Source organism: Beta vulgaris, chromosome 2, assembly GCF_026745355.1.
Source record: "Beta vulgaris subsp. vulgaris cultivar EL10 chromosome 2, EL10.2, whole genome shotgun sequence".
NCBI classification, from domain to species: domain Eukaryota; kingdom Viridiplantae; phylum Streptophyta; class Magnoliopsida; order Caryophyllales; family Amaranthaceae; genus Beta; species Beta vulgaris.
Genome location: NC_079203.1, coordinates 55,840,821 through 55,895,059, shown reverse-complemented (window position 1 = coordinate 55,895,059; position 54,239 = coordinate 55,840,821). Strand labels below are relative to the sequence as shown.

Sequence of the window (54,239 nt, the reverse complement as noted above, 5' to 3'; positions counted from 1 at the left end):
TTTCTTTATATAATGGCGATAAATTGGAGTCAAAATTGATCAATGAATAGTGTCATTTTGCACAATGTTTCATTTAAAACAGAACGGAGGAAGTATAAGAGTTTGTCTTGTAAGAGACCACCTACTTTTAAATTAAAATTAGGCAATGGTAGGCCCAATATTAAAAAAAGAGACTTATATATCCCAATAGTGATTAGGTTAATTTCTTTTGGTGACTAGTTTAATCCATTAAGTGATTAGGTCTAATTTTATATTAAAATTAGACCGTCTCTTTCAATAATTTTTGATATTTTTTTTGTTATTATTTGTGGCACTAATGTTTGGTAAGTTCTCGAATATGAATCTTTTTTATTGGCAATTTTATTTCATTGCGCTTTTATATGAGTTGATTGAGCTTAATAAAGATTTGATTTTTTTTGGCCAAGTTTATGCATTGAATTGGTTTTGGTTATGTTAGAAGCTGTGTGTGAAATTTTGAAATATAATATTTATGTTGTGGAGGGACAACTAAGCAAATTCCAAGGGGGGACACCATTCCCCCCCGACTTATATAATAGAGATAGGATGCGTTTTCTTCTTCGAAGTTTAGGAGGGAATGGTTTAGATTAGTTCAAATTAGAGTTAACTTATATTAATCAAGGCTAATAGTTTTAAATCATTTTTAATCTGGTACAATGAGTTTCAATTAAAGCTAATCAAATGGGCGATGAACAAATTGATATTTTAGATAGTATATCAAATTCAACGGCCCAAAATTCCTCCTAGTCTAAAGTTGTATTATTGTGTACAACTAGAGTGTGACATGATATATGGACTAGTTCCCTATCACAAGGACCATGACAAGACTCCCCACCATAAAAATTAAAAAGCTCTAGTCACTTGCTATGTCCTTAAGCTCCATATGTCATTGATTTAGGCAGTATAAAATACAAGGGGAGGGAGATTAGAATATGTGACATATCGTTTACAACACCTTAATCTTAATCATTAGGTCAAAATATCCTTAATTCGAAATTTTTTTTATAATAGATGATTAATCGCATAAGTGAAATTAGTTCACATAACATGTAAAGGAGATAGAGGAGCGACGATAATAAGAATTTGTACTCTGGAAATGAGCGACAATAATAAGAATTTGTACTCTGGAAAAGGAGCGATATTTACTTTACTAAACAAGTTATAATTACTAGGAACTAATATGATAAGCTTATCACCAAACTTGAGATTATAGATAGATAACTGAAATTTGGGACTAATATGAGAAGACACGTTACATATAATTTCATTGATTTTTCTTTTTTATTGAATATGTTGTGAGGTTAAAACTTACTAACTTTCTTTTTAGCCCTTGGATTGTAAGACTTCGACTAAATTTTAGCTCCTTTAAATTTTTTTAGTCTCATAAATCTAGGACAGAAAATTATAACTTAGGACAGTACATTTTTGTATCACATGTTCAATTTAGCTTGTTCCTTTTTTTTTTAGGGTGCAAAAGAATAGCCGAATTCAAATTTTCGTCCTTAAAAGGTTGAACACCAAATTAACTGTCGCAATTAAATAAATTCCTTCACAGTTGCAAACATCAATAAAGAGTCCATATGCTAAAAACATCACTTGGGCTTAGAATTTGATATGGGTCACCTGCATGTACCTGAAAGAAGTTGAAGCAATGGAGCTCCTTTTTTTTTTTTTTCTTTCAAGAGTATAAGTTATAAGATTAAACTAGTTCTTACTCCGGACAACACGTTTCGGATTATTTACCAATGTGTAGTTGAAGTATTTAAAAATAGAAATTTTATTTTGTCTTTAAATGATTTTTTCCCTCACAAAACGAACATGAGTATTGTAGCATGGTTGGTTAGTGCATTAACTTATCAAATTAGAGGTCATGGGTTTGAGTCTTGAAACACATATTTTTATTGCTTAATGTCTCATTGATTCTGTGATAGAGGGGAGAGTACATGTGACATCATGAAATTTGTTTGTTTTGGATTTTAGATATATATATATGATAGAGTATAAATCTATTCCTAGAGCCTCAACCATCAAGTTAAGTTTTTGGTTGAGTTAATCCTTTGACATGGTATCAAGAGCCAACGTGACAAAAAGATCACGGGTTCGAATCTCATCCACCCCTTTTTTCTCAGTGGAATATTTACGTAAGGGGGCGTAATATAATATAAATCTATTCCTGGGGCCTCAACCATCATCTTAATCTTTTGGTTGAGTTGGTCCTTTGACAATATAGATTGAATTAATAATGGATATTTTTTGTTATGTTTAATTTAAAGTCGTCGAATGAAAATTGGTTACATATTGCAAATATAAAAGAGTGTGTTCAAGTCTGATAAGTTCCAATGAATTCATTATATTTTGTGTAAATTCAGATGAGTTCTAATAAACTTTAATAAATTTAACACCTCATAATTTAAGTTTCAATAAGTTCGGATAAATTTAGATTTGTTCTACTCCCTCCATCCCAAAATATAGTTTACGTTTCTTTTTGCACAATCTTCAAGATATACCTATGACCTATCATATCTTTTATTTCGTATTAGTAAAAATATAAAAAGTTGATATTATGAATCTAACAAGACCTCACATGAGAATATTTGGTCAATAATCTTAAAATTTGACTCCCAAAATAGAAAAATGAACAATATTTTGAAACGAGTGGATTAATATATTTTGCAAAATTAAGGTGAAAAGTATGCATCCTGAACTAGGATTGTTGATCCTGGATAGGGCTTGATATTAATTCGTATTATTGGTTCACGATCCAAGATTAAAAAAAATTAGGATTTGGTCCACAAGTTTCATTAATAAGGCCCGACTGAACAAACCAATCCAAATCCATATATAGTTGGGTTGGGCTACAAGCATGGACTTACTCACAGTTAGGTCCTATGTCATATATCATGAGTGAAATTTTGATTTTAAAAAATAAAAAGCTTGGATTTATAATCCGAAAGCTAATAGCATGATTTACTATAAATAATTCTAAGTTTTGATTATTTCATCATTATTGGAAGTTGGGGATTGATAGTCATGACTAGGGGTGTGCATCGATCTTGGACGGTGGATCAGAATTAAGTTTTTTCTGGACTGAAACAGGATTTTTTTCGTCCAGTCCGATCCGGTTTGACTGGAGTCTATTTTTTTTAATTTTGTTTTAAAATTTTATTTAAAATAATTTTATAAATTAGTTATATTAAGAATTAATATTGTTAATAACAATAATTCTAAAGTAATAAATAGTAGCTTTTTAAATTTTTGACTTTCTGCCTTTTAAAACTTTTTTTAGTATATAAATTCTTTTATTAAAAAATAAAAATTCCGGTTCGGACCGAACACCCAAAATCGGAATTTTTGTGGACCAAGAACCGAACAGAAATCTTCGATCCGGTCCGATCCAAGTTCATCATAACATACTACTCTAACATCGTAAAACATTCCAATTCATTTTATTAGCAAACATGGAGGAGATAAATAGTAAAACCATTTCATAAACATATTTGATCATTTCGTAAATATATCATAATCTTCTTCATTATCTTTTTATCTTACTTTATCATCTTGGTAACTTGGCTAGTACGTCATAACAAAGGGGAGTCTTCCATTACATAACAGTCGGACTGTCACATCATAGGTGATACTTGCGGTGCCGTATCATTTAACAGTCGGGCGGTCACAACATAGGTGACACTTGCACTGCCCCTATCATAAAACAGTCGGGTGGCCACAACATAGGTGACACTTGCGGTACCCGTATCATAAATCAGTCGGGTGGCCACAACATAGGTGACATTTGCGGTACCCGTATCATACTGCCAAGAACAATCTTTCACCGTACTTTATCATGTTTTGTTCCTTTTGCATATCATATCATAATTACATTACATCATTGTAATCATAATCATGAAACATCATTAGAACCATAGCATTATCATACTCATATTTTCATAAACATCGAAGTCATTTCATTTCATCGAAAATCATCATATTCATAAAACCTTTCATATCCCACAATCCATATATCAACAACATAGTGCGAAATACCATAAAACATCATTCGAACGGGATTGTGGGTGTTAGCAATAGACATTACCGGGTACCGTAGTTACGTTTTCTTGAGAGCCGAGGGAGGCTTGTAATATTCCTTCCTTTAATTTAATAAAGAATTGAATAATGAAATTTATTACTATTTAATTAGACGTTACGTTTTTCCCAAACATTCTTTCATTAGGCGTGAGATTACCCATAAAATATTTTTAGACCTTCGAGTTACACTTAAACATGAACAATCAAACAATCTTAGTTTCATCTTATAGTTTATACCATTACTTCTAATATCCTTTTATAATAGGAAAAATATTATCAAACTTGAACCTTAATATAATTAAAAGTTAACCAATGAGTAACATATATTATTACTATCAAACAACTCATTATTTCCTAAATAAGTTTAGGTGTGGTTATCACTAAATTTGAATTATCATTAATCTAATGACCACTAATATATTATAATTCGAACTCCTAATATGTTGTAGAAACTAAAACCAATTATAAAAGCTTATCAAATTACTCATCCATGAACAACCATCAATTTTCGTATGATCACTAAACTAGGTTGGTTATTAACATTATTCTAGTTATCTAAAATATTAGCATTAACCTCCTACATTAGTAGTTAATAAACTTATGAAATTACTTATACGAGTTTAGTGTTCTTAATACTTTCTTACAAAAATTCAGATTATATAAACTAGGAGTTAATTAATTTAGCCTAACCTTTTTAATTAAATTTTTAGTATAATTATCACCCAACTAGTTAAACGTTTAATCTAAACCAAGTGATTTAATTAAAACCAACAAAACAGTCCACTAAAGTCCAATATATTAAAGCAACAAAATTAACTTAAGTGACTTAACTAAGTAAATCAAATTATAAGCCCAACATTATGCTTAACTTACTAAATTAAACTAACATAACTTAACAAAATACTAAATCAGCTTTAGTTTAACTCAATTAGCCCAACTAATACTACCTCTGTTTTTATCTAGTTACAACAATTTCTATTTTTAGGTTTTTTTTATTAGTTGCAACAATTTCCTTTTTTAGGAAAGCTTTTGGGATAATTTGACTATATTATCCTTACTTCACCTAGTCTTTTGAACCTGATCAGTACTAATTGTAGAGACAAGTGAGTCAATTATACTCTCTTTTCTCATATCTTAAACTTTGTACAAAAAAGTAAATGTTGCAACTAAATAAAAGCAGAGGTAATATTAAGGAGCTTAACTAACACTATCAAAAGTCAGATTTGATCCCAATTAATAAACATACCACACTTGCATTGAGTTGGTTTACTAATGCAAATCAGTTTTAAGGCCCAATCACACTAATTAGCAATGGATAAAAACTAACAAGTGGGCTATAATCATTATAATACTTGAAAATCAGTTTTAAGAGGGAAAATGAAAATCAAAAGAGGTGGTATACCTCTGCTCTCTTGGAGCAGGGACGAAACCAACTAGAGCAGAAGCTCCGGCGAGCGGCGCAGGCGGCGGTACGAGAGATCGGCGGCGGCGGAAAACACGAGCAGCAGCAGCGCGCGAAGAGGAGCGACGAGAGAGAGTGCGAGAGCTGCGTGAGTGCGTGTGGTTGGCGAGTGCCGCGAAAATGACCGACGACTGTCTTGCGTCGCGCGAGCTGGCGGCAGATTGTGGTGGTGCTGGTGCGAGATCCGAAACAGAGGAGAAGACTTTTTTTGTGATTTCTTTGTGGTTTTGAGTTTGTGATTCAAGCTTAATTCTTCTGTGCATTTATAGACAGATATTTGGAGATAAGAATGAACGTGATTGATGATGAATGGTGGTTCAAATAAGGGAGATCAGAATAGGGAACAAAGAAGGAGTATGAGGGGGTTTTGTTGACTGTGGGTTCACCTAGGAGAGGTTTCCTTTTTTTATTTTTATTTTTATTTTTATTTTTACTTTGCTTTAATTTTGGTTGGTTTCCTAGTTTATATCTAATACTACCCTTGTTTCATATTCTTTGCAACGATTTTATATAAAGTGTAAGTAGAAAATGTCTAATCGTTGCAAATAATATTAAATGGAGGTAGTTTATATATATATATATATATATATATATATATATATATATAATACTACCTCTATTTCCTAAAGATCTTCCTTGTTACTGTTCCTACAGATACCAAGGAGGATCCCTTTGTGTGGGGTGTGAGATGAGTAAAGTAGAAGAGAGAAAGGGGTTAAGATAAATAAACAAATAAAAAGGGGTTAAAATAGGAGAGAAAGGGAGTAAAATTGAATTAATAATGTAATGGTGGACCATATGATAGGGACATGAGAGGGTAAAAAGGGAAAAAGAATTTCCGAATAAGGAATAAAGTAAAAGAGGGGAGATCTTTTTAGGAAACGGAGGGAGTATATATATAAAATATTTCACATAATCCTAAATTATATCTAATATATACAAAATATTTCACATATAAGTGAAAATTTCTTAAAAGTATTTATTAGAATTACTTATCAATATACCCTCAAATAATGAGAAATTTTCAAAACACTCGTCCATTTCTCCGAAATTCCAAAAAATAGATACAATTAGTACAAACTTATAATTCTTGTTTTGAGACACACTCTATATAGCATACTACATTCTTCAACATGTTCTTTTTTTTGGTACATTGGTAATGTTATGACACTCTTCTCTTAAGGAAGAACCTTAACGAATCAAGTAAGGCAAATTTTTATAGCCATGATCAATTTATTCAACCTATTCTTATTACAATCTATTTCACTACTAAAAATGGGAGTTAACTTATGTAAGTTCTTAAAATACGCTTAAATACTAATGGATATCATTCAACCCTTCCTCAATATACAAGTGAAATTACTAGAACAATCTACTAAACTCATGAGACAAATATCTAGTTAACCACTCCTAGTTGGCTAGTTGCGATATCCTTTCTATCGTCAATTCATCACCTCTTTTTTTTTCTTTTTTTTTTTTTTTTTTTCTCTGGTATCAATTACCGATTGTTTTGAAGATATGATGACTATAAATCCTATGTATTGTACGAGTCATATATAGTACTACTTGTTAATTATTTAGTAGACATATGCTTAATAAACCTACATTCGAACATATCCACTATCAATCTATCTTTGTAATATTGTAAAAATATACTTCTTCCGTTCCGAATTAAATGTAACAAATCTACTTTAACGCATCACGATGCATTATTTTCACCACATATATCTATAATTATATATAAGTAAAAATTATTAAAATAACATTTTATAAAAGTACGTCATGAAATGAATCTAACAAAATCTCGCTTGACTATGTTTTTTATTATGTATAAATCACACTTCTTAGTCAAAGTGGAAAATGTGAATAGTGAAAAATAGATTTGTTGCATTTAATTCAAAACGGAGGAAGTATACTATATGATGAAAATACATTTTTTTTTGTAAGACTTGCAAAAGACAATAATATAAATAAGATTTGATCTCAAATTTGAAACATCTCTCCAAAGTTTACTAGTCTATTTTCTAAGCAAAGGTGTTTAAGAACATGCATGATTTTTAACTTTGAAGTTCAAGTAATTGCTAAAACTCCAATGTTGAGATAAGGAAAAATGTCAATTTTTTTTACCCTTATACATCCTTTAAGGATGCATTTTCTTCACTTAAGATTCACTTGCATGTCTTAAATCATAGTAGATCTTAATGAAGATTAATATAACTACCTATTAGAAATAGATAATTAAAAAATTATTAACTTTATCAAGTTGTACTTTATTAATTACAGTATTATTTTTACCGTGTGGTTTTGTAGCCGGCAAAATAGACATGTATACATTGATCGTTATGAATACCCGACTCGGGCCTGTTTTCCACCCGAAAATAACAACAAGAAAACCAAATAATCTGACTCGAAGTAAAATAGACCCAAATATGATCCGAACTCGGATCTACTGATATGGGAGTGACCCAATCCGGGTTGACCCAATAATGATGACCCGATCCCGACTCGAAAAGTTGTCATATTAGTTATTTTATAAGCAAATTTAAGGAAAAAAATTGCCGTGATATAATATATATAATTTATCCATTGTCCATTAATTATTAACTTACTCTAACTAGTCCTATATGTGTTTTATTTATTTGCGACTCAAGTAAACTCGACCCAATATGACCTGAAATCTCATGGTCCCATACTCGAACGTAACACAAACACAAAGTTGACCTCATTTACACGACCGTTACAATCCAAACTGTCTCCGACCCGTATAACCCGTTTGCCATCTCTAAGTGGTTACCTGCTGAACATAATTTCTTTTCCAACCTTAACCTTGTAATTTGTAGACGTTGCATAATAGAAATAATGGCGCTCTGATGCATGAGAGTGCAGGTTTGAAACTGATGATGGAATAAAGGGGTGTCAGTGACAGACTTTGTCTTCCATCTTTACGCTTTTATAAATTCTTAGTTTTAATTGGAAGCATCTGACCAAATAAAAAAGTAACCCAAATCACAGATGATTAAGATATTGTCCCGCTCAACAAATTCAAAGTTTCAAGATTATAAATATGATTGACCTCAAAGTGAATCTACAAAAGTGTTCATAGCTTTTTCTTTCTTAAAATAAATTCTCAAGAAAACTATTAGTACAGTACATTACGTAAGGGGTAAACATGTTAAAAGTGTTGGGTATATGGTAGTATATGAAGCTCATGGAGGTGTATGGGTGTGGAGATGAGGTTGCGTAGAAGGAAAACGTCATTTGGGACATAAGGCTAACTTTGAATGGACATATCTTTCAATCTATAAATGATTTTGAGGTGATTTAAAGTGGAGGTGATAGCTTGTTCCAAGAGCTTTCCAACGATAGGTCATATGTCCAATTCCGGTGAGAAACGAGAAAGTTATGACTGTTTTACGAAGAACTGGCAAAACTGCGAGAGCTGACCGCGACTTGCGGCCAGCACCGCGACTCGCGGCAGGCACCGCGACTCGCGGCCAGTTCCGCGACTCGCGGTTTTGCGGGAAAAAGTTCGACGCGTTATTTTTCCGATTTTTCGTTTAATGAGGGTATAAATAGGTGCCCTAATTACGATTAATGTATGATTCATCATTATTCACATATTAGAGAGAGAAAAAGTTATAGAGAGAGTTCTTGAGCGTTTTTTTGTAATCTTTCTTGAATATTCATCGATTCCTAGTGCATATTCGTGGTTTTTCTCCCAGTTCTTGGGTTTCCACGTAAAATTTCTGGTGTGTTCTTTCCTGCTTTATTATTTGATATTCTATTATTGTTTGATATTATTCTTAGATTGATAGTCAATAGAACTTACAAAAAGATCAATCAAATAATTTTATTTTTTCGCAATTTATAGAAAATGAAACATTTTGTTAATAAAAGTTTTTGAGACACATCTTTCCCACTCCACACTATTTCATTATCAACTAGTTTTTAGATCTGGGTCATACGTCGGATATATATATATATCTCATTTATTAGTATTTTACATTGAAATTATAATACCATACTTGGTTTAATAGTTAAGACATTAGTACACAAACTTGAAGTCATGAGATCAAATCTTATATCATGCAAAATCTATTTTTTGTATTATTGTACATGGAGTACACGAAGCTAAAACTCTAAAGGATAGCGTCACATGACACAGTTATCTTGTTGAGGAACACCTTTTAATATATTAATATAAATATAGATTACTCTTAATAATCTTAGGGTGTCAAATATCACTTCTATATTGGTTCTCAGCTCGTCATAAGTAACCCGTTAGATTATGTTTTATCTTGTGTTCAAATCCTAATTCTGTTTCTTGTCTGGTTTCAACACCTACTAAACTACGATAACAAACTAGAGAATGACATCATGAGACGTAACTTTTTTTTTATCAATTAAATCAGTTTGATTGGAGCTAGACTAATATGAAAATAGTATTTGCAAACTTTATATTGTTTATCAATCGATTAATCAAACATTTGATTAATATGAAAAAAGACTCAAAGGTTGAGATTTATAGTGGTAATATTCCTTTGATCAACCAAAACTTTTCATTAATTCCATCTAAAAAATTGAAGTATACTCAAGAAGTTTTAGTCAATATAATATTATATTGTATGCTCAAGATTTATTTTTTTTAAAACTGAAAGCTAGATAGCTAGTCTATATAAGAATATGTTTGGCAAAACTAACAGTTCTAATAGCTGTTAGCGATTGCAGTTGCTGTTAGCTAGTTTAAGAACATGTTCGACATTAATCAAATTGACTCAAAGATTGTTTCGTTTCTACCTCGTCATTAAAGTAATTTGTTACTCCATCTATTTTAGTCAAGTTTGGCCCCCACCAAATAACAGTAGATCACAAATTGCATATAAGGTTGAGTGGTTCACTTCATTTTGACGAGACTGACAAACTTCTTGATGAAGTATGAATGCTCATATGAAATTCAATTTCTATTCATCAATTAGATCCGTAGAATTGAATAATGTGCAATAATTAATTCTCCATCATGTTGCATATGTAAATTACGTTAATAATGATATATACTTGAGTTTATGAGCAACAATAATAATTGTAAATTTTCATAGATAAAAAACAATATAAATTATGATATGAGTTTGGAAATGTTAGCTTTAGAAGTAATTATGAAGTGTAAACTAGCTATAGATCGGGTATAATTCACTAGGTATTGTATACAACAAGTTTAATATAGTTACCGAGATCTAATATGTTCAACTTTGAAAACTGGTTGTATTATTGTGATTTTTTTTTTCTTATAATTGAGTTTAATATTAAAGGTAATAAAAGAATACTAAAGAGGTGTTCGAAAGAGCTACAAAGAGTCGTTCAAAGCCAAACACTATACACACAAAAAAATAATTAAAACAAAGACTTAGAACTATGTCGAAAAATTTCGCAAAAAATAGGACCGAATCATGAAATACGTTATAAGTTATAACTACTTATAAATTACTAAAAGTAACATGAACATACAAATGTATTGATACAATCATCAAGATGTGCTTAAAAAGAACATGGATTATTCAACGAAAAAGTGTGTGTATGATGAAAACACATACACGTTTTAAAAGTATATCATAAATAACATACAAATATAATTATAGGAAAAAGGAAAATATGAGTGATTGTAAATTTGTAATATTAACATGTAGTATGTATACGCGTCGATAAAAACATAAAATATAAACACAGAATATGAAGATAATGTGATATAAATACATTTATAAATATATCATTTTAAAAACATAAAATCAAAAATATAATGCATATCATAATCCAGCTCTAGCCATTACAAAATTAATAAACTCAAGCGAATCACCATAAATAGATCAAGTAATTAATTTGAGATTATATAATTCTTTCTCTTAATGAAAAAACTTACTTAAACAAGCAACTTTGGTTCACCAAAAGACAAGGTTTGACTTCTCAACAAATCAACCAAACGACATGATCAATTAAAGAAGTAAACAATAATGGGAGTCAAATGACCGAGATGTAAGATCTGTATCAGCCCAAATGTCCTTATCATTAGCCCATCGAAAACGAGATAATTTCTACTTCCTTGATCTCACACTTTTGAAGATTGGGTCACTGATGACCAGTTCTCCCCAACTTATTTTCAATTCAGTTACAATCAGTTCAATTCAGTTGTAATAAGTTTAATTCGATTCAGTTTAGCTCCAATTATCATTTCTTTTAGTTATAATTTAATTAATTTCAATTCAGTTCAACTCAGTTTAGTTCAGTTTAGTTAGAATCGGTTCCGTTTAGTTACTTTATGTCGAAAAGAACAAGCCTAAGCCAATTAATTAATCATTAAGTTTACTTTAAACAAATAGAAAGTTCGTCTTACCGTAATGTTGAAAGTAATGATAATTCGTATGCATTCTTTACTATGTCCATAAATGGACTTCCATAAAACAATGGATTATCTTACTTAAACATTGACCGGATGAAATCTTAGAAGCAAAGTTATATTATTTGTTCCAAAAAAAAGTAATATCATGCAATTTTATTTAATGTTTAAGATAACTTCCATGCAATTTTATCAAAACAATATCTCCCCATAATTCTCCACATAAACTTGTCTTATTAATTTGCTAGGTGTATGTAATCAACCTACATACAAACTTTATAGAGAAAGATAGAAAGATTATTTTTATGTTTTGGAAAATTTCCATATAAAAAAGTTGACATGCTCAGCACATGATCATTTACTTCCTCCGTCCCAAAATATAGTTCCCATTTTATTTTGCATAGTCTCCAAAACGTACCTTTGACTTACGATATCTTGTATTTTTTATTAGTAAAAAATATAAAAAATTGATATTACGAATTTATACATTGAGACGAATCTAACAAGATCCCTCATGAATATGTTTTTTTTGTATACATTTGTAAGAATATTTGGTCAAAGTTTTTAAAATTTGACTCCCAAAATAGAAATGGGAACTATATTTTGAGACGGAGGGAGTAGAATTTTTAATGTGATACATACTACAAACATTTCTTTTCGAAAGCACATAAGATTTTGCATAATATTGAATAGCAAATGCTATTCTATTTCCTAACTAAATTTTCTTTTTCCCCTTGGATTATCATCCTAATTCGTAAGTTATCAAAGAAGAAATTTCTCGCAAAAAGTAATGAAAAGTATAAGTTAAGCCAAACCCTTATACATATCCACATATAGGGGTGTGTACCGGTTCAAGACCAGACTGGGCCGGAACTGACTGGACCGAAATCTACCTTTTTCTTGGATCGGGATCTAATTTTTTTTTAAAAAAAACTTTTTTATTTTATTTAAATATATTTTTAAATTAGATATATTTGAAATTAATATTTTTAATAACAATACTACTAAAATAATAAAAAATAGGTTTTAAATTTCTAACTTTTACCTTTTAAAACTTTTTTTTTAACATATAATTTTTTTATACTAAAATAATAGAAATTTCGGTCTAACCGGTCCGGATCAGAATTTTTCAGGTTTGGACTAGACCGGAAATCCGAAATCGGGAATTTTGTGGACCGAGGACCGGATCGGAATCTCCGATCCTGTCCAAATTCCGGTCCAGATAAGTTTGTGCACACCCCTATAATCACATAGACTGACATACAAATTTGTAATAAAATCACTTATTGAGCTTAGTAAGTGACTCAAATAATACTTTAAGATCTGAAACTCCCTCTTCTTAGCTCATATCTTCATATCTTAACTATATTCAACCCAAACTCATAGAAGAAAAATAGTGTAAGAATCTTTTCACTTCTAAGCTTCTTGTCCCCCCCAACTCTTAAAGTACACTACTTAGCAAAATGTATATTTGTAACATTATGGAGATGATTGTAATTGAATTAAATTCTAAACAAAGTCAAGCGTGACCCATACTATAAACCATTCAAAACGCGTCTTATCTATACCTTTCTTCCTAGTTCCCATCCATTATCCCTAACCCCCTAATCACATTAGGATTCTTTGTATGTATTCGTTTTCTCTTCTAATTTACACATCTTCACTATTACAACACCCCAACGTGGCAACGAGCCATAATCAAAAAACAAAATCCACAAACTTATACTTCTTCCGTTCTTTGTTAATTGCAACGTTTCTTTTATTTGACAATAATTGCAACGTTTTCTTATTTAGTAATATATTATCTATATCTCTCTCCTATTACATGGGTCCTATTTTTATTAGAGGTGATCAAAGTTAGCCCGACTTAGCCAAAAAATGACCAGACTCGGTGCAATTTTTGGAATCAATTTTCGAGCCCGACCCGAACGTTCAGTTGGGAAAAGTTCAATTTTTGACCTAACCTGAAAAGATTGTTGTTTATAACGAAAAGTGGATTATGGGGAAAAAAAATTGGGACAACCCTACCAGTGGGTATGTTTTGGCGATGGTATGGCTTGAATCCTGTTCGATCCGCCATTTGATCACCTATATTTTTTTTATCTATCTTCATCTCTCTCATTTCCACACGTGTTTCTTATAATACGTCAATGGGCCAAAAGAGTATATTACAATAAGTATAGAACAAAAGAAATATGTTTTATTGTACTAAAAAAATTTAATTCCTAAAAGAATATAGGAAAATGATATACATAGCCCTTTAGGGCTATGTATAAAAAGCTTAATATAGAAACAAAAATTTGAATCAAGCATTTATTACCTCAAATGATGTAAAATTCTGTCATGAATTCATAAAATATTTCCATTTTAAGATATGTATTTATGAGTTTGTCTTGTAAAAAATCGCCTACGTTTAAATTAAAATTAGACAATGATAAGCTCAATATTAAGAAGAGAACTAGTCTAATAGTGACTACATTATTTTTTGGCAGTGATTAATTTAATTTATTTAGTTACTGAATCTACCTTTATATCAAAATTAAACCGTCTCTTTTAATAATTTTTGTATAGGAATTCGGATCCTACAAACCCCTCAAAGCAAAAAAAGTTAAAAGAAAAGGCAAAAGCCAATTGTTTTTTGTGGCCCCCATTTGAAAGTAGGTGAAGAAAACTCATATCTCCCGTTGTTTGCTTCAATATGTTTTATGTCACATTACTCACATATGACATACCATATTATACTATAATCACATTACATTACATTACTCCTAGTACAACCAGAATATACTAATTTTGCAAATCAAAAACCTTTTCTTTTTCTACACTACTCTTAAACTTACAAACTTACAAACTTACAAATTGCAATCCATAATTCATTCTTATGCAAAAATATGAAGAAAACTCTCATTTTTTTAAGTCTTTCATCACCTTTCTCTCTCCTCCACCATCATCATCATCATCACCTATGACTCTTTTTGTCTCCTCTTCTTTCTTACTATTAATATTATTTTCCAAAATCCAAATTTTGAATTTTTCCTCACTCTTTAATGGAGTTTCAAGCTGTGTTAGATTTTTTCCGCAATAATAACTTTTCTGAAGCTGAATTTGCATTAAAACAAGATCTTACTGAAAGAAAACAACTTTTTGGTTCTAATGACTTCGAGAAGTTTCTTTCTCCGATGAACCCATCTCTTGCTCCGGTCAAACTTCCGGCCCAATCTCACCGGTGGGCTAATGGGCCTGTTTTGGGTTCTGGGTCGGGCCCAGATTCTTCTGGGGATGATGAGTTTAAAAGTTTGGGCTCTTCTACTTCTGTCAGTGCTGTCTGTTCTTCAGGTTTTTTTATTTCTTTTTTACTTTTTTTTTGTTTATTATTTTTAATTTAATTATGATATTCATGTGAAAGTTTTTTTTTTTATAAAGTTAGTTGTTGGTTGATGCCTTGATGGACTGCCTTAGTGCATATAGTGTAGTGTATATATGTTGAGCATTAAATTTACAAGATCATACTGCATTCAATATATTGGTGATTTTAACCTATGTTGCTCGATTGAGTGTCTAATTGGATACCCGTGTCCAAGTGTCCGACTCGGCTATTTTGTAGAGAAAAGAAAAGTTTTTGATTTAAAATGAAGTATCCAAGTGAGGTGTCGTATCACACGATACGTGGTTTTTGAGGTGGATGGAGGTGTCGGAGTAAGATAGATTTTAACTGCTTTTTTTAAAATGACATAAAAGATGCATTAAAAAATGTAGGAGAATTATCCAATATCCGTGTTTAATGATAATCAATGCTGGTCCTTGTTTTATCAATTAATGTTTTTTCATTGTTTTTTTCCTTTTTAATGAACTTAGATTTAAGCGCCAAATTTAGAGAAAAATTGGTACTAATGATTTTGCTTGTGTAATCCTTAAATTCCTTATATGATCATTTCCAAATTTGATACATGCAACACAAACAAACAGATAGGAAGTGGAGTAGAAGCTTTCATAGAGATATGGATGAGTTTAGTTGACTTAGAGGAGAAATAGTTGACTTTAGATTTAATGTGAAATAGGTGAGTTGAAATTTGAGATGTTTATAATCTTCACTTAATTTCCTACTCTTTTAGGATCAAGACAATGTTACCTAATTCGCGGTATGAGAATGGGTATAAGAACACACTTTGCTGCCTAAGATTGTTATATAAGCCCAAAAGTCCACTTGCATATACAAATATACGTAGTTTGGATTGCAGTTCGCTGGGGTTTAGCGAATTAGGTAACATTATTATGATATAAATGTATAATTAGTGAAATGTTCATTGTTCATTGTTCATGTCAAATGAAGTTCTGAACTTCTTTTGTTTCTTTGGCACCTTTTGATGTTGAATCATGGATTCTTGCAGACTTTACGAATCCATATGGACATCGTTCTACGACACAAGCAGATTCAGACACTTCCTCTGATAGATTGTCTCAGTTTGGAACTGCAAGAGAATACAATGATTTTGATATGCAAACTGACTTGTGGTATGATGACAAAGATGATGGACCATATATGACTCCTAGCTTTGGTGGGGTAGACCCTTTTGGCTGTCCAAGTGAGGATAAATTTGTCATGACTTCTGGGATGGCAACTAATCTATCAAGAAATCCGTTTTCATTCAATCGTTTATTAGAAGAATCAGAGGAAAATGATCATCATTTAGAGTTTCCCTCTCACTCTCATAAGATAGCCTCTGATGTTGTTGTTAATGGTCAAGTAAAGGACTGTTATCAACTGGATGAGAAGAAGGGCTATCCAGCAGGGGTCGAGTTGGATCTTGGACGTATCGGTTCTCGTGATTGTGAAGACTTTGATTCCAACCTAAAAGAAGTGATCTTGAGTGAGTTGGGCTTGAAAATTGCTAAGCAGAGGCTTTCTGATACTGAAATTTTGATAGAAGGAAACGAAAAGGATATGACTGAAGAATTGGATGGCTCTAGGAGTATCTATGAAACTGATAAGCAGGATTTGCTTCTTGTTAACAGTTGCAAATACAACTTTGGAGCTAATGATGAAGAGGAACTGGTTAAAATAACTGAAGAACCACGCAGTGCTATCAATGAGCAGGAAAGCACGATACTAGACGAGATTCCGTATGGTGAGACCAACGAAGATGATTATGAAGTATTTAACCTAAGAATCATTCACCGGAAAAACAGGTTTGCTACTTGTCTTTCTTCAAGGTCATAAATAACTTCAAATCTTGGAAAACGATTGCTAATATGTTTGCATTATAGTAGAAGTGTGGGATGAGTGATCGGAGTAGTAGGTTGCTTATGTTTGCTCATTTATTACAATGTAGGACTATGCTTTAAGTTCCATATACTAGCTTGAAAAGTTGCAGAGTATTAATTTAGCAATGGACTTTTATGTACGGTGGGTTGTTAGCTCATAATATCTACATACTTTCGATGCCATCCACAGAACAGGATTTGAAGAGAGTAAAGAGTTTCCTATTGTTCTACACACAGTCATCGCCGGGCGGTATTACATTACGGAGTACCTGGGTTCTGCTGCTTTTAGCAAAGTTGTTCAGGCTCATGATACCCAGACCGGAGTTGACGTTTGCCTGAAAATAATAAAAAATGACAAAGATTTTTTTGATCAAAGTTTGGATGAAATCAAACTTCTCAAGTATGTCAATAAGCATGATCCTGCAGATGAGCACCATATTTTACGTCTCTATGACTACTTTTACCATCAGGTTCGTATACTGTGGGGATCTTCGACACTGGTTCTGTTCTTATATTCCTCTTTCCTTCCCATTACATTTTTGTACGAAGTGATTAATTGCAAAAGTTCTTCTTTCCATTTACAGGAGCACCTTTTCATAGTATGTGAACTTCTTCGAGCCAATTTATATGAATTTCAGAAATATAATCTGGAATCTGGTGGGGAGCCCTATTTCACGATGAGTAGATTACAGGTACTTCTGTTACTTTATTGCCTTTTATCCCATCAACTCACCCGTGAAACTGTTTTTAACAATGTAAGTAAATAACTAAAATAATGAGCGTTCCTCAATCCTTTACTTTTTAGGTTATAGCACGGCAATGTTTGGAGGCATTGGATTACTTGCACAGTTTGGGGATCATTCACTGCGATCTGAAACCCGAAAATGTTTTGATCAAGAGCTATAGCAGATGTGAAATAAAGGTTATCGATCTTGGAAGCAGTTGTTTTGAGACGGACAACTTGTGTCTCTATGTTCAGTCTCGATCTTATAGGGCTCCCGAAGTAATTTTGGGGCTCTCTTATGGTCCAAAAATTGATATCTGGTCTCTTGGCTGTATTATGGCTGAGCTTTGCTCTAGTGAGGTAAGTTGAACTCTAGAATTTACTTTACATATGAATTAAGTACTCCCTCTATCCCTTAATTTTCTTCACAATTTCCATTTTAGTTGTCCCAAAATCTTTTTTCACACTTATAATTTGAATTCGAGATGACAAATTATGAAAGGGACGAAGGAGTAGTAACTTTATAAAATTGGACATGTTTTCCCTCATTATTGGATCTGGTTGAGAGGTGTTAGTAAAAACATCTTCAATTACGATTGAGAGGTGTTAGTAAAAACATCTTCGGTTATGAAATATGATAGAATTGAAATTGTGTTTGGTGATTAAATGGAGCCATCGGTTCAGTATTTGGTCCTTGTCGGGCTTCCTGTTGATAATCTAAGCATTGTAGAATCCCATGTAAAAGACTGCTTTCTCATAAATTGTTATGGTTGTTGCTAGGTACTTTTCCCGAATGATGGTGTTGTAATGTTGCTGGCCCGCATGATTAGCTTGCTTGGTCCTATTGATCTGGAGATGCTTTTGAGAGGACAAGAGACTCACAAATACTTTACAAAGGAGTATGACCTGTTCCATATTAACGAGGTTTGTGCTCTTTATCTTCTTACCAACCTTATCAAGATATTGCAAGATTTTGAAGATATATGTTATGCACTAAACCAAGGACTGAGGGCTTGCTCGGCAAATTTAGTTGGTGTACTAGTTATTAGTAGTTGTAGTTGTGAATTATTAGTGCTCGGTAAATGTAGTTGTGAATTTACACCTTCAAAAGCTACCTTACCCCCCAAAAGCTACGAATATACTACCTCAACCACTAAAAAAACTACCTCAGAACACTACTTCACCGAACCTTACTTTCCACATTTAGTAGATTTTTGACTTCCATAGATGCTGACGACCATGGCCTAATAAATCTGTGGTTTCATGTGATTTCTATAGCTCTAAACCTCCATTACCATGTTAAAAGTGTTCGTTAGAGTTCTGAAAACTTCCAACATTTTGTAATTTCCAGAACTTAAGATTTACTATATGTACTTTAAATTAAATTTTGCATCATTTTCACTAGTTCTTCGGAAAAAGCTGTTCTTGAGCTAACATCTCCTCGAACATTCTTTCTTAGGATTCAAATCAAATGGAATACATAATTCCAGAACAGTCCTCCTTGGAGCTTCATCTTCCAGTTTCTGATGCCGGTTTCATGGACTTTCTAAGGTATTTGCTTCAAATAAACCCTCGAGGGCGCCCTACAGCAAGGCAAGCGCTTGAGCACCCTTGGCTTTCCTTACCATATACTAATTAACATCAGCATCATCACCTGCAACAACGGTTTGATGTCCCAATGTGTGATTTCTTAGCATTTTATCAGTAAAGAAAAATAAAAAAGAAAAAAAGAGTTTTTCTTTTTGAAGAGAAAGGCTGGGGGATTTGCATACTTGCATCTGAAGCTGTTTGATTTGGTTGAGTGCAACTTCTGTGCAAAATACCTATCGCGTATCCAAACATCTGTAAATATTACAGACACAGGATGATGTACATACTACATAGTGTAGTAGAGTTTTTAGTGTTTCTTTTTTCTTTTTTCGCGATAGGTTTTTTTCGGCTGTTGTTCTTCTCCCTGTAGTCGAGCGACCGAGGATTGGTTCCCTGAGTGCAGGCTAACAGAAAAAATATGTAGCAGCTTCAGTGTATAATGTACTGTATGTTCATAATTTGCTGTTTTGCAGTGTTGATGAAGTGCATGAATGGAAGTCTTTTACATGTTAGAATCTTGGTCTATGAGGATCATTTGTTATCTACTGGAATTGCTTGCATAGCAACATTTGGTCTTTCCATTTGTTTTTTTTTTTCTAAAAGTTGAATCTGTAAATTTTGACCATAAATTTTCGATATATGCAACAATTTTAATAAAATTGATCCATGAATAATTGTCAAAAATTATCTGAAAATTATACTACCATATAAGTATATATTTTTAATGCTTAGTCCTAAGGGATCTATATATCAAAAATACTAATAAGAAGAAAAAAGTTATAGAATTTTATTAGATGTGTCTCGATATGCAGTTTTTAAGTACTTTATTAATTTTTTTATAAAATAGTTAATGAAAGATATGAACAATCTGGAGACCATGCAACAAGAAAATGGAAAAAATTACTATAAGAGGAGTATGAATAATTATGAGTATATGTGAAAAAATGATTAATATATTTGTAAAAAAAAAATGTTAAAATTGCGCATTGTACGAGAGAACAAGTATTAACCTAGTTATCACTATTTTCTAATTAGAGAAAAGGTAAAAGATGTAATCTTCACAAGAACAACTTAGTAAGAGTATAAGATACTTTTTGATTTTTATCATTTAAAATATACCAATAATTTTTGAGTTATGAATCATCGATGGAATTCATATTTGACTATTTTCAATAGACCAATTTAAAATTTTGATCTATTAAAATAATCACCCTATATAAGAAATTAAAAGAAGAAAAGAAAAGGTAATATTTGTTCCCTTCCTCTATAATCAATTCTATTTCTTTTCCTACAATAAACTTTTGAAAATAAGAAGATTCTTAAAGTGAGTAGATAGAATTGAATTGATTTGGGGATATTATTCAATAAAGAATTAGATTGGGCCGAAAAGTATGGAAATTAGATTAAGAGGCACCAACTTTAACTCCAATGGCATAAAAATTTGCCATGTTTAATATGTGTGTCGACATTGATCGGAATCTATACCATAAACAATTATCAACTTTGTTTTACTTTGTATCACTCTTTTACTAAAGTTGGGCTCCACATGTTGACAATCTCAGTCAGACTAAAAGGAGAAACTGAACATCCACGCCAGACCTATATGCTCAAATAGTACCAAAAAGCGTCAAACTACAAAGGCTTATTCGGCAAAAATAGCTGTTAGAAGTAAGTTTTTAGTTTCGGCGGTGAGCTTTGAGCTTTTAAATGCCAACTGTGAAGGTAATTGTTAGTTTTTAGCTACGGAGGTAGCTACTAGCTTTTAATTGTGAAACTGGCGATATAAAATAGAAGTGTTCAGTAAAAATAGTTATCAGCAAAATTTTAATTTGTAAATAATATGCAAAAATAGTAGCTTTTGACAAAAGCTGCTCAAAAACTAATAATCTTAGCTTTTGACAAAAGCTTCTCAAAAACTAAAAGCTACTTCGCCAAACACTAAAATAATCTTTCAAAATCTAAAAAGTACCTCAAAAGCTACACCAAACACGCTTATTAGATAACAAACATCAATTCATATTAAGGCTAGAACAAAAAGAAAGCTGCCTCATTTTGCTGCGTGCGCAAGTAGGGCATATTCTGAAGACGCCTCTCAAGTACTTTTTTTCATCAAAATTCTGAGAGTTGCATATAGATTATAACTATCATACAAGGGCTCTTATGAAATTAGCCTACATGATTTAAGACTGTAAATGTAACAAATGAATATTTTAAATTCTACAGCCACACGAGTAACGATGCAAAATTGGTGGTTTACATCCAAAAAAGAAACTTGCAAAAAGCTCAAAGGTGGCAATGAAGTCCCATCTCAAGCATTAGCAACCATCTGCTCATGATCTGAATGTGAGCTTCCATCTGACTCACCGACCTGGGGATCTGATGTTGCCTCAGACTTCGTTGAAAATCCATACAACCGTCTTCTGAATTCTCTTCGAGCAGATTTTTCATCTAGTTTCATTTCCTTAAAACTTTGCTCAAATTTTGCTTCATCCTGCGGTGAGAAGAAGGATACCTCCATTTGCCCAAGCTCGGCGTACATCTTCTCAATTTTGGCTTTCCAGAGAAGGCCCATCTCTGTGTCCATCTTATGATACGGTGTCTTCATTAGGTACTCATCAATCCCACCAGCCTTGTCAATGCAACGTAGGGCATGTGTCGTCACATGGACACGGATGTGGCGGTCGAGAATGTAACTGAAGAGTCTTTTCTCTTGGACATTAGGCTTCCAAGTTTTCCGTGTCCTAATAAACACAAGATTATTTATAACTAAGCTTAGCAAACAGTTGATACAAGAAAAAACAAAATCCAATAAACTACTCAATTATTGGATGAGTAAGATCCTGAACATCTTGAACGTGACAATTAGCACGCATGTAGCAACCAAAACATATAGGAAACTTATTGGCATGAATGAGTAATGAGAAATTAAGGAAGAGAAAAACAAAAAAAATCTCAGTTTAGATCTGAGTATAGCCATGTAGCCCAGGTCTACCCATTATTGGATAAAATAAGAACAAGCAATGAACAAGTTAAGTGAGTTAATCTTTTGTGCTTAAGTGCGCAGATTGTCTATAATCTGAACAAATAAAAATGCTTCTAAGGTTCTGGATTAGCTGAGAAGGGCCCATACCAAAAGAACCTATGAGAAAAGCTTTATAGTACCTTTCCCTGATTGGGCATAATTTTTCTACAGTCAAGGGACATTCATAGGGAAGGGACCCAAACATAAAGAAACCAATTAGAAAAGCAGATTGTCCATGTTAAATGGCAAACCAGTATGAGAAGAGTGGCTTGCAACCAAAAGCATTACTATCTTCAAATATCCATCACAATTCTCTAAAAAATTGGTGTTCACTTAAGATGGGTCATTTAGATTACAGGAATAAAAAGCATGACAGCTTCACCCTGCTATAAAAAGAAGGTTTAGCACAATCATAGGAATTTCTTTGGTCATTTAATATTGCAGTATAGATACCCAAGTACTGCTAAGACAAGAATGTTTGTGCTTGGATCGTTACCTTACGAATAGATGGAAAAATTTAAAATCAGGCTACTGGCTAGAGTTGTGTCTGATCAGTGAAAACTATCAAAGCACTATAATGTCAAGTGAACTACTGCTAGAAAATAGACTTTGTGGTGATCTCATAAGGCAGAATTTTATATTAATGAGTAAATGTAAGTTTGCAAAGCAGATATCGAAAAGCCCAGGTAATAAGGTGTTTGAGAATTAAGGACTATGAACAATATGATATTGAATTAAAGTGATCCTAATGGATTAAAAAGTGCTGTGGACTAAAATGAGAGTGCTAATGCCAATGCGAAAAGTGTTATTGCTAGTAAAACCTCTTTCATCAGGAATATCTTGATGGAGTAGGATGGTCGACGTTCAAAAGCTTTTGCTGGATCTAGTTTCCAGTGGGTTAGCTCAGCTGGTGCCTACATACGACTTCCAGACTAGGTAAGGTACTAGGCAGGGCAAACATCAATATAGACAGTCAGGAGTCTCCAAAAATGAATAGCTCCATGATGCTTCTGATGTAACTGTTGATATTACATTAAAATGATTTCGACGAATTCTGAGTAAATGGCAAAGCATGAATTTCATTTTCATACTTTAAATCCTGAGATGAATTTTTCCTTCAGGGTTTATAGTCATAACAGTTACGTGACTAAGATAGAATCTCTATATCCAAAAGATAATGTCTGACAAGGATTTTCACCAGTATTGAGGAGTGTAAGCAATTCATAGGATTCGACAAGTATTTTTATTAGTTTTGTGGCTAAATTGAAAGATGACTGGGTGTTGTTTCATCTCAAGGAGAGCATTTATCTTGGGGTGCGTTTACTGCTTGGATGCTTCAGCAATTATCTGCTCTGTACTTGGGTACCAATTTTTATCAAGGGCATGAGAGCTAGTTACCAAATATTCTTGATCTTCTCACACCAAGTACAGTCCTCCAGAAGCGCTCAAGTCCTCACATCCAAAATAGTTAATGCCATCCATTGGTTGTTAGTTGTTACTTGTTAGGGGGAGCCCAAAAATATCCAGGTCAAAACATGGCTTATGCAGGTATTGCCAAATGAAACAACAATGTCACATGCAAGAAAGGCTTTCTTTGCACAAAATGATAGTAGAAAGGACTTTATTGTTAGAAGAATGCAAGAGTTTCACCAAATTGCCCTTGACAAGACTAAGCTACATAAAAGTTGGCAATGCCATAGTCCTCAGGTACATGGCCAGCTCAAATTAATAAGACACTGTGACTCAATCCTACTTCCAGACACAGGCCATAAGACACGTCATACATAATGATGTACAAGCTAAGATTTCCATTTAATTCTAACTTCCATGACTCGACTACTCACATGTTATGAGCGCGTAGAAAGAAAATACATGGCATACCTGTCCTAAAAAAAGAAAGAAAGAAATGGACATTACCTAGATACTGAGAAGCTACCCAAAAAAATCATTTCTAAACTAGAAATGTAAGCAAATCGTATAAATTAGCAGAAAACTGACGACCAAGAGCTCCATGTAAAGAGGAGAAAGACAGGACTAGAAAAGCATCAACAAAGGACATCTGTTGTAGATGATGCTCATTGAAGTGTCGATCATGTTGATCTACTCGCCTTATCCACCTGGACACAGCATCGTGATTGGTGACAAGGTAGCTTTCAATCTATTAGACAGCGTCTTTAAATGATAGGAGCTAAGGACTTTACTCTCCAATCCCCAATAGAAAAAATCTTGCACTATAGGAGGGTCCCATGAAACCCGATCCTTTCTGCGGATTGTAGGAGATGCTTTAAGTGGATCTTCTATCATGTTTAGCTATACAAGACATCCTACTCAATTACAAAATCAAAATTTGACTTCCTAAAACCTCATCTTCAAGCTCAAAACCAGTTAAATTTCCTCTTCCTTTCCAGTTCAGAACTCAGGTAGTCATGCTAGAGAGTGAGATGGAGTGCCTAACAGAATATTGTGAACTGCAATTGTGTCATGTACTCAAGTGAAGTGACTGAAGTCAACAAGGACATGCCCAAAAATTAGTCGTGTCCAGATTAGGATTTTGGTATCATCCTTACAGAGGAAAGTGCTCCCGTAAGACGAGTCAGATATGACTTGGAGCTTAGTACCTAATGAGGAACTGATGCATACAACCTTTACAGAAAAGATACAAAAAGTACCAACTAGAGTGATAGGATCCCCTTTAGAACTCAAAGCATCTTGGTTCTAAGAGTAAATACTAAATAGAATCACGGAGGTTTGACTCAATGATATTCAGCAAAGTTGCCATAACATTTAAGTAATGACCAACCTAAGAACTATATGGAACCTCCAAGAAGGCTAAAATTAAAGACTTTCCTTTCTCCCATTGGAGGATAGTGACACATATTTTGAATCTGTCATATGAATCTTCAAGAAACGCAAAAAACAGAACCTAATATTTTCACCCAAGTTAAGTTGTCATGGCATGACCTTTTAACTTTATATATGTAGAGGCTAAGATGACATTCTATAACTTGGAGGAAACTTACTAAGGTGTTGATCTAAGATATTGGCAGTTTGGCACTTTGTCCTCTCCATAACTGTTGTTTAGAAGTGCAAGACAAGTCGAAAAGCCTCAAATATCCCTTCTTCTGTCAGTTGGATAGCTCACATTAAGTTATACTTACCAATATCCCTCTATATTACCTACAGAGAACCACTCGGCATTTGTTCTCTATGACATGTAGGCCTAACAAGTAGGCATGAAACAACTTGAAGTTGGGACATCCATAGATCAGCTTGACTCAGGATAAACTCAATGATGTATGTAACAAAAACATCATAACAAGCAACAAATAATGATGTAGTTTTTGGAATCTTTTCTCTTTCCCATTGCTACTCTACGCAACTCCCTCACTATTTACCAAAAATCAAGATATGGGGTTAATTAACTACCATATTTAAGTCAAAGTTGATATAGCTAAGACACGGTGCAAAATTCCTCTGTATTTTAATCAGTTCACTCATTTTCTGATAATCCATCCACATTGCTCCGACTCTTCACTTTCCCAAGTGGAAAACTCAACATTTTGACAAGATTACAACACTTGCCAGTTGCCACTTCAATTTCGACAAAAACGTGCAAATTTCTTTGTCAAATGACATTGTCCAACACTCAAACAGATTCTACATCTTACAATAGTAGCACACACACAGACACACTAGTGATGGTAATATAGTACACATTATACACAAAGCGAAAACAATGAAATATCTAATCAACATCCAACATATCAACAAATTGAAACCGGGGAGTAGAGTTCGAAAAACATACTTATTCCCTCCATCTTCACTAACTTGGTTCCCAAACTGAATATGACGACCGGCGTAAAGTCCTCGCTTAGCACGACCCATAACTACCTTATTATTGGGTAAATTCTTCTTTAAAGCCTCTTTTACACCCCTTGTAATGTTATCTTCTCCCACTTTCTTCAGTATCTTTTTCATTGTTTCTTTTGACCTAAATGCCATTTTTCTCCACTACCCTATTCAATATCACAATTCACAAATCAATCTTATGCACCATACCAAAACATTAAACCCTAATACAATACACAATATCAATAGAGAAATTAAAGCTAATTGAAGTGTTAAACTCCATTATTTAAGGGTTCTCATCTAATCTGATAAACAACACAATGAATTGATGCAACATTATTACCACGTTTCCGAAAGTTCTTCCTACTTTGACCGATTTCGTCTTAAATAGGAACGACAAAAGAAAATGGAGGGAGTAATAAAATAATAATGATAATGAGAATTTTTCATGTAATTGAGAATAATTATTCAAGAAATTATGATGTTAATAAATGATATTCACAACATCAAAAGAAATCCCAGAAATTGTTTTATTTACCTGGGGCAAATTTGATTCAAACTTAATCAGCTCAAATGTTGAGATGAAATTGCTCACTGACACTGTAATTTGCTTGAAAAATGGGAGGAGAGAGAAAGATGAGATGGTTTAGAAACAAAGTAACATGAAATTTCTTTGTGTTGCAATTATAATAGAGGATATCAGTTCTAACTCGGCTCGAAAAGAGCCCAATCTTGGTCATGTATTTTTGGACCGACTTTGAAATTGGCCTAGCTCAGGCTCAGCCCAGATTATTGGAGGAAAAAAGGGGCTATGGCCTATGGGCATGTTTATTAGTCTCGAAATAATTTTTGGTCCGTCTCCGTTTATTTTGGAGGAAAACGTCTTAATTTTTCGTTATTTGGTTAGATAAGGGATTTAAAAAGGAAAATAAAGATCATGTTTGGCAATTAACAGATAGTTATTAGCTTACTGTATTAGCTGATAGCTAATAGTTGATTGTATAACCTGATTTGACTAGCTGATTGTATTAGTTGTTTTGTATAAAGGTGTTTGTTAAGTAGTTGATAGTTGATTGATACATAATAGTGTAAGTTATGACCAATAAAGACATGTGCATGATTTGTTGTTGTACTTTTATTGTTAATTAGTGTAAACTTTTAGGACATAAATGTAAATGGCCATTCATTTCCAACTCTCTAATGTCAAAAAGCTTTTCCCTCAACTTATTTAAAAATAGCTTTATAGGCTCAACACTCAAATTAGAGGAATGACTAGTTAAATCTTCTAATACTTCCTCCGTTTTTTTTTTTCATGTTACACTTTTGAAAATTGCGATTACCTAGGCAAAAAATTAATTGGAGATTAGGTAAAAGCAAGAGTGGGGATTTAAGGGAGTGAAGATCACCCCTCCCTCACCCACCCCAGCAGTCCCACCCCTTCCCTCTCCTCTCAACCAGCCCCCACTCTCTCCTTCTCCCCTCCACTCCACCACCGCAGCCCCTCCCCCACTCCCCCTTCCGCCGCAGCAGCTCATCTCCTCCCATTCGAATTCTAGATCTGACCTCACCTCCTCAACCCTCGTCGTCGTCGTCCTCACAAGCGTAGCACACATCACTCTTCCGCCTCCCGACTTTTTCTCTCCTCCTGCAAACCCTCGTCGTCATTCGCCTCCATTGTTGTTGTTTTCGTACTTCATTGGTCGGACTTTGATTTTGTGAAGGATTGGGTTGGGCTGCTGGGTGGGTGGGGGAGGGTGGTGGAAGAAAAAGAAGAGGTTTAATTAATTTAGATTAGTATATAATAAGGTTAAATCCATTAGATTTGATTTTGGTTAGTTGTTATAAGTAAAGGTAATTTGGTGAGTTTGTAGCATAAAACATTCCATTTTGGGGAAGGAAAAAAAGTGTAACATGTATTTTGCACCATTCCGTTTAAGGAAAGTGTAACATGTAAAAAAATGGAGGAAGTATGAGTTGAAACCTCACGTTTTTCCCCAAACCTATTACCAAACAAGGCCCTAAAGATAGGTAAAAGTATGCTATTCGTTTGTAAACAATTTCCTCCAAATGTAATAGGAAACCATCATCATCCACTCTCTCATTCCCAACATCTTCATCCTTTCTTTTTTAGCTTACTATTTTTCCATAAAATCTAACGAAGAAAACTAATAATCATTTGTGTTTTCCATCGAAAAATATTTGGAGAACCATTTTCCATGAAAAATGTTTCCATCAAATCAATCGAACACTAAGGCTCCGTTTGGTTGGATATAAAACATTTTTAGTGTAAAATGTCTTTCAGGGAAAACAATTTACAATGGAAAACAAAATTTCAAAATTAGTTTTCCGTTGTTTGGTTCCATATAAGAAAAATAATGAAAAGAAAGGAAAATAAAAAAGAAAGTAACGAGGTAAGGAGATGGGGGAGATAAGAAAAATGAAGATAACCGTTTTCCTTTCATTTTGAAGGGAAAGTGATTTTCGATCATTTGAAGAATAATTTTACTCCTGGAGAAAATAATTTTACACTCATTTGCAAACCAAACAATGTAAAATAAAAAATAGAAGAAAATAGTTTTTCAGAAAAACGTTTTATACTCTACCAAACAGGCAAACGAAACCTAAATCAAACTTAGGTCCGGAAAGCACAACTTGATTTTACAGTAGGGGTGTTCATGGGTGGTTAACCGTCCCGAAACAATATTTCATTTCGGTAACTGACCCATATTTTTACTAGTATTGCTGTATTGGGCACAAGATTTGATTCAAAACAAACCACCTTTTTCCAAGACGAAAGCTCAATCTAGCGCGATCTATTATCAATTTATCATCTCTAACAATAGTAACCTTTTTTTTTCCCCTACAACAAATGAAAGTTGATTGATGTTGGCCATGTTGCTTTTCTTTATTGATGAGCACTGACTACTGAGACAACTGACCCATATTTACAAGCCTGAATGCCTATACCCTTGTAAGAGGGGGAGTGAACAGCTGCAACTTGCTACATTAAAAACATGTAAAAACATCTACTCTAACTACCAGATTAAAAAATGGAAATGGGCCTTTAAAACTTTTTTTAAATAAATATTTTTCATAAATATTTTTTTTTTTGGCCCCTTTCGAGAATCCGTAGTAGAATGAATTTCCTCCGGGCTACCTCGCACATAGTCGCTCACCCAAAGGCCCACCAGCCCCAACGCTCGCTCAACAATATTGAAATTTTGTTTCTACCAAGATTTGAAGCCATATCATTAGACCCAATGATCCTTGGTAATTTTCATAAGTAATACTCCTTCCATCATAAAATATAGTTCATGTTTCTTTTTACATAGTTTCCAATACGTGCCTTTTATCTATTTTATTTCAGATTAGTAAAAAAAATATAAAAAAATTGATATTATGAATGTACATGTTGAGACGAATCTAACAAGACCCACATGAATATGTTTTCTTGTATACATTAATGAGAATATTTGATTAAAAATTTTAAAATTTGACTCCCATAATAGAAATAAAAAGTATATTATAGGACGGAGGGAGTATGTCAAATTGTAAGTCTATAGATTGTACCCATAAACGTAAAAAAACTCTATTATGAAAGACACCAATATTGAAAATTCTTATAGTATATCTCTTCCAATTTATTTTCCTTAAAATATTAAATAAGTGCCAAGCTACTTTTCATAATTTCATTGCATAATACTACATCCGTTTCAAATTAATTGTTACACTTTGACATTTTACACTATTCACAAATTGTACTTTGACCCTCGTTTGTGATTTATACGTAAATAAAAACATAGTCATGTGGGATCTTGTTAGATTCGTATTAGTATGTATTTTATTAATATGTAGTTTTTATATTTTTTGCAAATACAAAATTAGAGATATAAAGGCTCAAAGTAGTGCATCGGCATGCGTGAAAAGTGTTACTCTTGAAACGGATGTAGTAATTGAACCACCCATGACTCCCATACAACAGGTTACTCTTGATTATAGTTTATGTTCAATGAAAATGCACAACAAATTTTTATTCCAACTCTTGGATGTTGTTAACACCCAAAACTCTTTGGTATAGACTTTTTATACCCATTAATCTATGGTAGAATACAACTCTTACGAATAGAGAGAGTATTATCTAATTGAGACCATTAGATAAATAAAATTGGACTAGTCAAGACTCTATTATCGCATAGTCCGTGTAAATGATAGAGTTCGAGGGAATTATGAGAAAGAACACAAACAACGTACACCTTATCTTTACCTTCCAAAAATATTCTATATGGACCATATAATTTAGAGAAACTCTATCTATCAACATTTATTTTGGTAGTTACAAAAAAAAAATACATTTTTCAGACTTTTTTTTATTAGCAGACCAAAAACCAATTCATATTAGCCTGTAGGACACACTAGCTCAAAGGCTAAATACAAGGCTAAACAACCTATAAGTAAATATCCCAACATATTATTTCGATGAAGATTCGAAGTAATACTCTACTAAAATACCACCACTTTTTCGCACCTTTGTCGAACTTATAAATTACTAATCTTGAGCCATCTAAAATAAACCAAATAACCTTATACTTCATTTTCTTATCCTATATACCCAAAAAGTCCAAATATATAACCCTGGAAATCCTATTAAAACTTTGAGGGCCATTAACTGAAATGTAGGCCATGTTCAATAATGTTTTGGACTAAAAAACATGAGAAAGAAACACATGAAATGAAAATAAGTTGAGGTTCTTACTGTCATATATAGTATATGTTCAGAAATCTCGTGAGTTTCTGGCATATGATTATGAGTCAGGTATAATTAACTGATACTCATCTGGAACCCACTTCGAACTTCAATGGAGGAAGACGACGCACAACTACGTCCACTAACCTACTTCCGATTTGTCTTTTCTTATTGCCTCTTTCTTTCAACTACTATCAAGCAGAAGGAGTATTCTTTTTTCCCACTTTCTTGCATGCATGCATACACCATTACACCCTATATACTTCCTTATGTTTTACAAACCTCCGTTTTTTTAATAAGCGACACATTTCTCTCTTTTATATGAAAGGTTTTTAAGAGAAATGTGATGCTTACTAAAAAACGGAGAAAGTATTTTTTTAATAATGCTTTGTAAAGAAAACAAATTGACAAAAAGGTAAAGTTTAGTAACACGAAGAAAGTATTATTTTAATGATGCTTTGTAAAGAAAACAAATTGACAGAAAGGTAAACTTTAGTATCATGCTGTTCTTACTTTATTATGTTTTGAATGATTATTTAATTTCTATATTATGATCAATAATATTGGAAAACTTTGCAATTCTAAATTGTGTAGTGGTATTTATTTGACTCGTAATTAACTAGTATTTGTTTACCTCAACTTTTTTTTTTTACTTATTATAGCTTTTTTTAGATAACATATATTTGAATAAGTTCAGATAAAATAAAATGTTATTATATAACTCCATACAACTTAATACACTGATGAAACGATTTTAAAGAAAATAAGTTGAAATAAAACTAGTTCAGATAATATAATTTCAAACAAAATCAGTTGTCAGAGATAAAAGTAATATAAAGTAATGATACAACATATGATTTCATACTTTTATGGAGCATTATAGTCCAAGTTTTGAAGTATGTCAAGAATTGAATTAAATTCACACCAATAATCAGATAATAAAAGGAGTATTTTATAGATATAAAGATTATTTTTTAAATAAGGATGCTACGTAATTGGTTGTTGGATTTACTTCATTGGTTTGACCAATCATTTATGTCGGTAATGTCTTTGTTGGTTGTTTAATTATTGGCGAATTACATAAATATTTGTAAAATTAGTTGTTGGTGTTGACTGTTTAGTGTAAGATAAGGTTAAAGACAATGCAATTAGCTATAAAAACAAGTTTTTTCTTAGAGTTGAAAATTTTGCTTAAACTTGAACATTGGGAGACTATGCAAGCCAACTACTCTGTTTGTTTCTTAAAATTTGCTCACTTATACTTTTTGCATTTGTCGATGTAAAACTTGTAGCATAAATATCTCTAATTAATTATATTTAAATATTATAAATAATAAACAATTGATATTTTAAAAGTACATATTGAGATAAGTGTATTAAGGTTTCACATGATTAACTTTTTTCTTTATATATAAAACACAAATGTTGGTCAAATGAGCGAAAATAAATAGTGTAAAATAACATAGTCTAACCATTATTGTGAAGTAGAGGGAGTAGTAGTTTGAGTAAAACAAAATTAGATTACTCAACACAAATCCACTAAGAAGTAAGAACTCCAATTATATTGCGTGTATCCGAATACCTTAATTCATAAACTCAACAATTTAAATACCAACAATTTAGGCCATGACTAAACATTATTCAACCAATGAACCAAAAATGGAAGCCACTAACTCAATAGAACCCGAACTCATAATCATACAACCACAAGACACAACACAATATGACCAACTCATTTAACAAAATAAATATTCACTAGAACCACAATTAATAAAAGTCTTAACTCAGTCTCAAAACATCAAGACTCAAGACTCTTGCTATATTTGGGGAAAGACAAAATCTTGAGTTGGGTTTTGATATTTAAAACTCTTCTTACGACTCTTGTCATATCAATGATATTTTTTTGGGCAGTAAAAAAATGTCATGTGTCATTTTTTGGTGGAGTGAGTTTGAGTAATAAAGTATAAAATTAGAATGAGTCTAAAATGAGTTTGTAAAAATAAAAAGGAAAATGATATACATAGCCCTTAGGGCTATGTATAAGGTGCTTAAAATGGAAATAAAATATTGAATCAAGCATTTATTACCTCAGTTGATGTGAAAATGTATCTTAAATTCTTAAATTATTTCTACTTAAAGAAATGTATTTAATGCTTATATGTATCCCTAATGCTTAGGGCTACATATAACATTACCCAAATAAAAAATAGTGAAAAACTGATGTGATATAGGCCATGTTTGGTAAATGGCTTTCCATTGGCTTTGGACTTTTGACTTTTCAATTTGCTCAAACAAAAAAGTATTTGGTCATTGGCTTTTTGGTTGGCTGAAAAGCTGGCTTCTAAGCCAAAATCTGGAGCAGCTTTTTGGATTGACTTTTGGCTTACTAACCCACAAACTCTCTAATAAACAACCAACAATGATAATTAATTTTGCCAAATACTTTTGCAAACAGCTGACTTAAACAGCCAACTTAAAAAGCCAATACATACCGCAAATACTTCCAGTCAGTCAAATAAGTTAACTAAACCCGCTAAAAGCCAACAACCAATTATCAAATAACCGCATAATCGAAAGTTTGGAGTTGAGAGTGAGGGATTTAAAGACAACAACAAGTGAAACTCAACTAGTAGTACTCTATTTAAAGAGATAAAGAAGTAAAAAAAATGGAGTAGGTGCATTATTATTGTTCCTACATTGATACAATTACAAACTCATTGGATTTAGAGAAAAATAACACTGTTGATGGTGGTAACAACTGACAACTTCACGATCTCTCAAGTCTCAACTCTTCATTTTCTTTCTTCAATTCTCTCGTCGCCTCATCTTCTCTAATCCACCATTTTCTCTCTCCAGAATCTTTCACTGTTTACAGAAAAACAGCGCCCGCAGAACTTGAAGAAGATTAAAGGGAGGAGAGAGAAAAAGGAGAATCGAGAAAAAAAAGCCAAAAAAAAAGTAGCAATCCATCAATCAAATCAATCAATCACTATTTCACTATTTTTTCGTATTCTTCTAATCTTTCGTCCGATTCAAAAACAGTTAAGATAAGAAGTGATTACCAATTACCAATTACATACATATCAATCGAAATTGATTTTCGATTCTCATGATATAATTCAATTGATTCCTAAAAATGATTTCCACACTATTCTAAAACCCTAATTCCTCTATTTTTTCAACCTAAAATTCTCCCCAATTATGGCGCAAACTGAAGTATATGCGCCAAAATCAGGTCAATTATGGAAAACAGTATTGAATTGGTTAGCGTTCTTGTTTCAGATCTTTGTTCAGATCGTTAAAGGTACTCCTTCTATGGCTCAAGTATTCAATAGCATCGGATTCAGCCATGGCGGACAAACTTCGTTTCTCTCTCCTCCCTCTTCTTCTCCTGGTTTTAAACCTTTGCCTGTTGTTGAAATTCCTCTTCATAGTTCTTCTGCTACTGCTGTTGATATTGGCGTGGATGATGATGCTGAAGTTGGAGATTCGGTTGTTTCGCCGTCGGATAAGCTCACGGTATGTTTTTGTTTGATTCTTTCGTTTGTGGTTTAGTTGATGATTTTGAGATTGTGTAATTTTAGATGAACATAAGTTTGTAGGGTGTAAGTTATTGTTTGGAATCCTAGATGGCATCTAGCTTAGTTGGTAAAATCTCGTGGTGATGGTATTTAAGAGTTGGGACTGAATTCGGTCTACATCATTGTGCTTAGTCGCTCTGTACCTCCCCAAGGAAAAATAAGTTATTATTTGAATTTTGGGAACTTTTAGTTGTTATTTTGTAAGTACTTTAGAAGATAACGTTCTTTCTGATTGATGGTAATTAGGATTATTGGTTTTTAGTATAATGGGTTTTTCGATGAGTCAAAGGGAGTTCATTGTGAGAGATGATTATTGGTGAGTATTGGAATGCAATTGAGCACATTTAGATGATTGGGTTTTTCGATGAGTCAAAGGGAGTTCATTGTGAGAGATGATTATTGGTGAGTAATTGGAATGCAATTGAGAACATTTAGATGATTGGGTTTTGAGAGAATGGATGATGAATTATTGAGATGGATTTAATCTTTTTCCCATGGAAGGTGTCGGGGTATATCGGGGTTTTCCCTGATTTATGGGCTGGGGGTCTGGGGGTCTGGGGGAGGGGTGGCGACTGGGGTGGGCGTTGAAGCTCTGCTGCAATGATTTTTCGTTCTTGTGAGTAGTGTAGTGCTGGCTTGATGGTTTATATGGTTTGGGTTGGCTTGATGGCCCTCTTGATATTGTTTGATTTGATTCCTGTTGTAGTTTGTGTTTTGCTGGATTGCGTATTTGTCAGCAGAATTCTGAGAATCGTGCTATGCTCATGATCCTTTTGTGATCATTTGTGGTCCGGCGTGAATTTTTCAGGTTAAATAAAGAAGTTTGCTGATGAACTGTTCTGTTTCAAGTTGCACATCATTGTAATTATTGCTGCTGTATCATAGTTGAAAGTTTCTGGATTTTATGTTGTATTGGTTGTAATGTTTTTGAACAATGAATTTAGTCTTATATCATGGTTTCCTAGGGTGAAAAAAAGAAAAGATAATGGGAGTGTTGTGGTAGTGCTTTTGCCTAGGTATGGTTCATATGAAGGACAAATTGGTGAAGTGAAAAGCCAAATCATTGAGATATGGAAGTTTCCTGTCTTTGAGCACTGCTCATTGATTTCTTTTCTAATGATGTTGTATAACAACTCACAAGAGCTCAGTAGTTTTGTCCATATTTTTTTTTTGGAAAGGTTTGTCCCTTGAACTTATGTTGCTCTATATTTTCTTAGAGCTATTCTTTGAGTTTTATTCTGACTTCTCTTCATTAAGTTGGGTTAAACTGGGATGTCCTGCTATGAAGTCTTACTGAGCTCAGTGGCCTATTAATTTTACACGGTACAATAAAATTGTTTTTACAATTTCTACATTTCTTTTAATAATTTATCTCTACCAATCTTGTGAGCCTTCTTTTGCATTAACCTTGTTTTTCTGTTATTTTATCATCTCAAAAGTCTGTTTGTGCTCAAAGCCTACAGTGAAGTAGTTTTCTTTCCTCTGTAAACATTATTCAAAGTGTGCAACATATGTAAATATTATTGTCCTATCGTAGTCATAATATTCCCAGAATTTCTTGATTGAGCCCTCATATGCTGTACCTATGAGTCTCCCTATCTATGCAATATAAAATCTCAAGGTTGGAGGCATAGATTCATAGCCATTTCTGATTGGCTAGGTGGTTCAAAGAGCATTAGATTTACAGGTTTGTCAGATGTTCTCTATGGATGCAAGGAATACATCGGACACCTTTCTCTTATAGTATGTTTGATGCTGCATTATTCTATGTGAAATTGGTATTTAAAACTGGTTATATGGGGTAAGGTTTTGTGGTGGATTTTCCCGTTTAATCTTTCATATGTGCACACTTTTGCAACCTTCTGCTGTATTTCCATCATTTAGTTTTCACTTAATGATCTCCCCTTAATAGAGGTGCCTCACTATAAATGGTGCAGGTCGTTCTTGATTTGGATGAAACACTAGTCTGTGCATACGAGACGTCTAGTTTGCCACCTGCACTTTGCACACAAGCGACTGAAGCAGGTTTGAAATGGTTTGAGCTGGAATGCGTATCATCAGACAAGGTATTGAGTTCTTTGCAGTTTCATCAATTTTTTTTTGTGGTTGTTCAATGGATCTTGATTTATGTATCTCTAATTGAAGGAATGTGAAGGGAAGCCCAAAATCAGTTATGTCACAGTGTTTGAGCGTCCTGGATTGCATGAGTTCTTGGTACAACTTAGTGAATTTGCAGATTTGATTCTTTTCACAGCTGGACTTGAAGGTTCACATTTCTTCTAATTTTTCAAACTTTTACTTACTTTTGGCTTTCATCATGCTCACCAGTCATTTTTATAATGGATAAAACTAGAAAGCTTACTTAGAAGCATATGCGTGAACATACTGTGGACTAGCAAAGGTGCTACTGTAACCCTGTAAGAGTAACTGTACTTATTTTTCTTTGTTTGAACAGGTTATGCTAGACCTCTTGTTGACAGAATTGATGCTGACAATCGGTTCAGTCGTCGTCTATATCGGCCATCAACTACTAGCACGTTAGTATCCTTAAACTCGGGATTTTTATTTTCCTGCTTGCATAGATACTGTAGTACATTGTCTTTCTATGGTACGAATGAGGCTCCAATATTTGACCGCCTGAAATCTGAAATCTGAGTTGTTAGTTATATATTATCTTGATCTTTTCCAGGGCAGTTGTTGAGATCCCACCCCTCTCCCTTCTTGCAGGCAGATTTGTGAAATGAACTTGTTTCTTCCGCATATGCTGATCACAGCATTATATTAATCTCTTATTATTGTTGAGAAAGTTACCTCTGCTCAAAAAAGGCAGTAGCTGGTATCAGTAGCTAGTTTTTGATGATGAACAATAAGTCCCTTTTAGACACTTAGACTTGGTACTTTTCTTGGATGTTGATATGGACTTTGCTTTGTTTAGATTTACCAATGCCTTAGGATGTGTGTGAATGTCACGTAACATTTTGTAAGAGAGTTGCATGACCAATCTGTTCTCCCTTGTTTGGAATAGTTGGATCAATGAGGAGAAGCTGAGTGTGATACTTCAACATTTTTGTGTGTGGTTTCTGTGCCGAAACTCTCTGGTTCCACTTTTATATGAATATGTTAGAATTGTGTGATGATGCTGGTTTCCCCTTCTTTTCTTCTGTGGCGGGCAAGCGTGTGAAAGGATCTTTCTCTTTAAATGCTCTTTCTGGGAGCATTCTTTTTTTTTTTGGACAAAAATTGATCTTTAAATGCTCTCTCTGTGAGTTGTTAGTTATATATTATCTTGTTTTTCTCTGCGGCCGTTGTTGAGATTTCTGACCCCCTCCCCTTTTGGAGGCAGATTTGTGGAATGAACTTGTTACTTTCCGCATATGCTGATCGCAGCATTATATTAATATCTTATTATTGTTGAGAAAGTTACCCTGCTCAAAAAAGGCAGTAGCTGCATCAGTAGCTAGTTTTTTATGATGAACAATAGTCTTTTTTAGACACTTAGACTGGTTAACTTTCTTGGGTGTTGAAATGGACTTTGCTTTGTTTAGAATTAGATGGACCAATGCCTTAGGTGTGTGTGAATGTGATGTAACATATTGTAACATGAAATTTGTGATTATCATTGTTCTGAAGTTAAGCAGTCAAAAGGTTTAATAATCTGGCGCTTATTATTAGGTTGTGACTTGTGGGTTTGTTGTTTAATCTCTGTCGTTATTGAGTTAGGTTTCTTCAGGTGCAGCTGTATGTGAAATCCAGTCTTTAGCTCATATAGGTCATGTTTAATAAATTTACAGCACTCATATACTTGAGCTGCTTTGCACACTCTGATTTTGTATACTTACAGGGAATACCGGGATCATGTGAAGGACCTATCTTGCATCTCTCAGGAGCTATGCAGAGTAGTTATTGTCGATAACAATCCATTCAGTTTCTTATTACAGCCACTAAATGGGATTCCATGTGTACCATTTTCTGCAGGACAACCACATGATGATCAGGTAATTGCAGTTCCAGAATAATTTGATAAAAGTTATTCAACCCATCATTTACTCAATTATTTCCACTTTTCGTTCAGCTTCTTGAAGTGTTACTTCCGATCCTCAAGCACCTCTCACTTCAGGATGATGTTAGGCCAGTCTTGTATGAAAAGTTCCATATGCCCGAGTGGTTCCAAAAGCACGGAATTCATACCCCTTGTTGGACATTGTAGTGGCAGCCTGAAGAGCATTATTCTTTGGCTGGTAACCTATGCATTTTGGAAGCAATGTATTCATTGAACTTGTATAGTGAAGAGGTGATTTATCAGACTTAAATTTCTTCAGCCTCAACGAAAAATTCAGTGCTAAGGTTGTGATAAAACTCATTGTATTTTGTTTCCTCTCCTTTTTGTATGTAGCTTTGTGAGAGTAGATTTTTCTGTAACTTTGTATGCTTTAGATGTCACCCATTGTAGTTCTGTAAGTTTCAAATCTTGTATGTATGCTCATTTTTAAAGATAATAAATACTTCTATATATATGCAGTTTCAGTTTTTCTAGGCTTAGGCAGTGTTTATAATAGCTGCACCGCCTTTTCCTTTGTTCGAATGGATGATAATGGAAGTGGAATTTGCTTAACCAGATCGACATCAACATCAATCAACATAACCCTCACGGCCCGTTTGGTAGTTGGTCATAAATGGTGGTAATGGGAATGAATTTGTGTGTAAATTTGTCAAAAATATCATTGTCCATTCCCATGGTAATGCTAATTTATCCTAAAGTGTCCACTTTCCTTCTTGAATTTTCATTCCCATCCAATACCACCTTGTTAGGTGGTAATGAGTGGTAATGAAAATTGCTTGACAAAAACACAAGTTTAGGGGTGAGATTGATTATCCATGGAGAAAATATGCCTCCCCATGGAGATTTTAAGGGTGCTTCCCTAATAAAACTATACTTAAAATTCATTCCCATTACCGCAATTTATTAACGACTACCAAACGGGCCGTGTTGCCTAGCATTGTTGCTCCTTATGTACTCATGGACACTTTGTCTATTGATTAATGCACTGATCTTCTTTTACCCTTTTTGTAGTGTGGCTCTTGTGGTTGTGCCACGGTAACAACCGTAGTAGAAGATTGGTTATTGCTCTAGTTTTTCATGCTGCTGTGTGTGTCCAATAGTGATATGTGCTATCTTAGTACCTTGAATAATTGTGATCATTGTTTCTTTGAAGGTTATTGCTTTGAGATTGTTAAGCAGTCCGATATGGGATATTATGGTGATGCATATTGTATGTTGAAAAGCTAGTTTAAGACTGACTTGGAATTTGATTAGTAGTGACATAGTGATGTATTAGGAGAGTATTCATTTTAGTCATGTATGTGAACATTGCTTTGCACTCCCTGATTTTAGTCTATGAATTTAATGTAATACTTAAAGTTATTCTTATCTGTTCTTATCCACTTCTGATATAATATTGGGACCAGGAATACCCATAAAAAATAGCTCAGGGTTTAGGGTTGGCGAAAACGTTAAAAAAAGTTGTGGCTTTTTGCAAGATTCTACAGGTAACTAGAGTTCAAGCTTGACTCTATAATTCGCTAGTATTTTCATCCAATTTCTGTATCATCTACTTTCTTCAGCTGCTTCATCCGAGCGACTCTGACGGTTGACGCAGAAAGTTGTCTGAGCTAGAAATAGAGTTGGGCATGGGGCGGGTCTGTCTGAGCCCAACTATTTCCCTGAGTCCTGACAGGGTGGTGGGATATAGCCCACACATGAATGTTATTTTGGAGATTCGGCATAGGCTCGAGGGGACTGCTGGCCCTGGCATGACCTGGTGCATGGCCCTCTCTTGGAGAATTGGTACAACCTTGGGAACAATACGGCTTTCCCTTGTGCCAAGCTTGGCTCGGTGTGGCTCAGCTCGTGCCCGGCTCTACCTAGAAGTGTGACAACTGACAAGTGTGTCTTCGCAAAAGACATGCCACACAGGATCACTTCTCTAATTAGACAGTATGTATCTTGGAATGATGTATTGATTGGATTTCCTGAATTCCATTAGGTTCTCCATCATCCATAATCAGTATTACTATTACCACTCCTTTTTCTTTATTTACTCCATTTCTTCAAATGAAAGATGAAGTTTTCTGTAGCTATTTATGCTACAGTTCCTGCCTTCAACTCTTTGTACGCTTCAAAATCTTGAACGATGGTCGTTTTAATCTAACATCTATACGTAGTCCATTCTTTCCTAGAATTTTGCACAGTAGTAGTTCTTGAATTAATGAATGTACCACCTGATAAGTTGTGGCTGGAAATTGTAAGCTAAGTTATTTCCTTGTTACACTTTGTCAGATAATGTGACCTGATATGTGAGTTTGGTAGATTGATTCTTTCAGCTTCTTTGTAAATATGCTATAGCCCCATTAATTGTCGCATAAGTACGCTTTCTAGCAACGCCTGTCATTTTATGTTGCTTTTAACAAACTTTAGATCAGTTGAAAAAGAACCTAGCTAGACGTATATATATATGTGTTTAGCCAACTAGTTTTGTGTCTTTTCCTTAGACTGAATACCTCCAAACTGATCAAACTCTTGTCAGTTAAATCAATGCAACTCTCATCGAATATGTTCTTGTCTTGCCTAAGTCGTTGGAACTATTGGGGGACTTTTTCTGCATCAAAAAACGATCAACGTTTACTCCATCTATGCTATAATCTACGGTGTTTATATCAGTTTTACACGAATGTTTATAGCCGATGCACTCTCTTGTTGGGACGTTACCAAGGAAAATTGTGGCCTTTAAGTAGTTAGGTGTAGAAGTGACAAACATGTCATACGGGTCGGGTATGAGTCGGGTCGTAATCGAGTCAACTTTATGTTCGGGACGGTACAAGGTACATGTCCATCTCAGGTCCATGAGATTTCGGTTCATATTAGGTCGGGTTAGATCGGGACGGGTTAAAACTAGTCAGGTTAGATCGGGTCGGGGTAAATCGGGTTTCCAATCTCGCAAATAAATAAAACACATATAGTATTTCATGACAATTTTTTCCTTAAATTTGTTTAAAAAGTAACTAATATGTCAACTTTTCAGGTCGTGTTCGGGTTGAGGTCATCATTAACGGGGCGGGTAGATTCAAGTTCGGGTGATATTCCGATCTATTTTAATTTCAGGTCGGGTTATTATATTCAGGTCTATTTTAATTCCGGGTCGGGTTATTTCGGTTCTATTCAGTTATAATTCCGGGTGGAAAGAGGATTTCGGGTTGATCAACCGGTATGAGTCTATTTTACCGGCTATAGTTAGGTACTCCGGAAAACATACTGCTAACAGGATAATCTACCTACTAGAGGGTGAAAATAGACGAAGAGCACAATCCCATCTGATATATTATATGTGTGAGCATGAGTTTTCTTTGTATGTGTGTTTTGACTTTGTTTAGAATTTATCATTAATTGGTAGGTGCGTACTTGACCTTTAATTGAAGCATTCATATACTTTTGGAACAAATTTGGCAAATGATATAACTACTCCCAGCTTTTGTTGAGATTTGAAAACACTTCCATTTACCAATTCGAATTTTCAGATTCGTGCTAGTTGAAAGCCAATCCAACGAAATCAAGGTGCATATTTGACAAAGTTCCCTTTTAATATGACTAGTTTCTACCCCCTTATTTGTGTTTTTAATTATCCGTAACATTTTAACTTTTATATTATTTAACATACAACTTAGATCGTTAATATATATATCTTTATTTATAAGTGAAATATATAAATAGTTAATTTTTTGTAAATCTGCTTCAAGATGAATCCATCATCTTTACATACAAAAAACACAAATTATTAAAATAGACGAATTAACTTTAACAAAAAGTTAGACAAATACAAACCTAAATTCTCTTAGCAAGCCCATTTCATCTCACTTTAAAGTCTAACCCAACACTATCTCTAGATATCTCGCACCAACCTAGTCATCCATTTTCTTATCCTTCCTTTGTTTCCCTTTGAATTCAAAACTACAACACACTCTTGAGTAAGATAAACATGGTTTTGTTGGAGACGAACTTTTGTAAGAAGACCATCTTGACAAGCTTTCTACAAAAAGTTCCTGACATAAGGGGGAACCTTGAGCCCCCAAATCCAACTATAAGATTTCGCAGGGGGGGGGGGGGGGGGTAGCAGGACCGTGGGCTAAAAGAGCACTTAACTTGACAAAATAATGTCCATGTGGCGTTAGATCCCACACTAAAACATCATCCTCACTTAAAAAGGGAATGAAAATGTTGTAGGTCGCTTGGCAAATCCTGGAACCAGTGATTCAATCATGCTTTTATTCCATTGTCTAATTAAATTAATAATATCTTCAACTTTAAGGGATTCAAAACCCTAAACAAGAGGCGAGATAGAAGCAATAGGGTATGCAAACACCCAATTATCCATCCAAAAATTTATCTGGGAACCCGACTTAACAATCCAACAGAGACCCTTTTTAAAAGTACCTCTTGTTGAAATGAGCTTTTTAATTACTCCATTCTCCTAAATTAGGCTCCAGGCTAGAACTGAGAAACCAAAAAATAGTTTTACCAACCAAAAGAGAATGAAAAACTTGTCTAAACATTCTTCAGAAAGAAGAATACCGGAATTTTAAGGAGCTTGAGGTGGTTTTGCAAAGATCTTTGATCGGTTTTCTAAGAGACTTTTTTTGGGTCTATCTTTCTCTCTCGAAAACATTTTTTCTAACTTTTTCTTTTTAGTTTTGATTTTGTTTTCTGCTTAATAGGTAAACGTTTACCAATAAATAAACTTAAAACTATAAAACGTGTAATTTGAATAAACTTTTCACTTTCTACAAAATCGAGTAAATTCAAGTAACGATCGAAAAACTGTTTAGTCTCTAAAAGTATGTACAATTGAATTCTCGAACTAGCTCTCTATACCAAAATTGGATGCCACTTTTACATTCTAAATACAAGGTGCACCATACTTAGGCTTGTAACTAGTTTTTTTTTTTGAGGGGAAACAGAACCGAATATATTACGCAACATCCAACTCCGCCAAGGATAAAATACCTGGCGGAAAATTATCAACATACATTTGTTCGACCCCATACGAAGGGTTTAGTCTAGCCATTAAGTGTGCAACCGTGTTCCCTCCCCGTTTAACATGAGAAACTGAAAAATTAACAAAACTAGAACCAACATGACAGATATCCTCCACAACAAGATCAATAGGAGCTCTTCCCATAGTCTTCAGCGCAATAGCCTTCACGATATTATACGCATCACATTCCAACACCACCCTGTCATAGCCGAAACTCGCAGCCAGCTCCACTCCAAATCTAGCAGCCATAGATTCCGCCAAAGCTACAGACCATCCCGCTGCATACCGGCGGATGGCAGTGAAAATAATTCTCCCATGCTCGTCCCTCGCCACAGCCCCAACTCCCACCACATTTTCGCCTAACATTGCAGCATCACAATTTACCTTAATCCATCCCTCCTCCGGACAACACCAGCTCGACCTCGATAATATAGGGAGTACTCGAGGAGGCCCTTGAGTTTTCGAGATATACCCCACGTACTCATGAACCAGTTTTAGAAAACCCGCGGTACTTATCTCAATGTTGCTCCATGGCTCGTTAAAAACCACCGAGTTACGAAAAGACCATGCTGCCCAGGCGAGCGCCATACATGACAATAAACCTTGCTTATCCATCCTTCCTTTCAGCCATATAAACCGCTCAATGAAAGAGTGATCGGGAGCATCCACTATAAACTGCATAAAAGGTGATTGCGTCCATATAGAGGACACCAAAGAACAATGAAAAATCGCATGAATAATTGTTTCGGGACCTCCATGGCAGTGGCTACATTCTCCCTGCTCAATAATGTGTCGCTCCCTTAGTCTGTCTTGTGTCGCTAGAGCTCCAGTACAAGCCCTCCATATAAAGTGACAAAGTTTAGGCGGTCCCCCTATATTCCAAATTGTCTTCCATGCCTCACCCCTTTCTCCCCCAAAACGTGCCATCCACCCCCGAGTGTGCCCGAGTCTCGCCAACCAATACCCCGATTTGGTGGTATACAGTCCATTGGAGGCTGGCCACCAAAAGAGAGTATCTTCCGTTCTCCGAGAACTGAGAGGGATCTCTTTAGCAAGTCTAGCGTCGTCTTCCGTGAGATGTAGCCTAAGGGCTTCCTCATTCCACCCACCCTCCTCATTCAGCAAGTCCGAAACTCGAAGATCAGCATCACTCTCGAGATTCGGGGTTGGGACAATCGTAGTGGATTCGCCCGGGAGCCATGCATCCTCCCATACTCGGATTTTTGAACCGTCACCCACCCGCCACTTCAAGCCTTCAAGAAGTAAAGATTTCGCTCCCCAGATACTTCTCCACACGAAACTAGGGTCGTACCCTCGTCGAGCCTCCAAAAAAGAAAAGCGAGCAAAGTACTTAGCGCCGAGCACCTGTGACGCTAGAGACCCCGGCTCACAAACCAACCTCCACCCTTGCTTCGCTAGAAGTGCCTGATTGAAAGTTTTGAGGTCACGAAAGCCCATACCTCCATGTGATTTAGGAAGACAAAGTTTGTCCCAACTCACCCAATGCATTTTTCTTTCAGTACCTCGCGCCCCCCACCAAAAACGCGCACACATGGAATTAATCTCATCAAGGATGCCAGTTGGAATTGCAAATAAACTCATCATATATGTCGGGATAGCTTGGATAACAGACTTTAACAACACTTCTTTTCCTGCTCGAGATAAAAGTTTCTCCTTCCACCCATACAGCTTTTTCCACACCCTCTCTTTTAGAACATTAAACACCATCTTTTTTGATCGCCCAATGACCGTCGGGAGCCCCAAATACTTCTCATGTCTCTCCACTTCGCGCACACCAAACCTATTTCTGATTTCAATCCTTCGCCCCGCCTCCACACTTTTACTAAAAGACACTTCAGATTTACTGAAATTAATTTTCTGACCAGATGCTCTTTCATACGTACTGAGAATATCAGCAACTACAGAACATTCCTGAAGTGTCGCTCTAGTAAACAAAATGCTGTCATCCGCGAAAAATAAATGAGAGATGCGAGGCGCAGACCTGCAAACTCGAGCACCATGAATCCGTCCGTCATTTGCCGCTTTAGCCAACATAGCAGAGAAAGCTTCAGCACATAATAGGAATAAATAAGGAGACAAAGGATCCCCCTGCCTGAGTCCCCTAGATGGAATAATATTCCCCTCAACCCTGCCGTTCAACTTAAAAACATATGACACCGAAGAGAGACATGTCATAATCTTATCAATCCAGAAACTGCCGAAACCCATTTTTAACATCACCCTTTCCAGAAAAGACCATTCCACTCTATCATACGCCTTACTCATGTCCAATTTGAAAGCCATAGATCCCCCCTTCCCATCCCCTCTCCTCTTCATGCCATGAAAAATTTCAAAAGCAACCATTGCGTTATCTGTAATAAGTCGCCCAGGAACAAAAGCACTCTGATGCTTTGAAATAAGATCAGGGAGGAACATTTTAAGTCTATTAGCCATCATTTTTGAGATTATCTTGTAAACCACCGTACATAAGCTTATGGGTCGAAAACTACTCATCTGAACAGGATTTTGGCACTTTGGGATCAAAACAATACAAGTCTTATTAATATCATCAAGATCAGCATCACCCTTCCACCAGCTCTTGATATAACTCACAATATCATCCCCAACAATATGCCAAAAATTTTGATAAAATAAAGCATGCATACCGTCAACACCAGGTGCTTTGGTTGGATGCATTTGAAAAAGTGCCGTGTGAATTTCCTCCTCCGTAGGCTCTGCCATAAGCGCTGCATTAGATATTTCGGCCACTCTCACAGAGATTCCCGCTAAAGCCTCATCAAAATCCGAGGGCATGGAAGTCGAAAAAATCCCTTCGAAATAATCCGAGATTGTCTGCATAATGTCCTCCTCATTCGAGCACCACGATCCATCACTTCTCTGTAACTTGGTGATAGCATTGCGCTTTTTACGTTGGCTCGCTTTGTGGTGGAAATAACTCGTATTTTTATCCCCATCCCGTAACTCATTTGCTCTCGCTCTAGCGTGCCAATAAGATTCATGGAGGCGATTCAGTTCGTCCAATTCCGCGACAATTTCCTTACATTTCACCATCATTATACCATCCGGACTTTTATTCTGCCATACTTGTAATTCCTCCTCTTTCAGCTTAATTTTCTTTTTTAAAACCCCAAAAGTAGTGGCTGCCCAGCCACTCAACGCCGTCGCACACCCCGCTACCTTCGACGCAATGGATCTCCCCCTTTCCTCCCCCCAAGCTTCCTTCACAATATTTTGACAATCAGCATTTGAGAGCCACAATGCCTCAAAATGAAATAATTTTCGCTTTCCACGCCCGTGAGTAGTCACGTCCGTCCCCAGCAATATCGGAGCATGATCACTTTTGTATATTGGAAAGTTGCGCACCCACGCATGAGGGAACAGCTGATTCCACTCGTCACTCACTAGGAATCGGTCGAGGCGTTCCCGGATCATCGTGCCTTCCTCATTACCACGCTTCCAAGTATATTGACCACCCTGCCAGCCCAAATCATACACACCACACAACTCCACCGTTTCACGAAAGTCATCAATAAGTCTCTCATTCCGTGCCACACCTCCCTCTTTTTCAGATGCATTCAATATTTCGTTAAAATCGCCAAAGAAAACCACAGGATAAGAATGTGAGCTTCTAATGGTCTTCATCAACTCCCATGTAAGGTGTTTATTTTGTGTTTCCGGCCACCCATAAATACCAACAGCCACCCAACTCACCTCATCATTATCATCTCGCACCTCTGCTGCAATATGATGGGCCGAATATGAAATAATATGAACGTTAAGATCCATCCACCAAAAACCTAGTCCTCCAGATAAACCTCTACTACTCAAGCAAAGTCCTTCCGAAAAACCACACTTTTCTTTTACAACTTGAAGTTTTTTCGAATCAATCATAGTTTCCATTAAGAAAACTATATTAGGCCTCTCCCTCCACACCCAGTTTTGGAGAGTTTTCACTGTCCGAGGGTTGCCCAGGCCCTGGCAGTTCCAGCTGTATATTTTCATGGCTCTTCGCGGGGTTGGACACCTCCAACCTCCGCTACTGTCAGGGGAGCTCGAACCCCATCAGACTCGACATTTGTTTTCAACCGTTTTCCCGCATCATACACATCATCCATTGTCACATCATCCCCCTCAAAACCCGTCAATTCATCCATCATAGTCTTACGTTTCCCCCCCTGTGAACCCATACCTTCCACCCTATCCACCAAAGGTTTAGTAGTGGTCACCTGCATAGTCTGCCCTCCATTCCCACCGCCTTTATTTGCTTTGAGTTTAACACTGGACCCCTTCCTACCTGCCTTTTTAAGATTCTTTAAAGGACCTGTTGTGCAGCCAATCGAGAAAGAAGGGGCCAGCAGCTGCGACCCTTCAGTCTCCACCCCACCAAGCATCAAGTCATTATCACCCTTCAAGCTTTCAATCCCTACATTACTGGATGTTAAACCATGCCCGCTTTCCTCCACACCAACCGTATTGGCAACACCAATCTCCACCACTTCCCTACTGGTAGCACTCTCTTCAAGGGAATGATTAACAGTGGGAGACTTCTTCTCCCCACTTAACAAGCTCCCTCCATCCTCGCTTCTCAGTCCACTTTCCTCCCGTAGTTGTTCGACCGGGATCCGAGAATCCGTAGTAACAGCATTCCTCACAGCCAATTCCTTCGCACACCGTTCATTGCCTTTCGTCCACTGTTCATCATCACCCTCATTAACCCCCTTTTTCACAGGTCTAGAGAACTGCAACGATCGTGCGCTAGCTAAAAAAGTTTTTGCCTCTGCTCGTTTTTTCAAACCCCCCTTTCGTGGTGATGCCTTGAGCCAGGCTCCCCATTGCTTCTCCCCTTCATTTTCATCCTCCACAGCTTCATCACAATCCTTCTCCATATGTCCTATCTTCCCACACCCAAAACAAAATATAGGCAACCGCTCGTATTTAACTTCAACTAATACCACTCGACCACTACTGTTACGAACTTTGATAATCCGCCGCAATGGTTTTGTAATATTTACCATCACCCTCAATCTCGCCGAACTGTCCCAGTCAATCCCATCAGAATCAATTTCCATTACGGACCCGATGTTGTTGCCGATTATGCGCACGTGTTTTTCCGTCCTGGAATCCATCGGAAGATTATATAAACGAACCCATAGCGGGCTCCAATCCAGTGCAATTTCAGATGGTTGTAGCGCTCCTTCTATTTCATCCATGGCAATCAGGTGTTGGTCAAATGTCCAGGGTCTACCTTCTAGCACTTTCGTTTTATCTCGCAGCGTAGCAAATTGAATGACAAAGAGACCATTTTCAATCGACCGGAATAGGGCATGTTTACTAATTGCCCATATTTGATTCATTGTCCTTTTAAAGGCTTCGAAATTGTAAGGTCGTACCGTCATCACTTTCCCCACTAACGCCAAATTCATATTAGGGTTTTCGACATCGGTAGAGATATTATCTAGGGCAATCACATCCTCCTCCTCCTCCGTAATTTTCAGAGCCGAACAACGAACCAGAATTTCATCATCCATCGAAACTTCCAATTAGAGATCCCTCACCAGGGACCAAAACTCACAGAAAGAGACGTCCGACTCGCGTCCCAAGACTATTTTTCTCTAACCCTAAATTCGCATTAGGAAGAGACTAGAGACACAACCATCAATCATGGGCAACTTTGTAACTAGTTATTCACCAACCACTATCTTTTTCCAATTCTTTTTTGTGTGTTTTAGAGACAACATGGAAAAAAGGGTAATCAGTCGTCATTGGTCAACTCAAATTAATTTCATAATACCAAATTTCCTTTCTAACGTAAATTTATTAAATTCCCTCCTAAACACAAAAACCTCCAAATTAAAGACTAAAAATAAAAATCCCACCTTTTTTTGTTTTCTCCTCTGTTTTTCTTCTCACTATTTCTTTCTTTCTCTTCTGCAAAATTCTCACTTCAAAAATTGCTTCATCTTCTTTCTCCAATGAAGAAAACACAAAAATTTCAATCACCCACATCAAAATTTTCCTCCATTAACCTAATTTCTTTACTATGAACCCATTATTTTCCGCCATTTTTTTCTCTCTCTTCTTTCTCTCTCTACCATGTACTATCCATGGCTTAGGCTCTGGTGCAACACTTTCTCTCTCCTCCTCAAATTCAACAGTTTGTGGGATTGTTTCTGGTGAAGTTAATCGTCGTATCGAATGTTATAAAGATAATCGCTTGATTTTGATTCAACCCAATATTTCTTATGACTCCATTGTTGGAGGTGAAAGCTTTTTTTGTGGTCTTAGATCAGGAGGAAGTAGTTTACTTTGTTGGGATACTAATATTACCACAAATTCATCTACATTTACTCCAAAAAGAATTTACTTTAATAATTCTTCACCACTTAGTGAGATTTCAGTTGGAGATAATCAAGTTTGTGGTATTGTTAATGGAACTAATGAGGTTAAATGTTGGAGAGGAATGATGGGTTCTGATCAAATCCCATCAAGGGTTAATGGGTTTCAATCAATTTCATCTGGGTTTGGATTTTCTTGTGGGATTTTGGTGAATAATTCTAGGGTTAGATGTTGGGGTAGTAATGAAACCCTAGCTTCTGAAATTGAATCTCAATTTGGGGTTTTTTCTATGAGTAGTTTAATAGCTGGTGGAGAACATGTATGTGGGTTTAATTCATCTGGGTTTTTAATTTGTAGAGGTAGAAATGATTTTGGTCAATTGAATTTTCCATTTTCTTTGAATGAATCATTTGGGTTTTCAAATTTGGCTCTTGGGTTAAATTATAGTTGTGCAATTAGGCAATCTAATGGTTCAGTTGTTTGTTGGGGTGGTAATGGTGAATTTTCAACTAATATAACTCAAGGTGTTGATTTTCAGTTCTTAGTTGGTGGATTGAATTTTGTTTGTGGGTTAATTACTAGGAATTCATCCATTATGTGTTGGGGTCCAGGATGGTTGAGTAATGCTTCTTTTGGTACAATACTTCCTTTATCAAGAATTCTTCCTGGACCTTGTGTTCAATCTGAGTGTAGTGAATGTGGTATATATCCTGAATCTCAATCTCTTTGTGTTGGTTCTGGTAATATTTGCCAAGTTTGTAGAGTTCCATTATTGTTACCTCCATCGTCTCCAATACCATTTTCGCCGATTTTGCCACCAACATCATCACCATCAACATCAAGGGGGTTAAGAAGAGGTCTTTTAGCCTTTGCCATTGTTGGGTCAGTTGGTGGATTTGCTGGAATATGCACTATAATTTATTGTTTGTATACTGGTGTTTGTTTCGGGAGGAAGAAGATTCATAACTCGGTTCAACCAACAATCACTCGAGGTGGTTCGAGTAATGCTCATACCTCTAGCAATAGCCCTCCTCCAAGGTCCTTAACGCTAAGGCGTCAGGCGTCTTTAGCATTTAGGCGACAAAGGAGTGGAACGTCATCCACTAAACATGCTGATAGGGCTGAAGAATTCACCTTTCAAGAATTAGCTGATGCTACTGACAGCTTCTCATTGGAAAATAAGATTGGTTCTGGTAGTTTTGGTGTCGTATATAGGGGTAAATTGGTAGATGGTAGGGAAGTAGCAATCAAGAGAGGGGAAACAGGTCCAAGAACTAAGAAGTATCAAGAGAAGGAGAGTGCATTTGAATCCGAATTATCATTCTTGTCAAGGGTACACCATAAGCATTTGGTTAGGCTTGTTGGGTATTGTGAAGAGCGCGATGAAAGGTTGTTGGTTTATGACTACATGAAAAATGGGGCACTTTATGATCATTTACATGATAAGAAGAATGTGGAGAAAGGATATAGTGTAATCAATGGTTGGCAGATCAGGATTAAAATCGCGTTAGATGCTGCTCGAGGTATTGAATACCTACACAACTATGCAGTTCCGCCTATAATCCATAGGGACATCAAGTCCTCAAACATTCTGCTAGATTCTGATTGGACTGCGAGAGTGTCTGATTTCGGACTGTCTTTGATGGGTCCCGAATCTGATCAGGATTTGAGGCCAACAAAGGCAGCTGGAACAGTTGGGTATATTGATCCTGAGTACTATGGCTTGAATGTGTTAACTGCCAAGAGTGATGTTTATGGTCTTGGTGTTGTATTGCTTGAGCTTCTAACAGGAAAACGAGCAATATTCAGGAGCAACAATGGTGATGGAGATCCAACTAGTGTGGTAGATTTCGCGGTTCCAGCAATTTTGGCTGGAGAACTGGTGAAAATTTTGGATCAGAGAGTAGGACTGCCTGAAACGAACGAAATAGAGGCGGTTGAGCTTGTTGCTTATACTGCATTACATTGTGTGCATTTGGAGGGGAAAGACAGGCCAACAATGGCGGATATTGTAAGCAATTTGGAGCGCGCTTTAACCCTTTGTGATGATAGTCATGGTAGTATTTCCAGTATTGAACTATCCATTGGATCAGATTGAAAGAGAAATCAAGCAATTTGATTGTGTTTTGACATTCTTTTTATATTGATCATTTTTCATGATTATTTATACCTGTTTATAGAATGTACATAATTCGTTATTAGAGAGAATGTACATAAATTTGAAGTTTACATTTCCTGTTCATTTTCCAAATAATCAAAGTAGGCAAATCAAGAGACTTGTATAAAAAAAAAGAAGCAAAAACAGTATAATCTGAATGATCATAGATATTGAATTAATTAATCGCATCTTTGTTTTACTTCCTCCGTAACAACATAACTGCAACAAATGAATATTTTATACCTCATAAATAATACCCATTTGTTACAGTTATTATGTTGGAGGAAGTACACGTTTTGCTTCCATAATCTAAGACTATAAGACAGCCATCCAAAGTACTTATGATGCATGAATTTGGTCATGCAATCAAACCATTGTTTAGAAGGTCATGTGGAACTCTTTATTTGAAATGTTGAATAGGATGTATACCAGTAGATTTGGCAGATTAACTTTATTTCATTTATTAAAAAATAGAACTGGTCCAAAGAGACGACGGTCCAAGTATGAGTCTTTGATTTTTCAAGTCTTACAAGGGATGCACGGCAAGATCATGCAACTTTGTTTTTTTGGAATATTGGTTCATATTCTAGATATACATATTACATACCATATTCACAAGGATGTCTTAATTTAGTGGTTAAGATTAAGGTGCTGTGAACGATAAGTCACAGGTTCGAATCCCTTTCTCTTTTTTTGTACTTTGTATCGCCTTCGCGGCTCATATGGATTTAAAAAAACAATTCACAAGCTCAATTAAGGATGTTTTAGCGTAATAGTTAAGATTGAGGTGCTATGAACGATAGGTCACAGGTCTACCCTCTCCTTCTTTCTACTGCCTTTGTGGTTCATATGGATAAAAAAATAATTCACAAGCTTACAATTTGTTGGAGGGCTTTCGTCATAATAACATAGAGATACTATGGTGGAAAAAGACTTCAATTGACTCAAAAAAAAAAATGTTCATTTTCTTGTTTCAGGTGGAGAACTAAATTCAAAGAATGATGTAATTGAGATTTTGTTGGAAATTTGGCTCCTTACTTGTCCTTGATGGACTATTCTTGTCTTTAGGATATCGGACGATTAATTGTAGCCGTGTAGGTACATTTTATCAGTCGAGTATAAGAAATTTCAACGGTAGAATTTAAAAAGTACATTAAAAGTAAATAGGTATTATTAAAACAATTATTAGTAAACATCAGTCAGGTCTTTTTTTTTTTAAGGAAATACATCAGTCCGATCTTGATAGCATGATTAAATTATTTCAATAAATGGTTTATTTTCCTTCAAAAAAAAAAAAAGTAACTCTTTTAAAACAACTAGTCCTTATATTATCCTAGTAGGTAGATGATTTTGATTTCTTCCAAACCTAGGCTAGCTCATATGATTTGGCCTACAGGTGGATTGAATCGAAGCCCTAGACTGATATGTCAAGTTGTACATGGCTCAAGACCAAGCATAACCCAATGACTTGGATCTCGGACTCGATTAGGTGAACAGGATTAACTCACGCAGTGAAAACTGAGAAGTGAAAACCTTTATTCCAGCCTAATAGATACTTTTACTTCCAAGTTTCCTTCACAAGAAATAAAAGTTTATTTGATAGTTAGTAGAAGGAAACCTACAACTTACAAATTGTGCAGGGTAGGCCATGCTATGTGGTACCAACTCGTGCCAATAAAAGGGTGGCAATTGGCAAATGAGTTGCTCTCATGGAGCTTAATTCAGGTCATTTTCAGGTGACACACTATTCGATTTGAATTATGTTCGCATCTATTATCAATCGGGTTTTATAAATTACAACAATTAATTTTTGATCATTAGCTTTTTAAATTGAGAAATTATGGTATGGTTGAAGTTCGGATTATCTAGTTTCGAGTATACCTTAGATCGTAGTTGACTGACACTAATGCTTTAGAAG

General features: G+C 35.1%; 4 protein-coding genes across 4 annotated transcripts; 3 read left to right on the top strand and 1 right to left on the bottom strand.

Moving 5' to 3' along the window:
- The first annotated feature begins 14,725 nt into the window (after nt 1-14,725).
- Nucleotides 14,726-20,039, top strand: LOC104903295 (uncharacterized). The gene is made up of 7 exons (XM_010691316.4): nt 14,726-15,284; nt 16,337-17,135; nt 17,401-17,680; nt 17,795-17,902; nt 18,016-18,294; nt 18,715-18,858; nt 19,394-20,039. Exons 1-7 carry the CDS (start codon nt 14,996-14,998, stop codon nt 19,571-19,573), a joined length of 2,079 nt encoding a protein of 692 aa, XP_010689618.2. The 5' UTR covers nt 14,726-14,995; the 3' UTR covers nt 19,574-20,039.
- A 1,485-nt stretch (nt 20,040-21,524) lies between these two features.
- LOC104903308 (uncharacterized) lies at nt 21,525-27,094 on the bottom strand. Its single transcript, XM_010691325.4, has 3 exons — nt 26,934-27,094; nt 26,352-26,562; nt 21,525-22,265 (listed from the first exon to the last, which is right to left on the bottom strand). Exons 2-3 carry the CDS (start codon nt 26,546-26,548, stop codon nt 21,833-21,835), a joined length of 630 nt encoding a protein of 209 aa, XP_010689627.2. The 5' UTR covers nt 26,549-26,562; nt 26,934-27,094; the 3' UTR covers nt 21,525-21,832.
- Nucleotides 27,095-33,828: 6,734 nt separating this feature from the next.
- LOC104903313 (uncharacterized) lies at nt 33,829-39,248 on the top strand. The gene is made up of 6 exons (XM_010691329.4): nt 33,829-34,658; nt 36,658-36,786; nt 36,866-36,986; nt 37,176-37,257; nt 38,562-38,715; nt 38,793-39,248. The coding sequence occupies exons 1-6, from the start codon at nt 34,341-34,343 to the stop codon at nt 38,925-38,927; spliced, it is 939 nt and encodes a 312-aa protein (XP_010689631.2). The 5' UTR covers nt 33,829-34,340; the 3' UTR covers nt 38,928-39,248.
- Nucleotides 39,249-49,636: 10,388 nt separating this feature from the next.
- LOC104903320 (putative serine/threonine-protein kinase-like protein CCR3) lies at nt 49,637-52,392 on the top strand. Its single transcript, XM_010691339.4, has one exon. The coding sequence runs from the start codon at nt 49,868-49,870 to the stop codon at nt 52,259-52,261; it is 2,394 nt and encodes a 797-aa protein (XP_010689641.2). The 5' UTR covers nt 49,637-49,867; the 3' UTR covers nt 52,262-52,392.
- The last annotated feature ends 1,847 nt before the right edge of the window (nt 52,393-54,239 follow it).

Bases quoted from the DNA above. Each gene is read 5' to 3' on its own strand.
- LOC104903308 (XM_010691325.4), bottom strand. From the start codon at position 26,548: ATGGCATTTAGGTCAAAAGAAACAATGAAAAAGATACTGAAGAAAGTG. The intron at 22,266-26,351 runs GTATGTTTTTCG...TGTGTTTATTAG, and splicing joins AGTGAAGATGGAGGGAATAA to GACACGGAAAACTTGGAAGC.
- LOC104903320 (XM_010691339.4), top strand. From the start codon at position 49,868: ATGAACCCATTATTTTCCGCCATTTTTTTCTCTCTCTTCTTTCTCTCT.
- LOC104903295 (XM_010691316.4), top strand. From the start codon at position 14,996: ATGGAGTTTCAAGCTGTGTTAGATTTTTTCCGCAATAATAACTTTTCT. The intron at 17,903-18,015 runs GTACTTCTGTTA...TTTACTTTTTAG, and splicing joins TCACGATGAGTAGATTACAG to GTTATAGCACGGCAATGTTT. The intron at 18,295-18,714 runs GTAAGTTGAACT...GGTTGTTGCTAG, and splicing joins CTGAGCTTTGCTCTAGTGAG to GTACTTTTCCCGAATGATGG.
- LOC104903313 (XM_010691329.4), top strand. From the start codon at position 34,341: ATGGCGCAAACTGAAGTATATGCGCCAAAATCAGGTCAATTATGGAAA. The intron at 37,258-38,561 runs GTTAGTATCCTT...GTATACTTACAG, and splicing joins CGGCCATCAACTACTAGCAC to GGAATACCGGGATCATGTGA. The intron at 38,716-38,792 runs GTAATTGCAGTT...CTTTTCGTTCAG, and splicing joins GACAACCACATGATGATCAG to CTTCTTGAAGTGTTACTTCC.